At 45.3% G+C, this 70,338-nt stretch overlaps 5 protein-coding genes, 2 long non-coding RNA genes and 1 pseudogene across 47 annotated transcripts; 5 read left to right on the forward strand and 3 right to left on the reverse strand.

The window, feature by feature from the left end:
• Positions 1-7,394: 7,394 nt before the first annotated feature.
• On the forward strand, positions 7,395-15,742 carry LOC127298743 (uncharacterized). Of its 36 annotated transcripts, none has more exons than XM_071819771.1 (13): positions 7,395-8,222; positions 8,724-8,884; positions 9,373-9,439; positions 9,947-10,002; positions 11,232-11,417; positions 11,524-11,592; positions 11,756-11,840; positions 12,883-12,972; positions 14,293-14,428; positions 14,548-14,612; positions 14,954-15,060; positions 15,151-15,212; positions 15,392-15,742. In XM_071819771.1, exons 1-3 carry the CDS (start codon positions 8,160-8,162, stop codon positions 9,428-9,430), a joined length of 282 nt encoding a protein of 93 aa, XP_071675872.1. In that variant the 5' UTR covers positions 7,395-8,159; the 3' UTR covers positions 9,431-9,439; positions 9,947-10,002; positions 11,232-11,417; positions 11,524-11,592; positions 11,756-11,840; positions 12,883-12,972; positions 14,293-14,428; positions 14,548-14,612; positions 14,954-15,060; positions 15,151-15,212; positions 15,392-15,742. The 36 variants fall into 36 exon arrangements, 14 of the variants coding, with proteins under 14 accessions (XP_071675872.1, XP_071675865.1, XP_071675866.1 ...); XR_011744626.1 differs by adding an exon at positions 8,987-9,129 and having other exon boundaries at positions 7,397-8,233; positions 9,335-9,439; positions 9,836-11,417; XR_011744627.1 differs by adding an exon at positions 8,987-9,129 and having other exon boundaries at positions 7,397-8,233; positions 9,836-11,417.
• A 1,386-nt stretch (positions 15,743-17,128) lies between these two features.
• Positions 17,129-28,098, reverse strand: LOC127298741 (uncharacterized). The gene is made up of 5 exons (XM_051328598.2): positions 27,092-28,098; positions 26,792-27,007; positions 26,376-26,704; positions 26,088-26,273; positions 17,129-17,389 (listed from the first exon to the last, which is right to left on the reverse strand). The coding sequence occupies exons 1-4, from the start codon at positions 27,967-27,969 to the stop codon at positions 26,185-26,187; spliced, it is 1,512 nt and encodes a 503-aa protein (XP_051184558.1). The 5' UTR covers positions 27,970-28,098; the 3' UTR covers positions 17,129-17,389; positions 26,088-26,184.
• On the forward strand, positions 22,111-24,825 carry LOC127298742 (uncharacterized). The gene has a single exon (XM_071819777.1). The coding sequence runs from the start codon at positions 22,283-22,285 to the stop codon at positions 24,542-24,544; it is 2,262 nt and encodes a 753-aa protein (XP_071675878.1). The 5' UTR covers positions 22,111-22,282; the 3' UTR covers positions 24,545-24,825.
• Positions 28,099-33,059: 4,961 nt separating the features above from the next.
• On the forward strand, positions 33,060-38,214 carry LOC127298740 (uncharacterized). Of its 6 annotated transcripts, none has more exons than XR_011744630.1 (6): positions 33,060-33,373; positions 34,463-34,912; positions 36,140-36,286; positions 36,364-37,426; positions 37,660-37,773; positions 37,900-38,214. It is a non-coding gene; the product is annotated as an uncharacterized lncRNA (long non-coding RNA). The 6 variants fall into 6 exon arrangements; XR_011744633.1 differs by having other exon boundaries at positions 33,060-33,339; positions 34,491-34,912; XR_011744629.1 differs by having other exon boundaries at positions 33,061-33,339.
• Positions 38,215-45,872: 7,658 nt separating this feature from the next.
• On the forward strand, positions 45,873-47,638 carry LOC139831431 (uncharacterized). The gene is made up of 2 exons (XM_071820706.1): positions 45,873-47,338; positions 47,635-47,638. Exons 1-2 carry the CDS (start codon positions 45,873-45,875, stop codon positions 47,636-47,638), a joined length of 1,470 nt encoding a protein of 489 aa, XP_071676807.1.
• A 29-nt stretch (positions 47,639-47,667) lies between these two features.
• On the reverse strand, positions 47,668-48,617 carry LOC139830974 (uncharacterized). The gene is made up of 3 exons (XR_011744634.1): positions 48,251-48,617; positions 48,139-48,186; positions 47,668-48,038 (listed from the first exon to the last, which is right to left on the reverse strand). It is a non-coding gene; the product is annotated as an uncharacterized lncRNA (long non-coding RNA).
• A 3,125-nt stretch (positions 48,618-51,742) lies between these two features.
• Positions 51,743-54,864, forward strand: LOC127303160 (L-type lectin-domain containing receptor kinase IX.1-like; annotated as a pseudogene).
• A 7,131-nt stretch (positions 54,865-61,995) lies between these two features.
• Positions 61,996-62,934, reverse strand: LOC127298739 (germin-like protein 8-14). The gene has a single exon (XM_051328596.2). The coding sequence runs from the start codon at positions 62,865-62,867 to the stop codon at positions 62,229-62,231; it is 639 nt and encodes a 212-aa protein (XP_051184556.1). The 5' UTR covers positions 62,868-62,934; the 3' UTR covers positions 61,996-62,228.
• Between the last annotated feature and the right edge of the window lie 7,404 nt (positions 62,935-70,338).

The raw sequence follows: 70,338 nt of genomic DNA on the forward strand, positions 1-70,338 counted from the left end.
GTATACAGTTGTTGGCCAGTGTTTGTTATTCCCATGAACCTCCCCCCTGGCGTCTGCATGAGATCAGAGAACATGTTTGTGTCGATGATAATCCCAGGGCCCAAATACCCGGGAAAGAACATGAATGTGTACCTAGAACCGCTGGTGGATGACTTGGTTCATGGCTGGGAAGGTCGCGGGATCCGAACATATGACGCATCAAAGAAGGAGTACTTCGATATGTATGTGTGGTACCACACGTCCCTGCATGACCTGCCAGCACGTGCTTTGTTCTGCGGGTGGTGTACACATGGGAAGTGGCCTTGCCCACAGTGCAGGCAGGCCGTGACTTTCTTCTGGCTAAACAAGGGAGGCAAGTATTCATGCTTTGATGAAGCTCGACAGTTCCTTGAGCGGAGGCAAACATACAGGAGTGATGTAAAGAGTTTCAAGAAAGGCCGTGTTGTCCGTGGCCCGAAGCCAATTCCGAAGACCGGAATGGAAATCAAGGCCGAGTTAGATGCTCTTAAGCCTAGCCCTGATGGGAATGGTTTCTTGGGATATGGGGAGACACACCAATGGACTCACAAGCCGTGCTTATGGAAGCTCCCTTACTTTGAGTTTCTCGAGCTCCCGCATAACATTGATGTAATGCACACCGAGAAGAATATCAGTGAAGCCATTTGGAGCACGATTGTGGACACCGAGAAGACGAAGGATAACATAAAGGCTCGAATTGATCAAGAAATGTGGTGCGATAGGCCGGAGTTGAACATGCAGCCACCTCATGGTGCCAAAAAAACTTGGACTAAGCCACACGCTCCATTCTGCCTCACAAAGGCCCAAAAAAGGGAGGTCTTCCAATGGATGAAGGACTCCTTGTTTTTCCCCGATGGGTTCGCAGCCAACTGGATGAGGGGTCTGAACATTGAAACGTTGCGAGTACAAGGGCTGAAGAGTCATGACTACCACATATGGCTTGAGCGGATAATGCCGGTGATGATTCGAGGCTATGTCCCTGAGAAGACTTGGCGAGTGCTAGCGAGGTTGAGTTTTTTCTTCCGCCAGATTTGTGCTAGGGAGTTAGACACTAAAGTGATTGAGAAGCTGGATGAAGAGGCACCCGTGTTGCTTTGCGATCTAGAGAAGATCTTTCCTCCAGGGTTCTTTAATCCGGTGCAACATATGATCCTGCACCTCGCGGAGGAATGCTTAAAGGGGGGGCCGAATTGGGGCCGTTGGCAGTTTGGTCCCGAGAGAGAAACACAAAAGCTTCGTCAAATGACTGGCAATAAATGCAAGATCGAAGCATCCATAGCCGAGGCGATCTGAACGTGGAGGTGGCAAACTTCACCACTAAGCACTATGATCCCAACATTCCCACAAAGCACAACCCGGTCCTCCGTTACAATGCCGCCAACAATGAAGAAGTACCCAAGCTTAGCATCTTCGTGGGGCTTGGTGGCAAGTCAAGTGGCTCGAAGCCGTACAGAACGGACCGGCAGGAGCGGACCTTGATCCACTCGTATGTCTTGAACACCATGGTCGAAGTGAAGCCGTACATCGAGTAAGTGCGAACCATTTAGTTATTCGCAAACATTCACTCGTATTTGCGTGGCTAACTCTTCCTCTTTTCATCGGTATAGGCAATTCAAGGCTATACATTGGAAGAATACCCACAGGGAGCCTACCCCGGAAGAATCCAAGCAAATTTTCGATAAGGGCGGCGGTTTCGGTTTCAGTAGCTGGTTCTGTAATTTGGAACTTTTCTATCCAAATTAGCTAGCACTTTCGACATTTATCGGTCATTTCTCGTTCTAAACTTCTCGTGCTAAACTTGTAGGCAAGAACTGACAAAGAGATGAAGTCAGAGCTAAGAAAAATTGCTAGGGGCTTTGACCATTCCCTCGAAGCGTTCAACTCCTATGACGTGAACGGGTATCGCTTCCAGACCCATAAATACACAACAAGCCGGCCCAACGCGAAGACAATAAATAGCGGGGTGGTATGTCAAGGTGACGATGGGCTCCATTACTATGGAAGAGTCGAGGATATATACGAGCTGAATTACGGGTTTCAGAAAGGGCTAAATCCCGTCGTCTTCAAATGTCATTGGTTTGACCCACGTCGGGTGAGACGGGATCCTGAAATTGGGTTGGTCGAAGTTGAAAGGAACTCTGTTTATAAGGGAGAGGATGTGTACATCTTGGCTACCCAGGCCTTTCAAGTATTCTATCTCCCGTACGCGTGCAGAAACCCGACAAAACGTCTACATGGATGGGATGTTGTGATGACGGTGCCTTCACGCAATAGGCCGCCCCCGCCAAACAAGGACGATTACCGCCGCGTAGACCCCTTAGCAAATAGTGTCGAGTTCTATCAGGAACAAGGGCTCCCCGGGCATTTCACAATCGCCTTGCCGACTATCGATGACATGGTTGTAGACGATGAACAAGAAGATGCGGGCATGGATGGGGACAATGCAGAAGATGAAGCTGAGGATGTTTGTGCCCCAGAAGACCTGAGTTTGCTCGAGGCGTTCAGAGCAGGGATTGACCTCGATGCAGATGGACCACCTCCAGGTTTCATTGATGATTATTGGTTCGCCGAGCCTGATGATGATGACGAGACACGCAGTCCAATCACGGACGGTGACACAGGCTACTGATCTATGTAGTAGTAATTGTGAGGCTAGCTAGGTTATTTGTAATAACTCCGTGTAATAGAGATTGTCTAGCTAGATTATTTGTAAGAACTCCGTGCTATGTTTGAGAGAACTCTATGCTAGCTATTTGTTGCTTCCACTAATTAATGTTCATCCTTTTGCATTATTGTTGCTTTCATTAATGTTCATCTACTTATATTTCTGTTGCTTTCACTAATATTTATCTCTTTACAATATTGCGTACTAATAAACCACTCTCTGCATTTGCGTTTGCAGGTGATTGAAGCATGCCGCCAAAAAAAGGGGTGGCGGTCTTAAAAAGAAGCTCAAGAACTTGGTAGGTGTAGGGACTTCGAGTCGGGGCCGAGCTACTACCCCCCCTCCTAGCCCCCCTCCTGTCGCTCCCACAGGGCGGCCGCGTAGGAAGAATGCGACGCGGGTACTCACTCCTAGTCCTAGCCCCCCTCCCGCAGCCGATGATGATGACGAGGAGGAGGACCAGGAGCACCACGGGGGTGGGGAGGACCAGGAGGAGGAGGGGGGTGGGGAGGACCAGGAGGAGGAGGGGGTGGGGAGGACCAGGAGGAGGAGGGGGACGAGGAGGACCTCTCGGAGGATGAGGGGTTGGGGGGTTTAGTGTTCGATCCTGATCCTAGCCTACAGTGGCATGCGCCGGAGGATTACCAGTACGTTCCAGCTGTGGAGAGGCTGAGGGCACGTGATAGGAAGCCATATCGGCGTGGGATAACACAGCTCCCCGCGCTGAAGGACTGGCGCTACAGGCACGTTGTTCTACACCCCTATGGAAGGAGGTACATGTTAATTTTTGGCATTTCGTTATCGCAATTTTGTCATTATCAAAATTATTATCACATACATATTGATGTTGTCGTTTCGTGGTGCAGCTCGTTCCAGTATGAAGACCCGTTGCAGAGACCGCCACGTGGGTACTCGAACATCCTTGGGGGCCTACTTAGATGGTATTTCCCTGGGATAGTCAATCTCCCTACTGGTGGCTGCGACGTAGCTTGGAGGTGGGCGCACTACAGCCTCGCGGAAGATGCTCTTGGCCGCGGCACTGCGGCGGATTTGGTTGTTGCCAAATTCTGGGTACGTGACTTTTGACTTCTTACCATTCATACACTCTCCTTGGTTCACAATAATTGCACTTATGCCCCTTGTTTTACCTATGTGCATGGTTACAGAAATACTTCAAGAGGGCCGAGGGCAAGGAGAATGTGTGCGATGATGTCCTACACCAGCTTGCAAGGAAGAGGGTGACTGTCATGCACTACGAGGCACGTGTTCAATGCGTCCGTGACTGGCACGCCGACCGCTTCATCACATGACTAAGGAGGACGCTCGCGACACGCTCATGCAGCCGTGGCAGTACTTGCAGGTATTTTCATTTATGTGTTATTGATTTCTTTATCGCCATGTAGTTTATTTTACCATAATGGGTTTATCTTGTGCATGTAGAACCCTCCTCAGTACGTCGGCAACGACGAGAGGTGCTTTCGTGCGATGGTCATGTGGTGGACATGCCCCCAGTACGTCAAGAAGCACGAGGAGGGCAAGAAGAAGCGGGCAGAGATGCGAGGTGGATCGCATATCCAAGGCAGCATCCCCATCTCTCTTCACCTGCAGAAGGAGGTGAGCAAATTAATGGTTCCTTCATTCTTTGAATTCATGTTATATATTTGCTAACTCCGCAAGGGTGTGCCACTTCACTTTATTACATGTTCTCTTTGCAGGAAGTCAGGACAGGAGCGAAGCCTAACGTCTTTGTCGTGCTAAAGAAGATGAAGCAAAGGAAGACGCCTGATCCTGAGACGGGGTCCGTGTGGGTTAACCCGCAATCCGAGACCCAGTGCACGTCGTATGTCTCCAAGTTCAAGCAGAAGTACGGCGAGGATGTCAACCCAGAGGCCGAGGACTTTGACCCTGAGGTCGCGGTGCTTGCGGGAGAAGGCTTGAAGCATGGCCGCCTATGGTTTGGTGACGGGTGCGTCGACCCAGCGAAGGTTCCCTCTCTCCGCCAGATCCGTCGTGGTCGTAAGAGCGGCCAGCCTGAGGTAGAGCCCCGGCCACGGGCTTCGGATCTAGCTGTCGAGCGGTTACGGGTATGTTCTTCCTCGGGCCTCTACCTTTCCTTTACATGCACATGCTTTCCATTGAAATGTTAATGACATCGCGGACACATCGTAGGCGGAGATGGCAGAAAAGGAGCAGGCGGCCCAGGAGCACGCACGGAACTTGGAGCGGCAGGTTCTGGAGTATCGCGACGAGCACGGATGATGCTGCAGATGCAACAGACGAAGAGATGATGCGGAAGCATCAGGCACAGATGAGCTGGCTGATGAGCCAGACGGCTCTGTCTTCTCCACCGGGGAGTCTTCCTCCTCCACCTTACTCCATGCCGTGGATGCCGCCACCGCCCACTCATACCCCGGGGACACCTATCACCGTCAACAACATGAACATCATCCGGAGCATGAACCGCGGTGAGTCCTCCTACGCTTGTGCCCAACCCGCTACTTGTACTTGTTCAAGTGTTCAATATGCAAATGCAAATGTTCATTCCATCAACCTGCTTATAGATTATATGTCACAAGGCAATGACGATGAGGCCGGCGGAAGCAATGGAGGAGGACAAGGATGATGGCATGGTCTTGGTGCACTTTGTCGGATTGTATGCTTCTAATGGATTGTAATAATGGACATTGCACTATGGACTCTATGTAACTTGTGTGGATGGACTATGGACTCTATGTAATGCATTGTATGCATGAATATGTGCGGTTGATGTATTTGTGGTGTTCCCGTAGTGTTTGGTGATGTTATGTTGAAGATTATATGTTGTATATGCTATATTGTCAATTGCTATATTTGAAATGCAGGGAATAGGCAAAAAACAACAAAAAAAAATGAAAAAAACAGGGCCCTTTGCCGTGTGTGTGCACACGGCAAAGGACTTTTGGTCTCTTTGCCGTGTGCACACGCACGGCAAAGGAGCCACGTGTCGCCCACCTGTGCTCCTGGGAGCTCCTGGGGCGTGCCTGTATGGGGCTTTCCCGTGCGTGGCAGATCAAGGCCGCACGGCAAAGCTTCGCACGGCAGAGAATGCTACGCACGGCAACGTCGGGCGCACGGCAAAGTACTTCGGCGCACGGCAAAGTAAGGTCGCACGGCAGCGTTGGCAGCGCACGACAAAGAGGGAGCGCACGGCAGCGTTGGCAGCGCACGGCAGCCTTGACGACGCACGGCAAAGGGCTTTGCCGTGCATTCCTTGCATGCGCACGACAAAGGTGGCGTTGCCGTCGGAGGCTTTGCCGTGCAAGCTTTGCCGTGAGTGCACGCACGGCAAAGCCATTGCCGTGCGTATAGGGCCCTTTGCCGTCCAAAGCTTCGCACGGCAACGTCTTCTTTTCCCGTAGTGACGCCTGAATCTTCATGACTGCGTATAACTGATTGACCAGAAAAATGAAGTACATTTCACAACTCATATGCTTCGTTCAGAAAAGAACTTTTCCTTTCAACTTAATTGGTATCATCAGGCATGAGCGCAGCAACCCAAATGACGTACGGTCTCAAGCCGCGCTGACTGACAATGATCCCCGAGCAACAAGAGACGCTTCAGATGCTCTAGGGTTTGCTATTGGATCCACTAAGTAAAGAGTAGTTGGTTCCTAAATAGGATGGTTCATAAATATCTAACTAATAATAATAGGGTTTAATGGGTATGAGCATGTAAGGTCCAGTACTAGACATGGTTACTATTAGGATGGATCACAGTGGTTTGATACTAAGCATGGATGGTTAATGTTGATGACTTTGAGAATATGAATTAGGGTTTACACTTAATTGACCCTATTTGATCATCTGGGTTTTATTAGGATGAGTACATGAAATACCAACTTATTAGTAATATGGCTTCTACTATTTTATGAGAACAAGAATATTTATTTAGTTGCTAATTATAGATCTATGAGTGAATGTTAAGTTCATATGATCACATTTCACAATTCCTAGGGTTTTAGAGTTTCACATAAAATGATGGAGTTAGGGTTTTATTCCTAATAGAATTAGGGTTGCATTTGGAATTATGGAATTAGGATTTCCAATTTGTCATATAATAAATCGATGAGCAAATTGAATTCAGTAATCCTAAGTTCAAGTTATTATTGAGTCAGGCATTTATATTTTTTTATCATTTAAAATAAATGATAAATAAGGTAAATGCAATTTAGGGTTTTAAATAGTAGTTGAAATAAGGGTATATCTTTTAATTCTTTTCTAGGTTTTGAAATTATATGTAGAAGTAATGATCAATTAGGATTTTCATATGATTAAAAATAACCACAAAGAAAGAATTGTTGTATTATATGAAATTTTAATACAAAGCAATATTTACTTTCTTGATGTGAAAAATAGAAACAAGAAAATTATATTTTTAGTATTTAGGTCTTAATAGTTTAAGATTTAAAATTGGTCTTCTAAAATTTAGAGGAAAATTCATATTATTGTTCTTTTGATTTTAAAGTATTTGTCTTCTATTATTTTTATTATAGAGTTCATTTTCTGATACTCACTTTTATTTATTGGTTGTGTTTTTTGAAACAACTTAAATGTTTAAAAGGTTTTTCCTAAAAAAAATAGACCGAATGGTCTGTTGGGCTGTCCCAATGGCCTGGCAACCAGGCCCGGCCCAACCTGGTCCGACCGAGTCGGTCCGGCTCGGTCGGGTCAACCCCGAGTCTCGTCGCCCTCTCCTCCTCTCGTTCTCATGCACGCGCCGCCATGGCCTGGCCGCGCCGCCGCTCTCCATGGCCTGGCCGCGCCGCCGCTCTCTCCTGGCCGCCTCCAGCCCTCTACAGCGCCGGCGAGATGGGGCTTTCGTCCGCCTCGATGAGCTTTGTATCCTTCCCCAACTCGATTTGGTTTTCCAGCTCTACCTCGTCCGGACCCAAACCTAGAAACCCTAGCGGTCGCTGGTCGGTTTGGCCATCGCCGGCCAACCCCCGCGCCGCCGCTGGTCATTGTTGCTGCCCGGTGAGGCTTCGCCCTCACCCGCCGCCTCGATGCCTCCCTACGCGCGCGCGCCACCCTGCTCCTGCTCACGCCCGGCGCTCCCTGGCGTGGCTCCGCCCCCATCTTCTCCCGGCCGTTGATGGCCGCCTTCGGCGCCGCTGCTGTCTGACCGGCTGCTGCCAGCCGCATCCGTCGTAGCTGTTTTCCGAATCATATATGCCCGGGTATCCTCCCTCGACTCCCTGCCGCCGCGACGCCTCTCCTCCCTCTCTCGTGCACCCAAGGCTAACCCTAGCCCGCCACAATTCGGCTCGCCTCCGGCGTGATTCCGTGCCGCTGCGCCTCCAGATGATTCCTCCTTGGCGACCTCGACTTCCACCTCGAGCCGCAGCTCGACCTTGCTGTGTCGGCCTCCTCGATTCTATGGTGGTCTGATGGTGTGGTGTGGTGTTGCTGCTGCTCGCTGACCGTGGCCTCTCGCACCATGGTGTGGTCGGCCGACCTCGCAGGCTCCCTCGACTACGGCTTCGCCTGCGCCTCCGGTCAGGTAGTCCCTCGGTGAGCTCATTCTTCTCCTCTCTATTCCTCTCACGTGTTCTATGATAAATTGGTATAGGTGATGTGGTTGTAGTTTTATGAATATGTGCTCAGCGATTGTGATGTTGTTGGTGGGCTCCTAGTTGTGGTCTATAGGTTGTAGTGGTATAGATAACATGGTCTCAAGTAAATTTGGCTATAAGCCTCTGCCCAAATATTCCAAACAATCTGTAAGTAATCTGCTGTCGTGCACATAGGGATTACATATTTTGTCATCAAGGATGTAACAGTGTATATTGTTTTGGCCTATTCCACGTTCTGCAATCATGCTTGTAATTCCATGTTTCAGGTAATATAACAAGCTTGAAACATTTTTCCATAGTTCATGTCTTCAATCATGCCGATTGTTCATGTACGACATTGCTATTTTTCATGATGCAACATCTTCTTTTTCATGTGTACTGATGCTCATAGTCTGAATATGATAGAATCATGAATGTTCATCTTTCAGGTTCTTAACGAGATAAGCCTCTGGTGGTTCAACATGACTGGTCATATCGACTTTCAACTTTGTGAGGTGGAGAGTTCTCTCCAAACTACAAATCAGAGAGTCGGCGGCGGCAGATGGGTACTTCAGCTGCCTGGGCGGCAAGGAGAACCAGGCCTTACCAGGTTCTTGATGCCACCCATGTATTTGTTTTAAATCTTGGTGATAAGTCACTCCTGTAATGCATCCTTCTCGAACCTTGATTATAGTATGATACTTGCTTTTAGTATAGTGATAGCTGGCCATTGGTTGTGGTGGCGAACAATGTTGACTTTCTGGTGGCGGCAACGGGTGCATTTCGATGGCAGTGTTTAAATAATTAATGTGGGGGCTTCCTGATTATGTTAATTAGGCCATGTGTGCTCTGTTGGTAATATTTTTAGTAGTGCTGCTCACATATTGGTTTTTAAACTTCACTTTATGGTATTCGAAATATAAATAGTGATCATGAAGATATCAATAGCAAATGTATCAAGGAAACTTAGTTTATATACTTTAGTTTATAATATATTTTGGAGCATTTGTGGGGGTGAGTAGTACCTGACTGTTAATGCTTGATTGTGCTTACTATGCAGATGCCTATGGTCGATGATACTTTGTGTTTTGGTTGCAGCTTAGTGTTGGGTTTGCTTTGGCACAGAGAGTGCTTCCAAGTCAACTCCTATGTTTGATGATCTAAGGTGAGCCCTGTCAATCATTCCATTGTTGAATCTATGCAGTCAAAACAAGACCTTTCATATGTTAGTTAATTCTTGCTTTCCATTTTATATTTATATAGTTTGTAACTTCATCTATACAGGTGGAAAATTTCAGACGTGCAAGTGAGACGTGCAAGTGTGCAGCTATAAGAATAAAGTAGAACCAATGTTTTATTCTTGCTAACCTGGCTGACGCTATTACCTGTTTGGTTGCTTGGCTTGGTGGATTTTTATGCCCCATTTCCTGTTAGCTTCCTTAATTCCTAAATGTTTCCATAGTTCAAAGTTAGGAATAAACATTGACGCTTGGCCTATGTTACTGCCCTATGCTATAATTTCTATTAGATTTGTATCTTCTCTAATGCCATGTTTCTGCAGTTCCGTCTGCGGTTAAGCCCCGCTATTGCTCCATGGTAATCCTAAAGTAAATCTACATGTGGTAGTTTAGATTCTACGACAAACAATCCTCTGTTTTCTGTTTGGACGCAGGTTCTTAGCTGGTTGCCATTTGCTGTGAGGTGTGCATCCAGTCCTCTACATAGTAGGTCTATGCACTAAACTGAAGAAGCTTGGGTTTTCGGTTCTGTTTGCAGACCTATTAAAACACTATATACCAGCTTTTCATGGCCAAGAAAATATATCATACTTTGATGGACCTTTGTTTTGTAGTAACTACTAACAAACTCAGACACTGCTTAATAAACTTAGTCTGCATGGTCATAATTTACATTAGAGGTTCAGAGTTTCATGAACAGGAAGGTCTGAACGGTCCCCAATAACAAGAAGGGGTTAATTATTGAAATACCTATTGCAAAGGATGAACCTGACAGGCTTGTGTTAGTTCAATTTGCACAACGGAGTAGGGAGTAGTGGTCCTGTAGGTGTGTGGTGGATATGTGCGTGGCTTGATACACATTGTAATCACCCTGTAACTATCTCTCTGTTCGAACCTTAATTGAAAGAAGCTAAAAAACGCAAGTAGTTGCAGTAACTTCAAGATCAGTTTGTGTTCTGAGTGAATTGGAAGGGGCTCCTTATGTCTATATGTATGTAACTAAGCTACCACGTTTTAGTTCTGTCCAATGTACTGACCCTATTTTGCTACCAGTGCCTTCTTGATGAATCTGATAAATAAACAATGTATAAGTTATATCCTATCAGCTTTTCCCAACCAACCTGGTGTACAAGAAATTGCATCATCGTGTTGTCTTATTTTAGTTCTCATGAACACTAAATATACATGTGAGATCTCTACGTGTTAATACATCGCATCTCGGAAGGTAAGGCTTATGATTTCAGAATGTCTTGCTTATGTATCGCTTCGGCTTCTGGCTTTTGTGCCTGAGGCACAGTGGGTCATCTGAAAAATTTAGAGGGATAAGAAATAAGCATCATAATTAATGTGTATATAAGGCAAGAAAAATCACCAAAAATATAGATTCAAGCACGAAAATAAATTAATTGTTAAATTACCATCCTATATGTTAGCATCCATTGGCATATTAATACGCTTTCGTTTGCACTGATTTAGGCGTTTCTTGCTTTGGAAGCCCATGGTTACATTTCATGTATTGATTCTGCCATTTGCGCGATAGCGCAACGGGTCATCTAGTATAAGAATGTGTAGGGCAGGTGCTAAAATATTATAGGAAGCATAGTTTCATAAACAATCATTTATGTGGTCTCATTAGAAATCTTTCTAAAGATGTTTATGTTCTTCCAAGTCTGACTTGGCTCTCCCTAACCCCTTCTCTACCTCTTTTGTTTATTCTAGGATTACCTTACTGATCAAGGAATGCTAGCAGGATTCTTAGTGTTCAATGCACCATTGGATGCTTTTCTCGGGTCCATGCACCATTGGATGCTTGTATTGGGTCCTCCTGCCTTTGTCAGTTTTTCTTATCTTGCAAGGTCATAGAAAGATGCGAATCTACTGTCTTGATTTTTCTGGTACCTGAAGGTGTATACTGAACTGAGTGTTGCATGTCAGTGGAGTAGTTACACCTGGTTTCTTATGTGTGATATTCAATCCCTAACTCCTTCTCTATCTCTTTTGTTTATTCTAGGATTACCATATTGATCAAGGAATGCTGGATGGATTCTTAGTGTGCAACACCATGAGATGTTTGTCTCAGGTCAAGGTCTTTTGAGTGTTAAGATGCGACTTTGACTTTAATGTATCCTTTCTTAACTGCTACGTAATATAAGGATGTTTCTTGATCGCGATAGATTATTATTTTGATATGTACTTGTTCCGATACCACTGAAGCAATACCTTATGACACTTGTGTTGTACAGAAAAATTGTTTGAAAGGGTTGATGATGAGTTCTGGTAGAAGCATTGTCCTGGTCTTTCAATAACTGGAAATGCATCGACAAGCATGTGAGTTATCCTACTCTATTTTTTTTGGCTTGCTGAAAAGGGAGCCAGTTATTTTTTTATATATCGCTTCCTCTTAGATCCTGGAATAAATTAACTCTCTTATGTTCATTACTTCTACCATACATTTTGCCGAGAAACTTTTTGATAGCTTAAAAATGGCAAGAAAATTTGTTCTCTATTCTACATTTTACTTAACAGTGATAATAATCATGTTAATTCCTCGTGAACCATACATTGATTTAGTTTCACCCTATCAAAATATGTAGCGCAATTGTTTTAATTGCAACGAACTCTGAATCTAGAGGTGACATACTGACCATTGTGTTTTTATTCTCTTTTTTTCTTAAAGGGTGTCGGTAATGTGAGAATTTGTTGTTGAACTATAGATTGGAGTGCCTCCTTAATTCAGATCTTTTATGTAGTTGTAGAATCTCGTGTGAGTTATTGTCAGAAAAGTTGACACCACTGAATCTTGCGAATCAGAGACATTTTCATACTCCTCACCTGAAATCAACTGTTTTGCTCATTTATGTTGGTCCTTAGACATGTATCAACTAGCTGATGCATGGTATGCGTAATGCGCTTGTTTGGATTTTTTCCCTTGTATATGCTGGTGCGGATATATTTTAAATCATAAACTACGATGCATGCCTTTCTGCTACATTACTGAATTTTGTATAGAAAAAATGTCAAATGTGCTCTGCTCTGAGCTTTGCAAGTTAGGTGATTTGTGGTCATACTAAGAATTAACTAGGCTGGAGTAGTTCATGCTTCATGCAATATCATCGTCTCTTAAATTGGTTACCTATAGCTATGGACCCTTGCAGCTCTTGTTCTTAAGACCTTTTATATGTTCATGTAGCCGCTGCTGTCAAACTTAAAAGTAGTGGCTGAGCCATTCGTAGTAGATATCACTCTACACAAACCTCAAATGTTAATAATCTGAATAATTGTTTGTGTGTCAAATGATTATTTATATATTATTGGAATCATCCTTCAGTACTTGATATTAATTGGCACATTTATTCTTGACGTCCTACAGCTATGGTGATAGCTGGACTTGATATCTTGTGTACAAATAAGGTATTTGCTACATGCAGTTCTGTTGGCGCATCGCTTGTTGTTTCTGGAGGTAAAGATGACAGTGTGTCTTTGGTTGTTCCTGTGCATACAACCAACTGCGATTATTTATATTTTTGGAAGCATGTTAATTAGGCCGTGCTTTGCCTTTCTTTGGGAAACATGGGAAAAGAAATTAATGTCTGAACAACAAAGCATGATAGGAAGAATATATGCTGTGAGACTACATGTGCCTACTAATTCTACTTGTATATGTGTGAGATTTATAATTACCTGCTCTTTAATAATATCTGAATATCTTTTTCTCTGGTCCATCTACTCTTTGCATGCTCATAGAGTTGAGATTATATCCCAGTGACTAATGTTCTTTGCATGCTCTTAGAGTTGAGATTATATCCTAGTGATTCATATGTTGTACTAATTCCATCAACAAAAAAATGGAATATGTGCATGATGGTGTGTTACAAACGTTGCTGGTATCTATAATATCTATAAAGTTCATCCCCACTAACAAGCATTTAATGTTTGCAAGCTCAAATTTCATGAAGCCACGTCACCCTAATTACCATATTCGTCCGATTTGAAACTTGCGGTTCCAGCTCTACGGTCGCCAGCAGGAAAGCGACTCGAACGTGCGCCTCTGACCGGTCACTTCCGCATCCGTTCGCCCGCTCACTCGACCGGGCTGGCCCAGCTCAGTATCCTGCCTGCCTTCTCTCAATTCCATTCCACCTCTGCTTCGTAGCAGGAAGGAGAGAAAGTCCAGCACACATCTACCCGGCCCACTTCAAATTCTTCCTCTCAAACTGCAGCACGAAGTAAAAAAAAAACTTAGGTCCGCTGCGCATACTCCGCGCCGCCGCCCGCCGCACCAATCGCCGCCTGTGTCTCTCGAGCTTCCAAAAGATGTCTCTCACCGGAAACTGGGGGACGCCTCCCGATCTCCCAAGTGCCTGCCCTTTTCAATCCTCCTCCAACTGAGTGATAACGCCCGCTGTCCCGGCATCTCCCACGATTCATTCTATTGATTTTAATGCCTTCAGCTGCCCAGATCGTGTATTTTAGCCCCTCCATTCCATCTTCTACGAGCCCCGCCAGTTGCCCCTCTTCACCCACTTGCTCGCTCTGTTCATTGCCTGCATCTGCTGGTGTTGCTGAATGTTGCTGCACTACATCCCCACGATCCATCAAGCTCCCCGCAGGTCTTAATTTAAACATGCTCATCTGTGCAGTCCATCTTCCCATTAACTTCACTATCTTCTCTATGAATTTTTTTACAACTCTATTTGTACTGTCATATATGAAATTGCTGTTTATTTTACGCAATGCTATATGTAGTTTCTTACCTGAACTTCTCTTACTCTCTTTTCAGTCAGAGAACAACGAGGCTTGCTTTGGACTGCTATTTCTACTGTCCTGCATGAACTTCTCTCCCAGCCATTTCAGTTAGAGGACAACAATTGCTTCTTCAGTTAAATTTGATTATTCTACCAAGAGTACTACATAAGGTATGTGTCTAAAACGTCAATCTGCCAACCTGTTACAGTATAGGTTTTCCCCACTGCTTAAGTCTGAATTTCAGGGTAACAGTCTGGCTGATATTGTTTTATGTCTTTCTTCCTTCCAGCCATTCGGTGAGGCATCAAGGATTACATATCAGTTGGTTTGTTCTCTGCAATCCTATTCAAAAAGGTATGTATGTCTTCAACACATTTCTTCTATGAGCTAAATATTCGATTATGACATGTATATGTAGTGTAGTTGGTAGCTCCCGTGTCATGTTTTAAGGAAATACAGTGCGAGGATTCAGTCGTACTCAAGGAACTGCTTAGAAGTTCACATTAGTAGTAACTGCACTGTTAGCAATATAGATTTGAAAATCAAGCCCTGTAGAAAATTCTGTTATATTGTACTCAGAAAGCGTGCAGATCAGGAGAACAAGATAAGAATCACCGAGATGAACATGCAGATGTCCTTTATTCCACCTTATTATTAGTTGAAAAAATGATTTATTTTTTCATTTATTTGAATAGATACAAGAAGACTACCACTTCCAGCTCTGTCAAATGCACTGTAGCTGTTAATATCTTACTAGCCCGAACTTCCTATTTCTTATACCAAGCACTTCCTTACTTGCATGGTACGTAGTTGTTTATTATGAATAATGATGCTTTTTCACAATCAGGATGCATTTATTTCATATATGGACAACTTTGCCTTTCCCTTGCAGCCATTCCATTATAGATTTATATCAGTTAATTTTTGTTCGGTCCAGCAAGCCTATTCCAAACGGTATGTCTTGAACACTCATATTCTCACATTGTTTTATTTTAAACATAGGCTACTCTATGTCTCTATGCCACATAACTATACAAAATTGCAACGCTTTGCAGATTGCAAGTTTCAAATGAACTCTCTTCATTGTCATGAGTTTTCTATCCAACAAACTAATATGCCTATTGATGTTGCAGAACCCAGGCATATTCTCATAAATAAAGGTCACCATGATGACAAGTGACTGCACGACATTGAACTTGCAAATCCAAAGGCATGTGTCGAGGAATAGAGCTCACCATGATGACAATTGACAACTATATTTCTTTCTACCGGACTTTTCAAATATTATGTCTTTGTTGTGAATCGCAAAAAAAAAGTCTTTGTTGTCAAATAGTTTACGTTCCACTCCTGAATGTGAGGAGTCGATAATATTTTTTTATTAATGACACATTGGATATATTTTAGGTACACTGCTATAATTCTGCTATTGCTTATATATACTTGGTTAACTCATGCCATGAGATTGTTCATGTGATGACATTGCATATCCTTGATTTCCATACTGGTATGTCACATTTGGAAAACAAAAATACATATCTGAAAATCATTTATCATTTCCGCAGCAACGCGCGGGGTATCAACTAGTACCAGAAATGACTAGAACCTTCAGATTTCTAACTTATTTTCTGATTTTTATTGTAGATAGTTGACAATCGTTTAGGGGACTATAATTGGAGTATAATTGCTTCAGTTTTACTATTCTATCTTACTACCGTTTTGGTTATAGGTTAAACTGTCTCGGCAGATTTCATTGCATTACTGTAAAATTACTCGATGTTTTCATCTGTTGTGAATACAATGTCCGATATATAATTGCTCCTCTGCATTTCAATTGGAATATTAGTTGTTTGATTTGTTTTGTGGATCTACAGTTCTTGACAATGACATTTGCTTGAACAAAGACCTGGTTGTTTGGTCTCTCATTTTTCTCAGAGCAATATTCTACTATGTGAAGTGAAGTTGTAAATAAACTACTCTATGAAATCTGTTTTGACCAGTCACAATTTTTTGTGTGTAAAATATGTTCTTATAATTTGCAAGTCATGTATTTGCCAAAAAAATTTGGATTTACTGTATTTTGAGTAAACTACTGATTTTTTGTTTCTTTTCTAGTTCAAATGTTCATCCTGTTGTGGTCGTGGCACATATTCCGGAAGCAATTCAGTTCGCTATAGGCCTTACCGATGGCATTGTTTATGTCATGATTGGAAGGTTGCAGTTTTTACTTCAAGTTTTAGTTGAGAACCTGATATTTGGAATGTTGTGAAGTTACATGTATTAGGATTTGTTATGATGTGATATATAGAATTCTGGATTATGTATATGTATTACAGGGTTGAATACTTTTCTGGTACATTTGTACATTTGGATTATGTGCATACATTGTTGTTTATATTTGCCTTTATTGTTATATTGAAGAATTTTCCTATATTTGCCTCTAATTGTGTTTTGGGGCAATTCTTAAAGTTGTCTCTGATTGTGTTTTGGGGCATATCTCAAAGTGCCCATAAAAGCTTTTTTGGGCAGTTCTGAAACTGGCCCTAAAGACCTTTTGAGGCAAATCTCAAACTGCCCCTATAAACCTTTAGAGGCAAATCTCAAAGTACCCCTAAAAACCATTAGAGGCAAATCACAAACTGCCCCTAAAAACCTTTAGAGGCAAATCTCAAACTGCCCCTAAAAACCTTTAGAGGCAAAATTCAAACTGCCCCTAAAAATCTTTAGAGGCAAAATTCAAACTGCCCCTAAAAACCTTTAGAGGCACTTTTCAAACTGCCCCTAAAAACCTTTAGAGGCACTTTTCAAACTTTTTTCGACATGGGAGCAGAGCCCCGGCCTCTGCATCAATCGATGCACATAGCCATGTCATTTATTTAAAATTGTTCACAATGTATACTTATTACAATCATGCAGTATCCAAGGTCACGATAAGGACCAGCCAAACAAAGATGAAAATAATACAAAGACTATCCATCTTCAATTCTTCTAATATGCCGCCATCCAGTAGCCTGGAAATAACAATCCCGTGTGACCGTCAATAGATGGTTGCATCCAGTAGCCATAGTATCCCGCTGCTCCTCCGGAAGTAGATATGCCCATAGCTGTATCCAATGCGCCGCACGAAGAATAACCTGCAAAAAATTGGTTCCCTTCTGTTTATTAAACACAATATCGTTTCTACTAGTCCATATCGACCAGCAAATGGCAAAAACACCAATACGTATATGTTCTTTATCTTTCTTATTCACTCCATTCAACCAATTACCGAACATATTAGTAACGTTGGATGGAGGAGGAATATTATAAGAGAAGAAAACCATCCTCCAAATTAGTTTTGCGAACGGACATGAGATGAACAAATGATCAATAGTCTCATTCTCATCACAGAAACAACATTTTTGACAACCCGTCCATTTTCTCTTGATCAAATTATCTTTAGTTAATAGAACCTTATTATTTAGGAACCACATGAAAAAAATTTATCTTCAGCGGAATTTTGATCTTCCAAAGATACTTACGCAGAAATCTAGTATGACCGTTCATAAGATCCAAGTACATAGATTTAACTGAAAATACACCCGACTCTGTTAAGTTCCAGATAAACTTATCAGTTTCATTAGTTAGATGTACCGACATTAGACGCTCACAGAGATGCAACCACCGATTCCACTTATGTTCATTTAGAGATCTCCTAAAACCAATGTTAATAGGCACTTGACCCAAAACCGTAGAAACCAACACATTTTTTCTTTGGACAATATTGTACAAAGAAGGATATTGTTGTGCTAACGGTACATCACCCAGCCATACATCTTCCCAAAACCTAGTCCTCGACCCATCGCCTATTTTGAATTTGCCCCTCTTGAAAAAATCAGATTTAACCCGCATTAAGCCCTTCCAAAATGGAGAATCAGTGGGTTTCTCCTCAACCTGGGCTAAAGTCTTATGTTTGAGATACTTATTATGTAACAATTGTTGCCACATTTCCTCCTCATTTAGTAATTTGAAGAGCCATTTGCTGAGCAGACATTTATTTTTTAGATCAAGAACTTCAATACCTAAACCCCCTTGATCCTTCGGTCTACAAATTATGTTCCAACGAGACAATCTATATTTCTTCTTATGTTCATCGGATTGCCAAAAGAAGCGAGATCGATAATAATCAAGTCTCTTTCTCACTCCTATCGGAATCTCCAAAAAAGATGCATAAACATAGGCAAACTAGTAAGAACTGAATTGATAAGGGTTAGGCGATCTCCATATGATAGCATCTTTCCCCTCCAACAACCTAGCTTTGCAGCAAATCTATTTTCCACCGGATTCCATTCAGAATTACGTAGCACGCGGTGATGAATTGGAATACCAAGATATCTAATAGGCAAGGAACCAGATGCACACCCAAAAATTTCTTTATACTGGTGTTCCATTTCTGATGCTTTACCAAAACAGAATAATTCGCTCTTATGAAAATTTATCTTCAGCCCCGATAACTGCTCAAATATGCACAAGATTAGTTTCATATTAACCGCTTTTTCTAAATCGTGCTCCATAAAAATGATAGTGTCATCGGCATATTGTAAAACCGACACCCCCCTCAACCAAATGGGGAACAAGACTACCCACGTGGCCAGCTTCCTTAGCCCGCATAATCAAAATGGCTAACATATCAGCTACAATATTAAATAGAATTGGGGATAAGGGATCTCCCTGCCTCAGCCCCTTTTTTGTTTGGAAATTATGACCAATGTCATCATTAACCTTAATCCCAACACTCCCCCCTGCACAAATTTTTTAATTCGATCGCACCAAACAGAGTTAAAACCCTTCATCCGCAAAAGTTGTTGAAGGAAAGGCCACTTCACCTTGTCATATGCCTTCTCGAAGTCAATTTTAAAAAGAACCCCATCCATCTTTTTACGATGTAATTCATGAATTGTCTCATGTAAAACAACAACCCCTTCCAAAATATGTCTCCCAGGCATGAAAGCCGTCTGAGTTGGTTTTACTACTTTGTGTGCCACTATCGACACCCGATTAGTGGAAACTTTCGTGAAGATTTTAAAACTAACATTAAGCAAGCATATAAGCCTATATTGCTGAATTTGCACCGCATTCTCTTTTTTAGGTAACAGAGTAATAATCCCAAAATTTAACTTGAACAAAGGAAAACCACCAGCTTGAAAGTGGCTAAACATAGCCATGAGGTCCTTTTTAATCACGTTCCAAAATCTTTGGTAAAACTCCGCGGGAAACCCATCATGCCCTGGCGATTTGTTATGTTCCATTTGAGATATGGCTTCGAATACTTCTTCCTCAGAGAAATCAGCGGTTAGGAGGGCATTTTCCGCTTCAGAAATTTGTGGAATATCATCAGTATGAGTTTCCAACAATTGGAAATTGCTATCTTCAGGAGGTCCAAAAAGTTTCTTATAATACTCGGTGATGTAAACTTTCAAATTATCATCCCCTACAATAGTCCCTTCTTCTTGCTCTAATTGGAATATTTTTTCTTCCTATGCTTTCCATTTGCAATCAAGTGGAAATATTTTGTATTGTTCCCTCCCTCCTGTAAATGTTTAACTTTAGCCCTTTGTGCCCATTTGATCTCTTCTTCACGTCTCAGTTTATTCAATTGATCATTTGCGTTTTTTAAATCAAGCCTCTCCCTCTCACTTAGAGGACAAGATTCAGCTTGAATGTCTAAAAAATCAATTAAAGTCAACAGCCGTTCCTTCTCTTTCTTGTATTTTCCACTTATATTTTTTGCCCATCCCCTCAAGAATTTCCTCAAATGTCTAATTTTATTTTGCCAAGTCTTTATTGGTGTATTGCCAATAGGACCAAATGCCCATTCTCTCGCCACAATCTCATCAAAACCATCTTGTTCAAACCAAGATAGTTCGAAAGAAAACCGTGCATTGTTACCCCGATGAGCCTTACTACCTGAATCGATCAGAAGTGGAGTGTGATCAGATCCAGCTCGGGATAAAGCTCTCACCGACACAAGAGGAAATTTTTGTTCCCACTCCACTCTTGCTAGAACCCGGTCTAACTTCTCATAAGTTGGTATTACTCGCCTATTCGCCCATGTGTATTGACAGCCAGATAAAGCGATTTCACGTAAGTTTAAATTTTCAATGATTGCATTAAACATAAAAGGCCATCGTGGATTAAAGCTATCATTACTTTTCTCCTCGGGTTTACGCAATATATTAAAATCTCCAGCCAAGAGTAAAGGTAAAGACTCAGAATCACAAATCCTAACCAGTTCAGACAAAAATTCAGGTTTGCGATTATCTTGTGCCGCTCCATAGACAGACACTAAAATCCATTCAAAACCATCATGTTTACAGCGGACATGGAACTTAACACAGAAATCCCCATTGTCCACTTTTTTAATTTGAAGAGTGCATGTATTAATACCCACTAGAATCCCTGCTAACCGCCCCATTGGTGGCAGACAAAACCATGCGAAGTCTGTATCCCCCGACAAACTGGCTATGAATGCATTCGAAAAGTTAGATCTTCCTGTTTCCAACAAAGCGATAAAATCTAACCTATACTCCCGAATCGCCTCTTTGACAAAAAGATGCTTTCCAGGATCTCTAAACCCCTCACTATTCCAAGACATACCTCTTAGCCCCTCCATTTTAAGAGTATGATTTTTTAAAGAAAAAAGTCCATTTTTCGTCCTTCAACTTCCTCGAAAGTTCATTTTTCGTCCTAAATGTTTTTTTAGGTACAAAAGAAACCTTCAACTTTGCTAATGGTTCAAACAGACGGTTTTACTGATTTTCGTGGATTACAAGAAAAACCAGGACAGAGAGGAGAAAAAAAAACCAGACCAGTGCCAACGAAGACCAGAAAAAAAGAGGAAGGCCGAATCAGGCGGAACCGATCGTGGGCGAAACAAAGGGAATCGCGGGCGAATTAATTAGTGGATCCTCGTTTCTCTTTTCCTTCAAGTTTTTTTCACGTAAGCGACAGTAGAAGCCCTAGCAGCGCCGCCGTACGCCGCCGCTTGCAAACTACACGTCTTGATACACCTGCCCACCTGAAGGAAGATTAGGAGCATGCCAAGAGATTGAATTGTCTTCTTCGGCATCGTGTGCAGATTGGTATGTACGAACCTCTTCAGATCTTGTACTGATTTCAGCTGCAAGTAGATACAGTTTTATTAGTTGGATCTTGTACGTGATTGCATAAACAACCAAGTAACTAGTGTATATGTCCAGCTTCTAGTGACTTGCACACTTGGATCTTGTACGTAGCTGGCATAATCAATCAACTAATTAGTGCCCAGCTTATCCGGTGGCGGCAGATCGCAAGTTCTCGAGAGCGGACATGATTAATTTTATCTTATTGTGCATTGTGAAGTGTCGACAGTGACTTATAAATATAGCTTATCTGCTGTTACGTGATAAATTAATGTTATCTCAATTTCATCTGAATAGGGTGTCATGGATCCTCTTGAATACCTTCACGTCAGATTTCACTATAATGGGGAGTTCCTGAGAGGAGATAAAACATTGACATATGCCGGTGGTACCGTGGCATCGTCCTTCATCAAGCGTGACAGTTTGTCTTCTTTGGAGCTAACTGCACATCTAAAGAACCATCTTCCAACATACAATGAAGGGCAATTGCTTTACTGGCAATATCCTGAGAGGCAATTATTCGATGGTTTGAAAACTTTGGTTGATGATGAGGGATGCAAAGAGATTTCAGATTACATTACAGATGATGGAGTGGCAGAAATATTTGTGGAACCTGTAATGAGTGTGTCTGAAGATACGGATGGCAACAAGTACAAGGATGAGACAATAGTATGCACCAAAGATGCTAGAACAAAAGAGGTGAGTGTGATAGTTAATGAGAATGCAAATAAGAAGGGATAGTATATCATAGAGAGTTCTTGTTCGTTTCCTGCACCTGGTTGCAGCAAGAAACAACTAGACATTTATCTTGCAAAACAAAGAGGATTTGTAGAAGATGGAGATGGTTCAAGCTCAGATTCGGAGTACATGCCAGGAGACAATGAAGCATCAGATGAAGATGATGAAGCAATTGCTATCAAGAAGCAGTTCAAAGAGTTCAAGAAGAAAATGAAGTCAGGAAAGATTATGGACCTAGATGATTTAATATTTGAGGAACAGTCTGTGTTGCCCCCCTCAAAATCAGATGATGAGGCTTTATCAGATGCGAGTGATGATACTCCATACTATGAAAGTAGTGACGATGAAGCCTCTTTTGATGAGCAAAGTGATGGAGAATTGGTAAGAAGAAATGAGGACCTTCCAAGGTACAACAGCAAAACAGTTGTACCCTGTTTTGCTCTTGGGATGAGGTTTAGAGGAAGGAAGCAATTTAGGAGGGCAATAATCAAGCATGGTTTAGCTGAGAAGAGGGCATACAAGTTCTTGAAGAATGATTCGGGTAGGGTGAGAGTTAAGTGTACTTGGCCTAACTGTCCCTGGGTTATGTTGCTATCTAAGAACACAAGGACAAGTAGCTGGCAGATTAGCACATTCAGAAGTGATCATATGTGTCCTCCTAGGAGAGACAACAAGTTAGTGACAGCAAGGAGGATAGCCGAGAAGTATGAGAAAATGATAAGAGCCAATCCCACCTGGAAGATGGAGAGCCTGCAACAGACAGTTCAAGAAGAGATGTTAGCTGATGTCAGTATATCCAAATGCAAGAGAGCTAAGAAGATTGTGATTGACAAACTAGTGGATGCAATCAATGGTGAATATGCAAGGGTATTTGACTACCAAGCAGAGCTGCTGCGGAGTAATCCAGGAAGTACAGTGATTGTGAAGCTAGATCCTGACCAAGACAAGCCGGTATTTCAGAGATTTTATGTCTGCTTTGCTGCTTGTAAGAGGGGTTTCATGGCTGGTTGTAGGAGAGTTGTAGGACTAGATGGGTGCTTCTTCAAGGGTGGAAATCGGGGAGAGCTTCTTTGTGCATTGGGAAGGGACAGCAACAACCAGATGTATCCGTTGGCTTGGGCTGTGGTTGAGAAGGAAAACAATGATACATGGGATTGGTTTTGTTCTCTTTTATTTGGTGATATTAAGGTTGGTGATGGTGAAAGTTGGGTTTTCATTTCAGATCAACAAAAAGGCATAATCAATGCTGTAAAAAATTGGGCCCCAAGAGCTGAGCATAGGAACTGTGCAAGGCACATTTATGCCAACTGGAGAAAGACCTATAGAGACAAGGAATGGCAGAAGAATTTTTGGAGGATTGCAAAGGCACCATGTAAGATGTTGTTCAACTATCACAAAGCTAAGCTAGCTCAAAAGACAGTTGATGGTGCTAAGGCAATCATGAAAACTGATCCTGTGCATTGGTGCAGGGCTTGGTTCAGGTTAGGATCCAACTGTGATTCAGTAGATAACAATATTTGTGAATCTTTTAACAACTGGATAGTAGGAGCAAGGTATCTTCCAATCATAAGCATGCTTGAAGTGATTAGAAGAAAGGTAATGGTTAGAATTCAACAACAGAGATCAAAGTCTGTTAGATGGAATCAAGATATTTGTCCAAATGTTTTCAAGAAAATTAAGACTTGGATTGTACAATCGGGTAACTGTCCTGCGGTGTGGAATGGAAAAGATGGATATGAGGTTAAATACTTTGGTCATGGATACACTGTCAATCTCACAGAGCAGACTTGCAGCTGTAGATATTGGCAACTTTCTGGACTGCCATGTCCTCACGCATTGTCCTGCATATTTTATAGCGGTGGAAGTGTTGACACATACATTGAAAAATGCTATACTGTGGAGTGCTTCAAAAGAATTTATGATCATTGCTTGGAGCCAATTGAAGGTATGCCTAGTTGGCCTATCTCTGCTAGACCAAGGCCACTTCCACCTATGTATGGTGTCATGCCTGGTCGTCCTAGTGGGGAGAGGAGGAGGGAACCACATGAGAAACCAAAAATTTCTAAAGCTTCAAAGATGTCAAGGACAGGTACAAAGATAAGATGCAGCCGTTGCAAAGAATATGGGCACAATAAAAAGACTTGCGAGGAAAAGATGGCAGCTGCAACATCCACTATGGTGAAACCATCTGCTTATGTTACACAAGACAAAGCTATGGTACACAAGCTTCTATATGTGTTTCTTCATTTTACGCAAGTTATTTATTTCTCTATTGAACTATTAAACTTTTATTTCTATGTATCTCACAGGGATCAGAACATACCGGTCCAGCGAAGAGAAAGAGGGGAGCAACAAGTTCACTTCAAATTGGCCCTGTTTCTATCAACTTGAATGCCCATGATCAGTCCTCACAAGCTTCTTCATCAGTAATGAACATGGATTCAGGGAGAGCTAGTACAAATGCACTCGAGCCAAGCAAACAGATTAAGAGGAAGCCTGTGCCACGGCTATTGCTAGAAGATTGAGTAGAAGAACAAAATGAAGAAGCAAGTGCAAGCTTATCTATCTATTTCCTACATTTCTTAGTGCCAGACTTGTATGGCTATTACTTCTGAATTTTAATTGTTAATGTCAGACTACCAATGCGTTGCTTATATGACTTGAATTGTTCATTCAATTTCAGTGCTAGACTTCATATGGCTGGAAACATAGCTACATCATAATGGTTCAATATTTTTCCATCTTTTCAATTCTAAGTCTGAAACATACATTTCGGTTTAGTTATATTGGGAGAAGTCTGGAAACCAACATTTCAGTTCGGTTCTAGAAGAGATCATACACTGCACTAAATTTCACATTGCATTGACAACACTTATTTACAACACCATTCTCTGATGAAGAAGAGCACAATGCACCAACAGGATCAATTATTTCTCCCTGTTAGCTCTAGCTACTGAGCAGTATAAGCATGCGCACTGCTTACCGGCCTGCCAGCCGCTGCTGTTGTCCAGGGCATCGTCCTCTCTCTGGGTCCATGCTTGGATGCGCTGCGCGCTGACGTAAGCACAGCGCCGCCAGCTGCCCGCAGCGGCAAGGAGTCTGATAGCGTCGCCGAGCCTGATAGCGTCGACCGCGACGTCGTCGAGCCTGGTCGCCCAAGACCTTACACCGAGGACGAGCCGGCCCGACGTAGCGGATTGGGGGGTGGTGGAGGTGCGGAACCACCCAGTGGTCGAGCGCGGCGGCAGACGAGCTACCGACCACGGCATGCCGCCGACGACCGCCATGCCGCCGCCGACCGCGCCATCAACAGCCGAATCAGGATTATACGATGGGGAATGGAATGCCCTGATTTGGTTTTTTCCGTTCTGGGTTGGCACTGGTCTGGTTTTTTTTTTCTCCTTTCTGTCCTGGTTTTTCTTGTAATCCACGAAAATCAGTAAAACCGTCTGTTTGAACCATTAGCAAAGTTGAAGGTTTCTTTTGTACCTAAAAAAACATTTAGGACGAAAAATGAACTTTCGAGGAAGTTGAAGGACGAAAAATGGACTTTTTTCTTTTTTAAATTTAGTTCTGGTACTTCGACGAAGAGGTGCCTTATCAATAACCTTCTTCGTTTTTCTAATCCTTTTAGAATTCCCTATGGCTGGCTGCTCAATAGCAAACTCACCATCTAACAAATTCTCCTCGTCATTCAAATCTTCACATAAATTCGAAGCCCTAGTAACTAGCAAACAAATAGGTGCTTCCTCGGTATTCTCATTTGGTTTCAATAAAGTCAAGGCCCTCTTACATTCATTATCAAGGATCAATTTGGCTGAATCATTTTCTACCTCGGCTGAGTTACCCAATGACACCCCCATAGTTTTAGACTTGTCAATAATATTAGAGCATGTAAGCGATAACAAAGAGATTTTATTCGGAGTCGACGTACCAGGAAAATTGTACATAGACTTTCGCTGCGCCGAGTCCATAGCCCGTTGCATTTGAGTATCATCTACATTGGGTTGAGCTCCGATTCTTGCACTAGATCAAGTCCCCCGAATGCTTTCCTCTGAAATCCCTCCAAATGCAATTATCTCCTCACGAGAGAATTTTTTTGCCTCTCCCAAAACAGAGGCTGCATGTATAGTGATATGAGACACGTTTGAGTCTAACACCGGTAAATTGAAATTGTTTGACACGTTTTTGAAAGAAGTAGATCGATCACCGATCGACATACCTCGAGGCGCACACCCATTGCCATGCAAGTTGGGTTCGGCATGCATCAAAGACCTCGGGCTGATTTGCTGGTCAAGCATCCCGGTCCCTGGGCTGTTCGCGGACGACACACACGCTGCGTTTCGCCACCGTTCACATTCGCTTGCCGGCTTTGGCGAGCCATCGCTCGCTGCCTGAGAACACCGGCCCGCCTGCCTTGGATCATGCGCCACATGCACAACCGGACGTACACCATTAGCGATTTCCCGACGTGAATTCTCCCCCACCGCATTTGATTCATCTCCAAAATTCCGAGAAATAGACAGAGGTACAGCGGTCAAATGCTGCTCCCTACCATCCACAGAAAAAACATCAGTACACACAGGTTCAAGCGTTTTAGAAATAGGATACAAAACAGCATAATTGGGGTCCGTGTACCTCACAAAGTCAGATGATTTGGCGACCACACTTGCCCCAGTATCATCCAATTTTGAAGTCTTCAAATTCTTTATGTCATCAACAGTATCAGCTAAATGTATTTTATCTGTTGCCACATCCATGATCAAATGGGAAGTAGCAACATCAACATCAGCAGATAAACCCTGTACAGTACCTAAATCCTTCGGAAAGTGCACAGCAGGCATTTGCTGTCCACTACCAAAAGACAAAACAGAAGTAAATACAGGTTCTAAAAATTTAGGACTGGGGTATGAATCAACAAAATTTGAACCCAAATACCTTGCCTCATACAAACCCTTTTCTGCCGTATTCAGAACACACCCATCTGACCAATCATTCTTGAGTTTTGTGACATCAAGTGAACCAAATTGTACAGGTGTATTAGCGAGATTATTTGAATTACCCTTGGACTGAGCAGATTTTGTGTTGATATCATTCTGTGTCTCTTTGTTAGAGTCACCCTTGGACCTCTTAATATCTCGATCCGCTACCTTATCCTCAAACTGTCCAGAGCCATTTCCATTTGGGTCCTCATCCTCCCCTGATGCAGCAGTCATGGTTATATCCGGCGAGATATTAGGCTCCCGCCCCTCCACCTCAAATCTAAGACGATAAAAATCATTTTTGATCTTTAAGTCCCAAGTAGCTGGTATAAGTGAAGGATCTAGACAAGTGATCAACATACGCAGAACATTGTTTGCGCGAGTGAAAACAATGTCGATATCCTTGGTCTTTCCAAAAACGTCACCCAAAGCCCACATAGCCAAAAAATCATCAAGTGCAAATGGAGGTAACTTGTGCACACGAACCCAGATGTCCTCCGGAGCCCAAACCGGTTCTACTTCTTTTTTCCAAAAATCAAAAGATATAGAGATATCTGAATCTGGAATATTGTACCGACCAAAACGCTGCACTCGTACCAAGTCTAACTTGCTTGGAAAATTCACCCTTAAGACATTGGTCTCCACTTCTTGCACTTCCCACTCGTACAGATCATCCGGAACAAACCATTGTAGCTGAGTAATCACCTCATCGACAGAAAGAGACCCCCCTGATACAGTTACTCTTCCCAGCCTAGTGTTTTCAATTCTTGGCTTGACGGAGTCAGAAAGCGGTAACTCCCAAAAAGACAAATCAACATGACCTAAACCATACATGGCCAATCGAGGTCTTGGAGCTTTCAATAAAGGACATTCAGTCGTAATATGACCAGAACGCTGACAACAATCAGATAAAACTACCTCGCAATCATTCAGACAATGTCCAGGCTTTCCACAACGATAACAAGTCGGTCCCTTTTTCTTCCCCCCCCCCCCCCGCTGCATTGTCTCCGGCTAGATGATCCGATTCACTAATATTCTGAGAAACTTGCTTGTTAATACCTACAACCGCTAACAAAGCATCTGTAGCATTGGTGGTATTTGAAGGCTGAATATGAACCTCATCACGCTGAACCGTAGCAGTCCGCGGCAATACATCATTTGCCTTGCGAACCTGCACGTTATTCTGCACTGCATTTGGCACCACACTGCCTGTGTTCAGTCCCTGGTTGTGTCCAGAAACCTCCGCCATCTGTCGAGCCAGAGCCTCCGCAGTCTCTTTTACAAGCTGTTGCTGAATTTCATTCAAATTATTTGGTACTGGAGGTTGGCGAGTACTGGCAAACCTTTCATTGTATGGAGCTGCTGTGAAACGGCGCTGGTAATTGTTGTTGCCATACCGACGTCCATCACCGACAGCATTGTTCCGCTGAAAACCTGTATGCCGGTATCCTGCTTGATCATATGGGCGCCCTTGGCCTGCCCGGAACACACCGTCGTCCAAGACGTTGCTCCTAGAATCTTGCCCGTCCCGAGAACCAGCATCCTCCCCCGCAGTCCCGCTAGGACCACCTTGAACGAAGCTTCCTTGGCCTCCACTGGGACCTCCATCCCAGCGACTACCTCCACGGCCACCTCGCGGCGGCTCTCGTCCACCACGGTTCGGATGTCCCCCGCCACGCTGCATCGCTGCGGTGAGGATACCCTCAGAAGACGAAGACGGAATCGATGGTGACGGCTGCCAATTAGCACGGCCTAACCCTAAACGACGCCGAACACCCCGGTCAAATTGTGGTGCTCGACGCGTCAGGAGGCCCTCAATCGTTGACTCCAGGCTCATGCAGCCCTTCATATGAGTCAACATATTTTGCTGGCCCGATTGGCCCAAAGTTAGAGGAACACATTTTGAAAATTTCATGCTGGACATCTGCATCGGAGATCTGAACAAAGCAGAAGATCGGCGCTGACCACGATACAGGCGTTTTAACTTGTTTCTCCTACGACGAACAACGATCCACTCGGCAGCATCAAAACTATCCAACAGGAATGTCGTCGGTGATAAAACAGGCAAAGACGGATTGCTCCGCGTTGGCCTCGATCTGCACAGATTGGAAGAAAACCCACTATCGGATGAATGTAAATACTGACCTGATCGTAAGGCGATCGCCGCCTGACGTTGCCGCCTCTTTTTGTCTTCACGGCGGCGCAGTGCCGAGAGATTCTCCTCCACCAGCGTGTAATCCTTCGGCGCCGTCTTGCCGGCAAGATATGGCGACACTCCGGCGATGACCGGCGTGACACTGTCGGAATCCGCACCCTCATCGGAACTCTCGGCGGCGTCCTCATCGGAGATCGCCCAGAATCGCCCCTGGTGCGCCTCTAACGGCTCTCCGCAAAAACCGCTCTAACGGCACTTTTCAAACTGCCCCTAAAAACCTTTAGAGACACTTTTCAAACTGCCCCTAAATGTATTTGGGGCATTTCATTCAAAGTGCCCCAAATACATTTAGGGACACAAGCATCCGAGGCACTTTTCATAGTGCCCCTAAAAGTAATTAGGGACACTTTGGCTACCTATTGGGGCACTTCAAAGTGCCCCTATTACAGTAGTGTGACACAGTTGTTTGCATAAGCCGTGTTATAGAGTTAGCTGTTCTCAGTTCAGTTTTGACAGTTTGTCTATTTCGGCAGTAGCTAGTTTTAGCCGTTTCTGTCTACCCCTTTGCAACGACCAGAGTGAGTCTAATGCCTTCACGAACTGCTTGTGTGAGATGGCAAAAGATAACCGGATCGTCACGATCAGAAAACTGGGAATAAAACCAAAGAAAAGCAGCAGAAAAGCTGTGCAAGCTAACACAGCAAACACTCTTGTCTCTAAAGTTCATCCTCTGTTCCTATTCTTTTTCCGAGCAACGCTGAGAGAAATCTTAGCTGGCATTTGGTAATATGCATCTATAAATGTTTTGCAACTAAAGAAGGCCACATTCCACTAGCTTGAGTGAAGATCTATGCCACTAGATCCATCGAACAAGTCAACAATAATCTAATCTAAATTAAACTTTGCAATTATGATCAATTTGTGTTCTTAATCGTAGAACTGAAGGCTGGAATAAATAACCGAAGTACACACGAATGCGTAGTACAGTTGTGCTGAAACTGAAGTATAGCAATGTTAATCTTTAGTGAAACCCGAAGTATAACGTACGCTAGGAACCTGAAGTACAACTACGTTTGAAATCCAAGTACAAGCAAAGTACACTTTTATAGTTTTGGAAATACACCCAAGAAAAAAAAATCACAGAAGGCTAGGGGACCAAGAACCTTCATGTCCAACTTCGTTCTTGAGAAGATGTGCGAGTTGATCAAATCCGGCGTTAGAACTGATATGGGCTTCAAAAAAGTCCATCAGCCGCTGATAAGGCTCTTCTTGGGCATCGTGGAGGGGATGCTAGCTCTACTCAAGTGTACAACCACCCGAGGATGTGGAGGGTGAGGTGGCACACCACTAGCAGACTCTAAGACTTGAGCGGAGCCCAATGTTGTGAGGACACCAAATTTATCATCTTGGAGAGCGAGCAATGCCGTGGGCCGGTTACTCTTAGCGCACTATCTTCCGTGTTTGTTGCACATCATCATTGATCACTATAATGCACAACTAACACGCTGTCATCCTTTCTTGGGATCCCTTCAAGGACGCAAAGTTCTTGAACCATCCCATCACCAACTACACAGAGATGCATATAATCTTGTCCTTCGGCCTCGTCACTTGCAAGTTCGCCATGAGCTGAAGTGAGCCCCTGGGTATACCTACACCTACGCCTACCACCACACAGGATCCTCTGGCTCACGGCCTACATGGCAAGTACTACTACAATTTATTGTAGATCTGTGGTGGCCTTGGTTCATGGGGTTGTGATGCATGGATGGAGGTGATGACAATGGTTATGACATGATGATATTGATGATGATGATGATGCACATTTTGGTTGTAGCTAGGGCTTGCAAACTACTCATGGCCAGTATACTTTGCTGAGGTGGTATATACTAACCTCTAATGTGATGGTGAATCTTGCATGATGCCCACTTTTGTAAGTTCACACCATAGTTGTTAGATGAACTTGTGTTCCACTTTTGGTAATTATCATACATGCTGCTCTTAGTTTTATGCAGGTTTCGATTTCATCGGCAAACCGTAGCGAAAAATTTCAGTTAGAGTAGCCGTGCTAGTCGTTGGCTATACCGATTTAGGACGGAGTCTGTCGGGAGGCACAATCTTCTCGTGGGATGGCGCAAGAGTTGTGGATCGTGGAGCTCACACGTTTGCTTGTAATCGACAATAAAAAGGAATGAAGAAACAAAGAAGCTGGGCACGTTTACACAGCAAGGAAAACCCTTTGCCTCATGTTATCTTTGAATTTCGCCTAAACCTCCTTGGTGTACCTCACGAGAGAGAGAGAGAGAGAGATCCTAGGCTACATTTGGTATCTAAGCCTTGTCCACCATTTCCGAGACTTCTCCGTGGGCTGCGACCGTATCCAGATCGCCTGACCCCTTGTCATGTGCGCTCTCAGGCGCGAACGAAGCAGGATCAGGAGAGGCGGCAACAGAGGTGAAATCGTGTTGCGGGAGATCGTGAGGGAAACCGTCGGTGGCAGAGGCGTTGTGACATGGCCCACCTTCACGAAAACCAACTACACCGATCGGGCCATCCTGATGCGGCTCCAGGGCACCGGACTCCGGGAAGCCGTCGACACCGGCAACGTCACAAAGTCACCGAAGATGGTGCAGGTGCTCGACGCTAGGGGCAATGCAAAGGCAGCCAAGTTGCAGTCACTGGGGGAACACCACGTCAGATCTCGAGGGCATGCTTGGATGCGCAAATGGCATGTTTGATAGAAACGTTGCTTGGACTTGAAGGATCTCTAGATCAACGAGCTAAGTAGCCAACTGGCGTAAGAGGGGCATGGCAAGCCAAAGCAGGACAAGAGACTCCGTTTGCTCCTCGCGGAGGAGGAATGGCATGCCCGCGTCGTTAACCCCTAGCTCCGATCTGGGTCTGGGTCCGGTGGCAAGCAGACAAGGATCGCGCGAGCGGCAACAGCAAGAACGCCGCGCTCGGCATCGGCCCATACGTAGTTGACATGTGCCGCTACCGCGGCAAGAAAGGCCACTAGGCGTGCGATTGGTGCAAGAAGAAAAGGGACAAGGAGTGAAAGGACACGGATGCCGCCTAGAGGAGGGTGAATAGGCGGTTTAAAACTTTTACAATTATGGTTTAACAAATGCGGAATAAAACTAGCGTTTAATTTGTCAAGCACAAAACCAATATAACTAGGGTTCACCTATGTGCACCAACAACTTATGGCAAGCAATACAAGCAAATATGAGATAGCAAGATATAGAACTTTAAACACGAAGGCTATCTCAAAATAACAAAGTAAAGTGCATAAATAAATATCTCGGTTATCTCGGGTATATGAATAACCGAGATGACGCGGAGACGACGATGTATCCCGAAGTTCACACTCTTACGAGTGCTTGTCTCCGTTGGAGCAATGTGGAGGACAAATCACTCCAAACGCCACGAAGGCCTTACCTTATGCTCCTCCACCTTTCCCACCAAAGGGAAATACCTCGATCCACTATGAACCTTATGGTGGTCATTAGTTGTGATGAGTTTTCTTAGGTTAGACCTTTTTTTTCTATAACTAGGTTTGCCTTGTACCATTGCGTCATTTTGATGCCTCCAAACAACGATGCACACATTGTGCGCGTCGATTGAAGCAGAGGTTGGGGTCATGTCCGAAAAAATATACAGCAATGCACTCGGACATGTATCAGTGAAGAAAAATGGAGGTGTAACAGTAAATTGAGATAAAAAAACACTTTTCCTAAATTTCAGCTAGCTGATTTTACAATTCGCCATCGGTCAGATCTCTGGCCGTTCAATCGTTAATCCAGCGTGAATCGTGACACGCCCGCACGAGGTTGTCTGCTTGGGCCGTCGGGTTGGTTCTTGGATGGTTTTTACGAGACAGCAGAACCCGGCTTCGGTTTTTATTTGTGCTGTTTGGGCCGTCATTCCCCTGCTCGTCTTGTTTGTGTCGTTGTCCACCGAAAGAGGCAGAGCTAGGGGAGGGCGGAGAGACCGCCGGGGAGACCGACGAATTGAGGAAGCGGGGCGAGCTTTCGGCACCGGAGGGCTGGGTACGTCCCCAGTTCGTCGTCCTCCCGTTTCCCGGTGATTTGTTTTGCTCGACAATATGGTCGCTGTGTGCCTCTGTAGTTTCTACTTGGAGCTTTTGATTGCATACGGGGTGGTTTCATTTTGGGCATCCAGATCTGCGAGAGTTTGCGGGGATTTTATTCTGGGCGTCATATTCTTGCTTTTGTGAGGCGTGAGGCAAACGATGAGAGTTTTCTTTGGGTGATTTCCCCCATCTATTATGGTTTCGAGGATGAAATAATTCGCAGTGCCACCCTTAGCTAGGTTTTGATGCAGATGTGTAAGTCAAATCTAGGTTTCGGGATAACATATCTAGGTGATTTCCGTATGTTTCCTTGTTGATTTTTGTGTTGTTCTAGCAGAGCGGAGAGACTCCAATTGGTAAGTCTGTTGCTAATTCATTTGATGTCACATTGAATCCCCGTAGTCCCTCATCTTCGTGGTTATTCTGTCTTGTCGCCTCATGAACTAAATAATTCCTTATTCAAATGACATTGATCAGTGAGAATATATGTTCATATATGCTATCATCAGTGAGCAAATGATCAAAGTTATGAGAGTGCATTGGATGATTTGATTTGAACTGTTGATTCAGTATTTGTATCTATGAAGGTAAATTTAATCCCCTTAAGGTTATTCATTGTTCCGATACAATCTTGCATGCATGGGTAGAGGATTTTGTTTTCTTTCAATTGTTCATCCATCACTAGAGCTGGCATGGACTTCATGTTTTAGTGCACACCCACACCACTATTTTTGTGCTTTGTATTTTTCACTGTTGGGAATGCATGTATGAATATGGAGAAGCGGGATACGATCTGTGACATAAAAGGCATGGTTTAATGGTATTTTTGATCTGTGATTTTGATAGATGAGTCTTCTCGGTGTAATGGTTTCTGTCACATGGACTATTGCTTCTTCTCATTGTTCTATAATGTTTTTCCAGCTATTGTAATTAGTTTGTCATGTTCGCGTATATAGCTGATGACATGGTGTAATAGAAGATCTATATCTATTCATGTTTCCTTTTTTTTCTAGGTTGCTAATGTGTTTAAGAATTTGCATGTTCGCATTTTTTTTAGCATTTGTTTTTTTTTTTCACAGACCTCGCATCGTATCATCAATATTTTAGGGCATTCCCTGGAGAAGCACCATCATGTTTATCCTCACTTGGAGGTTGTGTCCCACTATGCCTAATCTAATGTTTAGAGCTGCGAGCAAACCAGCACATCATGTGATGAGGAACCAAATTCTTTTTTGTTTTGTTTTTTATCCATCGGTTAGTTGTAAATTTCCTGTGTCACTAATATGTTGAGATGTATCGCTGGCGTCATCAAGCATTTTGTAGAGGATCATGCAGATGCCCTCAGGGATGTATTTGAACTGCCAGTAGATGCCGAGGAACACTGTGATGTAATCCATCGATCCCTCGTCGAAGCCTGTCAGGTACACCTTGAGTCGGTAGCCTATGATGTTGACAAGGAGCAGGTCGAGGTTGAGGGCCATGCCGGCAGGCATCCACGCCCACTTGGAGTAGTGGGGCATCGTGAAGAGGCACGCTTCCGACTTTGATCAGTCCTCAGTTATCTTTCATCCTTCTTTAGTTCTCATTTCCTCATTCCTCATTCTGCTTCTGTCTTTATTTTTGTTTAGTTCTTATTTCTTCTCTGTCCCTTTCTCGCTTATTTCCTCATTTTACTCATCTTCTTCAATCCATCAGTCTTATTTTATCATTCTTTGTTTCCCATAATTTATTATTCTTTCTCCAGTGTTTCTATTTTTCATTTGTTTTCTCTTCAGTCTTCAGTTATTATTTCACTTCACTTTTCTCACTTTATCATTTCTTTATTGTTCTTTATTCTGCTTAGTTCATCATTTTCGTTAGTAAATATTTTCTCATTTATATATTTTAATCCTATATCTTATTTTTCAGTTTATTATATCTTAATTTTCTATCCTCATTTTCTCATTCCTTCACTCAGTCTTGTTGCTCTTATTTTTTCATTCTCAGTAGTATACAATCATTACTCAATTATTATAATTGGATCAATCTTATTAGCTCATTTCATCATTACTATTAGTCTTATTAATTGTATTAGCTCATTCTTATAAATCTTTATTCTAGTTGCTCAGTGTCATCCTTGCCTATCTTTATTCTAGTAGCTCAGTGTCATTTTTATCTATCTTGGAGAATTATTTTTTTCATTCTTACCAGTCTATATTATAGTTGCTCAGTCTCTCATTTTATATCTTAATTTTCCAGTCCATCTCAGTCTCGGTCTCGGTCTTATTTGCCAAGTCAGCCTTCTCTTTCTTTCTTTCTTTCAGCATTTTTCATTCATCCATTCCTACTATTTCTTTGGTTTTTGTGTCTCTTTATTCAGTTTCTTTTCTTTGTTAGTCATTTCTTCTTGTTTCATCATTTCCCAAGCTGTCTCTTTCTACATTTTCCTTAGTTTCCGTATCAGTCAAATCACTATTCTTCAGTTTCTAATCATTATTATTCTCTGCTTTTTATTTGCTCAATCTTTTCCAAAAAAAAAGGTGTAAGTATAATTTGAGGTGCAAGTATATATCGATTCGTTTAGTGCATTCTTTTTTCTGAAAGAAAGCAGGTGGGTCTGTTAGGTGTGGAGCAAGTTGAGTGGACCAGCTAGTGGTCTGTTAGGGTGGTCTTGAGAAGCGCTAGTATGTTGCTTATTAGTTTGTACCATTCTCTACCTAGACTTACCTTTCCATGCAAATGCGTAAACGCGTCTCACTGCAGCTCCATTCGTGTAGTCGCATGGCCCGCTGCTCATCTTCACCGACGGTTCATTGACGACCACTTTCAATCTCAAGAACACCAGCTGCTGCTCTTCCCAAATACAGAACGACTTGAGGCTCCCGTCCCATTTCTTGCCAAAATGGTGTGACGTTTTTGTGTAGGTAGGCATAAACCATCATGTTGTATTGTTTAAGGCTAGGTGTTTCTTTTCTTGCTAAAAACCCTAAGCTTGTTGCAGAAAGAAAGATCAGGTGGAAACAAAAGAGCGGTAATTCAAGGCAGAGAGAGAGAGAGATTGTTCGGGGGAGGAGATGACATGCCTAGGCAGAGAAGCCCCAAGATCCAAAGTTTTGCCTATCAGCTGCTTCTTTTTTCAGTCTGATGTGTTCTTCCTTGTTCCCCTCCATGTTTAGTCTAGGATCAATTTCTTGCTCCTCTTTCTCGCTTTTTTCGTCTTCGATTGTTTGATCTGGAAGTTGTGCTCTCTGTGTGTGTCAAGGCTTGCTGGCTGTCGCCGCTGTCTGATGGCGTGTTTGCATGGGGAGGAAGAAGGGAGAATGTTTTGCTTGCTGTGCTATTGTTAAGAAAGGGCCAATGAAACGAAGTCCCAATTTCCCTGTCTAGTTTTTGCAAGCCCCAAAATATAAGTGGGGATGCAGATATAGGAGGTTCCAAATGCAGCGCATGTTTTGTTGTTTTCACGGGCGGGAACTACCCTGAACTCTTGCCAGGGGAAATCAGTGTCGTTGAATTAAAAAAAAACGGCAGAAAAAAACCAGACTTCGTGTTTTTTATGACATTTTCTTTTCATTGTTTTGCTCAGTGTGATCCCTTTTTGATCAGTTCATCATTGTTTATCTCAGTCTTATCTATGAACTTTAGCTCAGTCTTATCAGTTACCTTCTATCAGTTTTTGTCTTTTGTTTATCTCAGTCTTATCTATGAACTTTGTTGTTTTCACGGGCGGGAACTACCCTGAACTCTTGCCAGGGGAAATCAGTGTCGTTGAATTAAAAAAAAACGGCAGAAAAAAACCAGACTTCGTGTTTTTTATGACATTTTCTTTTTCATTGTTTTGCTCAGTGTGATCCCTTTTTGATCAGTTCATCATTGTTTATCTCAGTCTTATCTATGAACTTTAGCTCAGTCTTATCAGTTACCTTCTATCAGTTTTTGTCTTTTGTTTATCTCAGTCTTATCTATGAACTTTAGCTCAGTCTTATCAGTTACCTTCTCTCAGTTTTTGTCTTTCTTTTAGTTCAGTCTTAACTTTCAAGTAGTCATGTGGCTATCATTTGCAGGTCAGTTTTATCACTGTTTAGCTTAGTATTATCTATCATGCATATGCTCTATGGTTGCACGCTCTTAGAAGCTGTATTTGCTTGTTCTTAATTTGTACAGTTAAGCCTATTTTGAATTTTCAGAAACCTGCTAGTTGTAGGTATCAAGTTCAGATTTATGGGCCAGATTTTTTCTACACTAAGGGCTATGGGTATTTCTGTACTGCTAATACCAGCGAACATTTTTTGTGCAGATCAAGACAACTTGTGTGTGCTACATGCTTGATCAAGACAGATGCAGAGAGGCAGTGAAAAGGAGAAGGGGGTGCGGGGTGACATGTTGTGTAGAGTGTATATGAGATCCAAAGGTTTGCCCATCTTCTACTTGCTCCTTCATTTTGATGTAGCCTTCCTCATTCCCCTTTATCAGGGATCATTTTATTTCTATGGATCTAATTCTTAGTCGTCCCTCTATTTTCTCTCTTTTTTTTCAGATCCCCACCTCGTTTTTCCTGTGTGCTAGCAGACGTTGATGGATGTTGGTGTCTATGCGTGAGGAGGAAGAAGAGAGGATGTTGTGGATGCAGATGATAGTACGAGTCAAGAAATGGAAGGCCGAGTTCTCCTATTCGTGTTTAAGGCCCACAAATATTTAGCTGTGGCCCAGGTCGGCTACTTTCAGTCCCATGTTTTCATTTTTACATGATGTGAAAATAGAGGCTGAATTGATTGGGAGTGTGAGTCGTGAATGAAAAAACCAGGAAAAACCGGACTGAAACAATAAACAAATTGTTTTTTTACTAGGAAAACTGATTAGAGTGAGGATTGAACACGGGGAAGAAGGAATGAGCAAATGAGTACTATAAGTAAAATATGACTTATGCCCAATTGCAATTTCAGCTAGATGACAGTTAGACAGTCCCTAAAAAAAATATGTTTTGTTATTGGGTTTCTCAGCAATATCAAATCACCGATTTTGTACAGCCATGGATAATTTACCATTGACCAAGGAAATGAGTCCGTCCAAACACCGTTTTCAGACATACATCTAGCAGGTATTAAATACGACCCACAATTAGATACGGAGTTTTCAAGCATCCATCTAGCAGTACATTTTAGTTATTAAACAGAGTTAGAAAAAAAAACTAAATTAAGCTGAAGTTACTGGACTACCAACTACCAAGTACCAAAAGGGCAACAGAGGCCACCGAATCGGACTAGACCTCAACGCGAACGCGACCTCAGTTCGGAATGCACTGTACGTACGACCCCCACCGATTTAACCAGCCGCGCGCTCTAGTTGCATCGAGTCGATCAATCGAATTCCGCCGCAATCGATGGACTCATCGGCTTCGACATCGCCGGCGGCTGCGGTGCAGGTGCCGCCTCTGAAGAGGCGGCTGACGCAGGAGCAGATCGAGGAAGTGATGGCCCTGGAGAGGAGGCCCTTCCGGCCCCCCGGCCTCGACCGGTTCGCTCGGATGGGGCCGCAAGGCGCGGAAGTACTCAAGATACTGGCCGGGGCGGCGGAGCACTTGGAGAAGCTGCAGGACATGAAGATGGAGTACAAGGAGAGGGTGCTCCGGCAGTTCGCCGCCAAGGGCTACGTGGAGGTCGCCGACCACGAGGACCAATACGGCGGGGTGGATAGGGTGTGGGAACGCGATATGGTCTTTGATTAGTTCCCTCTTTTTTCAGTTCGGGTTGGCATTTTTATTTGTTACTACTTACTAATAATCTGTCCGTGCGTTGCTATGGAAAAATAAAAATATATTACTATACTTCTTTCGTCTGAAAAGGAAAAAAATCCAATTTCCCGATACAATACCGCTAAAGGCTGCACCACTCGCAACCTCCAAGTAAAGCTTCATTGGATGTCACCTAATCATGCACTTCCCTTTCTTACCTTCCTTACGCGTGGGACCAACAATCTTATGCCTTCCCCTGGTCATTCTCGTCCATCGATAGGCCCCAAATCACATGCCATGGGAGAGAGAAAAGGGAGCTCGCCGGTCGTACTCGACGGAGCACGACGTTGTCTCCGTCCCCGCGACGGTTGTCCTTGGCGGAGCGCACTGTTGCCTCCTTCCCCCACGCCTCTCACGCATCTCCTTCCCCTTTATCCCTCATGGCGCCTCTCATGGCCATGTCCTCCCCACGACCCGGTGCTTGCACACCTCATATCTTCCACCAGTGCTCTACACCTGCCCCCCCAGCTTGCTTGTGCCCTGCACCACCTCTCCCACAATTGGTGATGTTCGTTACATCGAGATCAATGTGTTGCCGCTGCAAGAACAAGGGCTGCGGCGGGGCAGCAGGCTGCGTACCGCCACGACGCTCCATCGTTGTGATGACGAGGACATGAACGCAATGGGAAGGCAGGTCCTCTGGCACGATCCACGCACCACCACAGGGACGTTGTGCACCACTACTACGGCTGGTCGTTTGCCCGTTGATGCTCTTCCATGATCCACATCTATTGGAGCCATGCATCTCATGAGGGGTGAAGCAGATAACCACAGGCGGTGCTGCAAGGCGGTTAGGGGTGTGGAGCTACATACTTTGGGCTGCAGTGCTGCAAGTCGTCGGCGGGAAAGCCAAGGATGGCGGTGCTACATCGGCCGACCAGGGCAAACATCAGCATCTTGTTGTTGTTTTGTCCCTCATCTACCTAACAACCAACACATGCCAAATTGTTTTCTTTATAATTTATATTTACACCATAGATTAATTCTCTATATTAATATTTATTTATTGCACTCTTTTCAAAAAATGAAGTTGAGTTAACAAATGTATCGTCACCAAACAATAAAATAGCAAGCCATTTGATCAGCAGATAGATTTAGGAGCAAAAACTGTAAACTCATGTTAGAAAGAATGGATTTAACATGATCTGGGACAATACAAATCTTCCTCAATGTACAAAGCATTGCTAAAGAGATCATTTTGTACACATGTTTCAGTTCAGTTCAATGATCCCACATTATAAACAATGCACCCATGATCCTTTCCTGGCTATTTCATGAAATCTCAATACCTAAACAGTTGATCCATTGCTTCAGTTTCAGTCTTCTCAAGATCTCTCGCATGAAACATATTGACCAAACTTGAAATGAGCATGAAAAATCAAAAAAAATGAAAAACCTTCTCACATAGTCTTCTTATGTCATATACTAACGATTCTAGTTGATAAACATGGTCTACATAATGTCCAACAGAAAAACCATGTGTCTAATGTGATATCTCAAACACTGGCTTACGAGATCGAAGATGAAGATAAAGGGTTTAGGGTTTAGAACATGAAAAGTTTCAAAAACCTCACCAAACCTTTATTTTGGAGTGAATAAGAAAGATCCAGGCATAGTTTTTCAATTTCATGTTTCAAACTTGCTAAAATGATGGTCAAATTTAGGTTTGACCAAACTTGAAATGAGCATAAAAATTCAAAAAATACGAAAAAATGAAAAACCTTCTCACATAGTCTTATTATGTCATTACTAACGATTCTAGTTGATAAGCATGGTCCAGTAAAAAACCCATGTGTCTAATATGATATCTTAAACACTGGCGTACGAGACCGAGGGTGAAGGCAAGGGGGTTTAAGGTTTGGAACATGAAAAGTTTCAAAAATCTCACCAAACCTTCATTTTGGAGTGAATAAGATGGATCAAGGCAGCATGAAAAATTCTTATGTTAACCTAGAATAAGCTCTTATGTTGTGTACTAGTACTGCCTTGTGTACTCTGTTTACTCCATAACTTCTGTTTGAACTATGTATGGTGTACTAGTACTGCCATGTGTACTCTGTTTACTCCGTAACTTCTGTTCGAACTATGTATGGTCTATTTTAGCATGTATCTCTTCCTCAAAAGAATGCTTTCATTGGGGTTAGCACTAGCTGTGCTACCAAGTTAGAGAAACTCTAGTGGACCGACCGAAAACGACAACCCAAATGGTTTGTTTGGGTTGTGCCGCAGACAGAATTTGGACCGCGGTCCGGCCGGCCAGGTTTGCAAGTCTGCACGAGTCGGCATGGTAACGGTGTCCCTATGCGAGCCGACATCAATCTACTTATGTTACTACTCCAAATGCTTCTATACCGTCTTACCCGTAGACTCCTCCTGGATCGACTTACATACAAGCCGGCCATAGTATCTTTTTTTTAGGGAAGCCGGCCAAAGTATCTTTGTGCAAGGGTGGGGGTAGTAATCTAGCTATAGGCTCCCTAGTAGTCTCCATCTTGGGGCGATACCAGTTTGGCATTCCCTAGTCAGGTGCTTAGAATAATAAACTTATTTTTTTAGTTAAGTACTACTACCTCCATTTCAAGGAATAAGGAGTCCTTTTTTTACGTGTTTTTTGTTTGACCAAAAATTACTTTAAATATATAAAGATTGTTTGTATGAAATTAGCATCATTAGAAAGTGCTTTTCAGTACGAATCCAACGGTGCTAATTACATATAATAAAATTAAAATATTCTTGCTCAATTTTTATGGTCAAAGTTCGTCTTAAAATACGTGTGCGCCTTATTCCTTGAAACGGAGGTAGTACTAGAAGTCATCCAAAAAGTTGACAAAGCGCCACCAACTCAAACAACAATAGAAATAGTCTTCGTTTGATCAACCCTCTAGCCGGAGTTCATTCTGAAATGGGTTGGCGGAAGATGCTGGAGTGTGCCCCGAGTTAATATTTCTAGGAAAGGAAGACTTGATCAAACGCTATAAGTAGGCCGGCTGACAATTGCATTCTCCAAATAAATGACATTTGGCATGGTGAGGAGTCCAAACTAGATGCATTGTACATAGCACACAAAGCATGACACGGGCAGCTCAGCTTCTAAGTCACTGTTATTTGACAGAAAAAAAAAGCAAAAAACTACATGCATCCCCCAAGAGGTAATGCCAACCCTTTCCTTTCAGTGCGTAGGTTATGAAAATGACATATCGATATTAGCCTCTTGATTTATTAATGACCTAAAACAAATTGTTGAGAACAATTTTCATGTCAACATCGATCAAGAGGCCGGACAGATGAGTGAAGTGCATACCCGGTCAAGTCTCAGCTAGGATTGGTATATAGAGCAAACAAATAAGAGGACTATTCCTTCGTCTACGATCCTTCGAAAACAGCGTGGTAGGTCTCTGCCTCTCTAGCCAGCCAACTTCCATGAATGGCTTCCCAATCCGACATTGTAGTTCTCCTCGCCGCCATCGCCTTTCTCTGCTGCCCGGCAGCTGGTCAGGGTGTTGGCCCAGCCCCAAAACGCCGTGTACTTCCGACGTAGACGAAGACGATCCGGCGAGACGTGACCTGCACACGCACAGCAAACAAGCCAAGCAATATGCAAACAGCAGCAATCCAAGTACGATCAGCTAGCTCCAACTCACGCACACGAAAAGCAATGTATCGCCACAGGCCCGTATCGAGCCTGTTGTTTTCTTTGTATTGATTCTCGATGTGGTGGTTTACAAGTGCTGGTTACACGTATACTTATACACGGCTAACCTGACTCCTACTCGGTGGTGTACTCAGCGTCCAACACGGTACAAACCCAACACGACGCCGACCCGGTTCTAAATCCGGTTTAGACTCTCCTAGACGTATACGGAAACTACGACGCACACGACATCTTGCCGATGTCGAGAGTGATTAGTTCTAACAATCACCCCCCTAAGCACGATGTGCTCGTCTTCACAGCTTGGACGCCGATCCTTCGTCGCATCTCCAAGAACTTCAGTCGACCCAAAGACTTGGTCAGAATATCTGCAAGCTGATCATCGGTGCGAACATAGTTGACATCAATCTTGCTCTCCTCTACACACTCCCGTATGTAGTGATACCTCGTATCAATGTGCTTACTCCTGTCATGGTGCACCGGATTCTTGCACAATGAGATTGTAGACTTGTTGTCAACATTGAGCACCACCCTTTCCGCTTCCTCGTTCATGAGGTCACCGAGTAGCCTCCCTAGCCACACACCTTGACACGCCGCGGTTGCAGCTGCTATATACTCAGCTTCACAGGAAGATAATGCAACTACCTTTTGCTTCTGTGATAGCCAACTTACGATGCTATTTCCAAGGAAATATGCCACGCCCGAGGTACTCTTACGGTCGTCAACATCGCCTGCCATATCGCTGTCACTATAGCCAAGTATCTTCACCTTCCCCTTCTCCTTCAAATAGACAATACCATAGTCAGTTGTCCCTTTGATGTACCTGAGTATATGCTTCACCGCTGCCCAATGTTCCCTTGTGGGTGCTTCCATGTAGCGACTCACAATGCCAACGGAATAGGCCAAGTCCGGTCTTGTGTTCACGAGATACCTCAAACTTCCGACCACACTCCTATACTCCGTTGCATCAACCGCGGGTGCTTCGCTCTTCTTGCTTAGTTTAAGCCGAGGTTCCATTGGAACTTGAGTTGGATTGCAATCTTCCATGCCATAATTCTCGAGTATTCTCTTCGCATATGCCTCCTGGCATAGTGTGATCTCACCCAGCTTTTGTTGCACCTCAATCCCAAGATAGTAGGTCAACAAGCCTAGATCACTCATCTTGAATAACTCCTTCATCTGTAGCTTGAACTTAGCAATCTCCTCCTCATCCGCTCCGGTTATCAATAGGTCGTCGACATAGATGCCAACTAATAGACGATCCCTTCCTTGACCTCGCTTATACATAGCATGCTCCAGTGGGCTCTTCTCGAATCCGAGAGAGATCAATGTACGATCAAGCTTGATGTTCCACGCCCGAGGGGCCTGCCGTAGCCCGTACAACGCCTTGTGTAGCTTCAATACCTTGTGTTCCTCTCCTCGCTTGACGAATCCCGGTGGTTGCCTCACATAGACTTCTTCTTCCAACTCTCCATTCAAAAACGCGGATTTCACATCCATGTGATGCAATTTCCAAGATTCTTGAGCCGCGAGAGCGATAATTAATCTCACCGATTCCATCCTTGCAACGGGAGCGAACACTTCTTCGAAATCCACACCTTGCTCTTGCACGTAGCCCTTGGCCACTAGCCTTGCTTTGTGTTTCACCAAATTCCCTTCGGCATCCTTCTTGATTTTGTACACCCACTTGAGCCCTATGGCTTTTTGGCCGTTGGGTAGATCGACAAGCTTCCATGTATTGTTGTCACGGATCGACACCAACTCCTCATCCATAGCACGACGCCAACACTCCTCCGTGTTTGCGTCCTCGAACTTCGTCGGCTCCTCGGTGAGTAAACACCGACCTTGTCCTCTCCCTCGCGCACGCGTTGTGCCAAAGGTCTCCGGCGGATAGAATTCCAGTACGCTTCGCAATTTTTCCGGAGTCGGCGGACGTCTCCTTTCCATTGCAGTAGAAGGAGACCCTGGAGCTGACGTATTCGCGCTAGCTTCTGCGTCGGCAGAACCTTCACGAGCTGACGAGCTGCCTGCAGGCGACGTACAATCGTCGCGCGTGTACGGTACTGAACTGGAACGTCCTGGTGATTGTGCACCAGCTTCTGGCTCACGTCCACGCCCAGGTGGGCTAGCTGGCCTGCTGGGTGAAGGATAAAAGCCACCTCGTGGCGTGCCTGGTTCTTCATCCGGCCTCCCTGGCTCCTCCCAGTCTGGGCCGTGCGCCAAGCTCTGTGAGCTGCTGCTCGCTCCAGGACTCCTGTACGGAGAGCTTCCAGGCTGCTCGGTCGAGCGAGCGCTCGAATCGCTGCTGTTCCGCGTGCTGTTCCGATCGCTAGCATCTCCAGGCGTAGCGCTGCTGCTCGCTTCCGGACCAACATCTTCTGAACCAGCGCCTGAATCCGTAACGCCCCGCGACGCTGTTTCTTGATCATCTGCATGTGAATCGCTGTAAACCACAGTAAATATCTCGTTTGTGATCGACTGTACCGGTTCCGCGGAGCCCCAATTCCATGATTTCTCCTCCTCGAAGACGACGTCGCGTGTCACCACCAACTGTTTATTCACTGGATTGTACGCGCGATACGCCTTCGAACCGGCTTCATAGCCGATCATGACCATTGGAGTACTTCGATCCGCCAACTTGCTAGTATGCCCGGCCACCGTCTTCACATGCGCCACGCACCCGAAAGTGCGAAGATGATCAACCGAGGGCTTGCGTCCGTACCATGCTTCGTACGGAGTCATACCAACCACGCTTTTAGTTGGTGCCCTGTTCAGTAGATAGACGGCCGTCGTGACCGCCTCGCCCCAAAACCTGCCCGGCACGCCTTTGCTTTTCATCATGCTACGTGCCATGGCCACCACGGTTTGGTTCCTTCTCTCCACAACACCGTTTTGCTGCGGTGAATATGGCGCGGTAAGGTACCGCTGGATCCCATGAGCTTCACAAAACGCCTTGAATTCATTGGATTTGAACTCCCCACCCCGATCGGTGCGGAGGGCCTTTAACTTTGCCTCGGACTTACTTTTTGGTATCAGAGCCTCGTGGAGGATCTCCTAGTAACGGGAGGTCATGACGAAGGAAGTGGGCGAGTCTTCCGGCGCCGCGGCGCCGGTGTCGACGCAGTACCCGCAGTACATCCGCGACAACTACACGGTGTGGGCGACCACGATGATGTGGGCGCTCGAGTCCAACGAAGTCTGGGAGGCTGTCGATCCCGGCGGCGACGAGTTCATGAAGGGCGCACCGAAGTACCGCAAGGACCGACAGGCACTCACGGCCATCTGCTCGGTGATGCCGATGGACGTGAAGCAGCACCTAATCTCGAAGAAATCTGCAAAGGAGGCGTGGGAGACGATCAAGACGCTAAATCTTGGTCACGAGCGCGTCCGTGAGGTGGCCCTACAAACCTTGCAGAAGAAGTACGAGAATCTGGAGATGGGAGAAGATGAGACGCTGGACGCCTTCGCTTCGAGGGTCGCTACATTGGTCAATGGGATTCGCGCGCTCGACGAGAAGCTCGAGGAGATCTCGATCGTAAGGCGTTTCCTTCGCGCGGTGCTGCCGCGTTACTTGTCCGTTGTTTCGGCGATCGAGCAGTGCGTTGATCTCAAGACTCTCACGATGGATGATCTAGTTGGACGGTTCAAGGCTCATGATGAGCGGATGAAGATCACCTATGGTGATGTGGTACCGGAAGAGCACGTTATGCTTACCCGTGCCCAGTGGCAGGCGGTGGTCGCCAAAGAGAAGAAGGGCGATAAGGCATATGACAGCAGAAGTGATAAGGAAGCTTCTCGCCCAGCGAGAAAGTACATCGCAGGGGAGGACGAGGACGACGCTCCGCCGAGGAGGAAGTTTGACATCAAGAAAGTAAGATGCCATAACTGCGGCGAGCTCGGTCACTTCAAGGTTGATTGCCGGAAACCACCAAAGCCGAAGGAAAGGGCTCTCATCGCCCAGGAAGGAGATGATGGACCGATGATGCTGATGCTCGAAGTATGCGAGCAGAAGGACGAGGAGGAGCTACCTCCTCCATCACCGGCTACGGAGATTGTGATGGATCACGGTCTACCATGTGTGGATCACGTGGACAAGCTATGCGACGAAGGTGTCGTCGAGAAGCAACGGAGTGCCCCGTACCCACGTGAAACCACGGATGAGGCAAGTGAAGCTTTGGAGCTCGTTCATGGCGCTATATGCGGTCCAATTTCACCCGCAACCCCGTCCGGCAATGAGTACTTCATGCTTGTGGTGGATGATCTCAGCCAATACATGTGGATTGTGTTGCTGAAGAGTAAAGATCAAGATCTACAAGCATTCGAGAAGATCAAGGAAGCTGGAGGAATCAAGGCGAGGGCAAAGAAAAAGTCCCTACGCATAGATCGGGGTGGTGAATTGAAGCATAAAGTGGTGGCCATGGCACGGAGCATGATGGAAAGTAAAGGCTTGCCAGGAAAGTTCTGGGGTGAGGCAGTCAACACGGCTGTCTACTTGCTGAACAGGGCGCCAACTAGGAGTATGGTTGGTGGGACTCCGTACGAAACATGGTACGGACGAAAGCCCTCGGTTGATCATCTTCGCACTTTCGGGTGCGTGGCGCATGTCAAGACGGTGTCCGGCAATAAAAGAAACTTGGCGGATCGGAGTACACCAATGATCATGACTGGTTATGAAGAAGGCTCGAAAGCGTATCGTTTGTGCAATCCCTCGACCAATAAGGTGATTGTCGCGTGCGACGTAGTCTTCGAGGAAGACTTGTCATGGATCTGGGACTCCATGGAACCGGAAGAGATTTTTACTGTTGTCTGTAACAGTAATTCTGAGCATGCAGATGATCGAGGTACAGGAACTTGTACGGAAGGAAATGTTACAGGTTCAGAAGCTGCGTCGACTCCTACGACCGCGCCAAGTTCAGGCGCCTGGTGGCCAGCGGCCAGTCCACGCGCGGACGGGAGCGCGTCCAACGCTTGGCCAGGAAGCGGCAGCAGTAGGAGGCCATCTCGGCCAGAAGGAGCTGGCACCTCTCAGCCTGGGAGCTTGACAGGGGCGCGGCCGAGAGACATCCCGCGCGGGAGCCCAGGGAGCAGGACATCGTCCCGATGGCCAGCAGCAGAGTTGCACTGGAGCACAGCTTGGGCAAGTGCTAGGCGCGGCCTCGAGGCTTGCGGACCTGAAGGGAGCAGTAGCCCAGCTCGGGCTGGAGCTATACCACGAGACCAAGACCCAGGAGGGGCGCTTGGTGACGGACCAGAAAGAAGTGGCATGTCAGGAAGTGCCATGCTCAGTCCAGAAAAAATGCCAACAGGAGAGCCGCATGGAGTGACGGGAGCTTTACCTGAAGGCAAAGAAGATGCTTCGTATGGAGATTGGGCACAAGTGTTGCCTGAAAAACCAGTACGTAGCTTAGGAGGAGCTTCATCAGAAGGTCCAGAAGAAGGAGGGCTCACCAGCTCAGAAAGTAGGCACGATTGGAACAGCCATGTTGCTGCTCTGACCGGGCTAGAAGAGAGAGCAATCCCAGCTCAGGTTGCGCCACACGGGATGGAAGTTGACATCCTAGCAAGAAAAAGGCATACACGTTATGTATGTCTAGAGCTAATGGGTCTAGCTATGCACGAGCTAGCTTGTACGGGGGTGCATTATAGCCAAAACCATCGGCAAGAATCGCATCCATCAGGTAAGGAGCTAGCTATGCATGTTCCTTTGAATCTCGGGGAGGAAGTACTTCGACGAGATTACAAAGGTGAGTCGCGAAGAAGCGACGTGGGTCCTCAGCTAGCAAGTGAAGGATCCGCAAGTGAAGAAACAAGTGCGACGTCGGGCGCAGAAAAGTATGTCGTGCTATCTCTACTTACACTGGAGACGAGACGACTACGACCGACACGAGCACGCATGAGACGCGTGTTGAACTACTATTCGAAGAAGGAACTTCGGACGGTAAATAATCCGGTGAAGATGAAGCACACGAAGCAATGTTTGTTCATCAAGGAACCGGTGAAGACTGAAGACGCGGGCAAGGAGGACTGCCGGCGTGAAGCCATGGAGAAGCCAACGAAGGTAAAGTCGGTGGCATGGGTTCCACGAGGAGCGGCAAAAGCAATGCCGAAGAAGACGCCTGCGGGAAGCAGCTGGCGCATTTGGGACCCAGGTCGAAATGAAGTGCATGTCGTGCTTAGGGGGTGATTGTTAGAAATAAGCACTCCGGCTCCGGCACGACACCAAGCAATCACGTGTACGAGTAGAATTGCTAGGATACGTATTTGTATAGGAGTGGATCTAGTCACGACTCGTACTGGTAGTTCGAGTAGGATAGCAAGTCCTGGCATATATAAGTGCGTGTATACCTAGCTTTGTAAACTACACCGTGAGTTGAGCAATAGAAAATCTGCAAGGACCGACAAGGTCCTTTGGCGATCATCAGTTTATTGCGTGCGTGTGTATGTGCTGATCGGAAGTAGCTTCGCAAGAATCGATCAGGCTAGCTTTGGTTAGCTACGTACGTGCATCGCGGCTTGTCATTGGTACGTGCGCGTCTCGCCGGAAACTCATCGTCAGGCGTCGTCTGGAAAGCACTCGACGGCAGGGGCTGTGTTTGGTATCAGATCGGCGAGAGTACTGCCGGGTCTGGGCCAACAATTCATCTCCTTCCTGGGCGATGAGAGCCCTTTCCTCTTGATCGTCTCCCACGCCTCCTTTGCAGATTTCTTCCAAGCAAGCAACGCAACCCACATGTATCTACTGAAGTCGTCGACGATGAGCAAAAAGTACTTGTTCCCGGCGGGGGTCGCCGGCGTGATTGGTCCGCATAAGTCTCCATGCACCAACTCAAGAACCTTGCTTGCTCGATATTGTCCCTCCCTTGGAAACGGGGCTCGCCTTTGCTTCCCAATGAGACAACCGTCGCACACCTGCTCAACATGATCAACACACGGTAAGCCACGTACCATCTCCTTCTGTCCAAGTTGCCGTAGAGCCTGGAAATTAAGATGCCCGTAGCGCGCGTGCCACCTCCATGCCGAGTCTTCCATGCTTGACATCAAGCATACCGGATCCACCCGATCCAGGTTGAGGATGTAGAGTCGATTCCTCGCCCTCTCCACCTTCATGATGAGTTGCCTTTGACGATCATACCCCCATAAGAACTCGTCCTCGATCACGATCTTGCATCCACGCTCCGCGAGCTGACCAAGACTGATGATGTTGCTCTTCAACTTGGGGATATAGTACACATCCGTGAGTACCTTGTGACCGCCGTTCTTCAACTCAAACAGGACAGTGCCTCGCCCTGCTATCCCAACAGTCGATCCATCGCCGAATCGAACTGTTCCTCCCACCGAGAGGTCTAGCTCAGAAAACTGAGCCTTGTCGCCGGTCATGTGGTTGCTTGCGCCTGTGTCGAGGTACCAGACATGCCTCGCTGTCCTCATCCTCGCCTTATCATGAAGGAAAACCTTGTCTTCCTCGAGCGTGACGATCTCCCTAGCCGGCACATGCGGAGTTGATCCAACGTTGTCCATCAGCTCGCATACTTCGAGCATCAACATCATTGGTCCATCATCTCCTTCCTTCGCCAAGAGAGCCTTCTTCTCCGGAGAGTTGCGACACTCCGATTTGAAGTGACCGAGCTGGTTGCACTTATGGCAGCGAAGATTCTTTTTATCGAACTTCTTCTTAGGCTTCTTCGGCTTCTCATCCGACTTCTTCGCCGGGCGGGAGGCTTCTTGATAACCACCGCTGCTTGATGCTCCATTGCTCTTCTTCTCTCTTGCGGCCATTGCCTGCCACTGGGCGCGCGTAAGCATCACGTGCTCCTCCACTTTTGCTTCGCCGCCGTAGGTGATCTTCATCCTCTCATCATGCGCCTTGAACCGTCCGACCAAATCGTCCATCGTGAGAGTCTTGAGATCGACGCACTGCTCGATCGCCGAAACAACGGGCAAGTAACGCGGCGGCGCCGCGCGTAGGAAACGCCTTACGATCGAGATCTCCTCGAGCTTCTCGCCCAACGCGCGAATCCCATTGACCAATGTAGCGACCCTCGAAGCGAAGGCATCCAGCTTCTCATTTACTCCCATCTCCAGGTTCTCGTACTGCTTCTGCAAGGTTTGTAGGGCCGCCTCGCGGACACGCGCATGACCAAGATTCAGCGTCTTGATCGTCTCCCACGCCTCCTTTGCAGATGTCTTCGAGATCAGGTGCTGCTTCACGTCCATCGGCATCACTGAGCAGATGGCCGTGAGTGCCTGTCGGTCCTTGCGGTACATCGGCGCGCCCTTCTTGAACTCGTCGCCGCCGGGATCGACAGCCTCCCAGACTTTGTTGGACTCGAGCGCCCACATCATCGTGGTCGCCCACACCGTGTAGTTGTCGCGGATGTACTGCGGATACTGCGTCGACACCGGCGCCGCGGCGCCGGAAGACTCGCCCACTTCCTTCGTCATGACCTCCCGTTACTAGGAGATCCTCCACGAGGCTCTGATACCAATTGTTGGCCCAGCCCCAAAACGCCGTGTACTTCCGACGTAGACGAAGACGATCCGGCGAGACGTGACCTGCACACGCACAGCAAACAAGCCAAGCAATATGCAAACAGCAGCAATCCAAGTACGATCAGCTAGCTCCAACTCACGCACACGAAAAGCAATGTATCGCCACAGGCCCGTATCGAGCCTGTTGTTTTCTTTGTATTGATTCTCGATGTGGTGGTTTACAAGTGCTGGTTACACGTATACTTATACACGGCTAACCTGACTCCTACTCGGTGGTGTACTCAGCGTCCAACACGGTACAAACCCAACACGACGCCGACCCGGTTCTAAATCCGGTTTAGACTCTCCTAGACGTATACGGAAACTACGACGCACACGACATCTTGCCGATGTCGAGAGTGATTAGTTCTAACACAGGGGCCTCAGGGCGGCAAGCTTCTGGCGCCCTCCATGCCTTCCTGCTCAACGAGCGGCAACTACACCGAGGGCAGCCAGTTCAAGAAGAACCTCGACGAGCTCCTCTCTTCCTTCCCATTAGCCGCTGAAAAGAATAGCTGGTTCAACACCAGCACGGTAGGCACGGGGTCCGACCAGGTATTCGGCCTCATTATGTGCTACGCCGACAGCAATGAGGCACAGTGCCTGGACTGCCTCACGGCGGCCCCAGCGAGGACGGTGGCGGCGTGCCAGGGCAGCCGGAACGTGACGGTCGGCTACGATGCCTGCCTGCTCCGCTACTCGGACAATCGCTTCTTCGCCGGCGGAGCCACCGACTTCGCCTACGGCCCCGATCCCCGCAGCACCGACTTCTGGATAGTGGACGTGCATCCCAACGCGACGGACCCAGATACCATGGCCGCCGCGCGGATGCAGCTCACAGGAGAGCTATCGGAAAAGGTCGGCGACACATCGTTGCGGTTATACAGCTACACACTACCGTACAACGACTCACTTCAGGGCACGAACGTGATATCCGGGTTGGCGCAGTGCACGCGGGACCTGGCGCCAAGCGAGTGTAACTCCTGCGTTGCCTGGTACAGTATATGGCTGTGGACAATGTTGCGGAGCAACAGCGGAGGTGGAATCAAGGGGTACAGCTGCTACCTGAGGTACCAGCTCGGTGCGTTGAACATCACGATGCCACCTGAACCGGCAACGCCGCCCATGCCCCCTTCAGTGTCAGCAAGTAAGTATTCCTCTTCCGTGCTCTAGTCTCGTTGCATACCAAATTTGCAGGCTCTTGTGTAATGCAAAATGATCGTTCGATGCTTATCCTACTTCCTAAACCAGGGCTTAAGACCGAGCTCTCTGTTGGTTCTGCATCCGTCTTCGTCATCATATGCTTCTTGATTTGGCTGCTTGTACGGCGATGGCGAAGCCAGCTGACTAAAATCCATGGGGAAGGTATGCATTGCGATGATCAGCTGTCCTTGGAAGAGGACTTCGAGAAAGGGAATGGGCCCAAGCGATTTCAGTACCAAGAGTTGTCCATTGCAACCAACAACTTCTCTGACGACATGAAGCTTGGTGAAGGAGGCTTCGGCTCGGTTTATAGAGGATTCCTCAAGGAATTGAAACTTGAGGTTGCTATCAAGAGGGTGTCCAAGAGCTCAAAGCAGGGGAAGAAAGAGTATGTCTCTGAGGTGAGGATTATAAGCCGGCTCCGGCACCGAAACCTCGTCCAGCTTATGGGATGGTGCCACGGTGGCGGCGAGTTGCTCCTCGTCTATGAGTTGATGCCTAATGGGAGTCTTGACACACATCTATATGGAACTAAAAATTTACTACCATGGACAGTGAGGTACACATTCACATCCCATGCTTCCCAAATTAACACTTAGCTTTCCATGTTGTTTTCACATGAGATCCCTACAACTTGTGTGGCTCTCTTTTTTCTTATGCAGGCACAAGATTATGCTCGGACTAGGCTCTGCACTTGTCTACCTACATCAGGAATGGGAGCAATGTGCTGCACCGAGACATTAAACCAAGCAACATAATGTTGGACACATCATTCACCGCCAAGCTGGGTGACTTCGGGCTAGCGAGGCTCGTCAACCACGGACGTGGACCGTACACTACAGGCCTTGCAGGAACTATGGGCTATATGGACCCCGAGTGTGTGGTTACTGGGAGGACTAGTGCAGAGTCTGATGTCTATAGCTTCGGTGTCGTGCTCCTAGAGATAGCTTGTGGTAGGCGGCCCGCCGTAGCTCGCGAAGAGGCTGAGGACGTAATCCATCTTGTGCAATGGGTCCAGGATTCATGGGCAGGTGAAAGGATCCTTGATGTTGCCGATGCTCGGCTTGGTACAGAGTTTGATGATCGTCAGATGGAATGTGTGATCATCGTCGGGCTCTGGTGCGCCCATCCTGATCGTCTCGTGAGGCCATCCATTAAGCAGGCAATCAATGTGCTGCAGTTTGAGGCGCCATTGCCAAATCTTCCGTCAAAAGTGGCACTCATAACCCCGAAACCGGTATTTCACACTATCGTTTCCGCATCCCAATTGACGGGAGGCCGTTGACTTCAGAGATTGTTTATTAGGACATCCACAGTGTAGGAGGTGCATAGTTTGTCCTATCAATGTAAAACTGAATTGGTGCTAGATCCAAAGTTTCAAAGTGCAGTGGAGAGCTCCTATTCCATGCTTGTTGGGCTAGTATCTGCCCCGCAGCCTTGAGCGCAACTCAGAGGTCACTGCAGGGGGCTTTCTGGGTCGTCTCCTCTAGCGACTCAGGGGGCGGAAACCCTAAGCCCCCCGCCGCCGCCTTCCCCACCCCTCTCCCCTCTCCTCGCCGTTCCCTGAGGCTGCCGACGGTGAAGCCTGGCACAGCCGGTGATTGGGGCGGTGGGGATCTGTTCATGGGTCCCCTGGTGCGGCGGAATGGAGGCAGGGCCTCCGCGTTGGGGGGATGGCCACGGCATCTAGCGGCGCGGCCCTTCTCTCCCCCCTCGCCTCGGCCTCGCCGGTGCTTGGGTGGCTGCGGGGTGCTGCTCCTCGTCCAGGTCTGGGACCACGGTAGCAATGGCGGCGGCCCTGGATGGCGGAGACGGTGTCGACCTGGCGGCGGGTGGCGTGTGTCCGGTGCTGCTGACCGTGGCATGGCGGTGGTGGTCTTCTCTTTCGCCGGAGGAGATCGGCTAGTTGTGTGGCTAGTTTTGGCGGATCTCGCGATCCATCGTCTAGCTCCCGATGGCGAGGCGTAGCTGCCGGTGAAAGCCGGCCCAGACTTTGGTCATGGCGGATGATGTCGGCGCATGTTCATCGATACCTTGTTGAAGGCATTGTCTCTGCAGTCTGCGTTCTTCGCCTGGGCTCGGGTCTCCCGGATCGGACGATGGCGGCGCGCAATGCCGTTCTACCTGTTGGGGGCATCTTTTTTGAGCAGACAACGGATGGTGGTGGTGCTGAGGTGGAGCGGTGTGTTTTTGGTGTGTCGGCGTCGTCGAGTCTCCGCGGTATGGTGCAGTGGTGCCTCGGAGACGGATGTGGTGTGATGGACGTGCGCAGGATGGTGGTGTGGTCTGGTGGCGTGGCGTGGCATTGTCAATGCGATGATCGCTCTTGAAGATGGAGTCCAGGAAGACGGCGGCAGCAACTTCTATGGTGTGTGCGTTGGCGTGCGCTAAGAGTCTGCTTGACTGGATGTGCTTCTCATCTGCTATTGGGCTGCCTAGGAAGGCATTTGGTTTTTTTTGGATGATGTGAGTTGGTGAATTGTCACCCCCTTCATCCCTCTGTAGGTTTAACGAGGTGACTTCGAGTTTGATCTTTTGTATTGCTCTTGTAAGGTGTTGTGAATAATCTAATAAAAAAGCCATGTGCATCCCTTGGATAGAAGCTGGGGTGATATTTCCCCCATTTCAAAAAAAAAATATCCATGCTTGTTAAAAGGTGAGACCAAATACACTTAAAAGGGAAAAATGATAACACTTTTACCCCCACGTCGAACTAACATTTTCTAGTATAATTGTTTTTGTTGACAATTCAAACACTACAAGACCTCTGAGTTACTTTTTGGACATTGAAATGGACCACACGGGCAATGGTTGGTATCTCTTGCAGCACCGTTATACCAAATACTCACACTGCCATACTACACCCGCCGAGCCCTATTTGTAGTTGTGCCTTACCACACATGCATGTCTCCCTATTGTCATCTTGTGGACAATCATGTATACTTCGCCTACACTAGGCTTGACAGTTTCCATACAATTATACGGTCACACTAAATAATGATATAAATATTTATTTTATTCTCGAATAATGAAAGTAAGTTTAATGTATGTACTCATGCTTAAATAGGACTAGGGTTCATAGGTTCACTAGTAGGTCTCTCACAAACATGCATGGCGGCACAAGATACAAAACATAGATATATGTATGAAGCCAACAAACATATACACATAATTATCTTAACAGAAGAATGATTCTAGGCATCACATTCATGAATCCATACAACCCCAGTACACATGAAATTATATGATTAATACTCCACCTATGGGGCATAATAATTATGCATTGTTGCATCTGAATAAAGTAGTAACTAAGTGTTGCATTAAGGATGATGATATGATGTTGACAATTAATCTACTCCCCATGACAACAATGAAGTACTAAACAACTCTCCTTTTACCCTAAATGAAAGCATCAAAGAATGTACCAAGAGTCACAAGTGATTTACCTTTTCCATCAGTAGCCCAATAACACCCCTCATTCACTTCGTTTGATGCATATGGTTCCCTCTATTGTCTCATAATCATAAACTAATCAAGGTAAAATAGAGAATGGAGGTACAATATATCTATAAATAATACGTCAACCAAAATAATATCAATGCATAGAATAGAACATCACATAAACAAGATTAATTGGAAGCTTCGAGAGAAAACTAAAAATGTGAGTAAAATGCAGTACTGAAATCTGTGATACAACCAATGTTTCTATTGGGGTGAGTGGATTTACACATGGAGGCAAGTGTGGAAGGGTAAGAACATATAGGGCATTATTCTGGTAAGAGTCAAGGTGTGTCGTTAGGATAAACAAGCATATCAATTATCAAAAGGTTCTTCTTGTGACAAGCATGGTTCATGAAGCTAATGAAGCAACATAAGTTTTGTGGCAGTTTGATGAACATAATCTGCTTCTCACAGTAAGGACTTCAGTTAGAAATAGGGATTACAAATACTTTCATCACATATGATTTGACAAATATATCTCCTTATATATCTATGGCAAGCATTTTCTTCCAATGAATGGGTTGGAATTGCAGAAGAAATATGGGAAAATAGCAATTCTTTTCTCGTTCCTGTGTTGAGTTTTCTAAGATCAGACCTTTTTTATATAGATGGGTTTGCTTTGTACCATTTTGATGCCCAACAAACAACGATGCACATGGTTGTGAGCATTGATTGAGGCAGAGGTTGGGGTCATGCTCCGAAAAAATATAACTTGGACATGTATTCGTGAAAAAAATGGAGCTATAACTGTAAATTGAGATAAGTTAGATTTTGTTAATGGGTTTGTCAGCAATATCAAAACACGATTTTGTAAACCCATGGATAGTTATCCTGCAAGGAAATAAGTCCCTCGAAATACCGTTTTCAGGCATCCATCTAGTAACTTTAAATACGACCCACAACATATTTTTGTATAGCTCAAAATAAAATATATTTTTCCCTGAAATTTCTGCCGTAACTTGGAAATGGGCGTATGAGTATTTAATTCATATTTTTTGAGTCCCAGAAATATGTTTTTGAATTATTTTTCAAAAACCGTATTCAAAGGCACTTTCCGTTGTTTGTAATTAGCACTTACAGTACATTTTAGTTACTATTATAAAAAGAGTTAGAGGAAACACGATTAAACTGAAGTTACAGAACTAGTAGCAATCAATTACCAACAGGGCAACAGAGGCCACCGAATCGGAGTAGACGCACCTCAACGCGAACGCGACCTCGGGTCGGAGAGATCGATCGAGACCGCGCGCGTGTCCGCAATGCACTGTACGTACGGCGCCCCTCGGTCCACAATCCAGAGTCAAGGCAACCGACCGAATTAACCAGCCGCGCGGTAAACCCCCCCCCCCCCCCCCCCCCGGCCTCGACCGGTTCGCTCGGATGCGGCGGAGGTGCAGCAGGCTTTGGTGTCTTCAGACAGGCGAAAGCCCAAGGTGTCAGCCCATAACCCAGCCCAATAAAAGAGGTCGACCACTTGTGAAGATGTAGCCAAAACCAAGCTCAAAAGTTTTAATTTGGGATGCATTGCAGAACATATAACTTGAAAATGTATTCGTGCTATCTAGGGTATTATGTTGTCCACATCTTACATACGAGTGTCAAACATACCACTGGCAATCAGCTCATAAACAAGGTGCAGCCCATCGCAACACCAGGATGACACCATCCTCTCACGGAAAAGTTGAATTGTGGTTCTTTCTTCAAAATGTATTCGTCCGTCACCTCCTTAGACACATTGGATACTCTCTTGATAGACACTTCAAGGTTGGATTCCCTCAGAAATCCGTTGCACACTGAGCCGCAAAGCCTCCTTCAGCTATCTTCCGTTACTTGTATGTATACCATTTCAGTCTTAGTCATGTCCATTATCCATCCAAACAAGTTCAGGTATTTTAATCTAACTTTATCATCGTTGTCGTAAGGAAGGAATAAGACAAAGATGGAAAATCCCTAACTAGGCCGACATAGGGCAATGTCAGCCCAGTCCAACTCCAAAAACCGATTTTGGGCCCTCCATCCGGCATATGCCCAAAGTCGGCATTGGCCTATTCCGGCTTCACCTATTTCCGACATCAGCCCATATCCGACATAACAAAGTTGGCCCAACCGACATCGCCGCCCAGGAAGGCATCAAACACGTGGGTGAGGCCGACGTCGCCACCTTGGCTAGGCCAACATCGTCATCTCAGCCATGCCAACATCGCCACCCAAGCCGACATAGGTCCCTCCTAGGCCGACATAGTTCACTCCCGGTTTCCCCTCCTCCAAGCCGACATTGGTCAACCTGGGTGGGCCGACATCTAGCTCAACTCGGCCGGGCCAGCCCGCCCCGCTGCTTCTCCTCCAATCCGACTTACAAGGCTGGGCCAGCACCATCGTCCTCGTACCATGCTCCCTCCGACATCAATTGCGCCGACCATCATCTCCAAGATGAAGTATCGGCTGAGTCTTGGGACGCTCCTAGCTCAGACTCGGCATACCACTCCCCCCGGTGCCGGTTCTGGGATGCTCCTTGCTCGTACCGGCACACTCTCAGGCCAAGCACATGAAGATAAGAGCGATGACATGGATGATGCTAAGGATAAGCACAAGAAGAGAAGACCAAGGACAACGACAAGACCCAGACGTGCCCAGCCCAGGCTCATGATAGGGCAGCAGTGCCCACCATGACACGTGAATAGTGTTGGCAAGACCCCAGTAGTCAATTCCAATAGTGTACGTGGGGCACACCTATCCTCAGGGCTTCCTATATAAGGAGCACCAGGGGAATGCTCACACCGATCCCTTCGGGCCTCATTTTCCCATGCGAGCTGTTTCTTCTTCCTTAGGAAACACAACTCAAGAAGCACTATTGTAGCTCTCATATACAACTCATATAACGTCAGACATGCTAGAGTAGGGGTTTTACCTCCTCACGAGGGCCCTAAGCCTAGGTAAATCGTGTGTTCTTCCATGTGGGATCTTTACCACATCATCCCTCCCCGGATCCTCCGGTGTCCATCAGCCCCAACATAAGCCTACCATATGCATCTGTTTATTCACCACGACGATAACGAACTCATGAAAACATCATGAAAGTAAGAGGCGAATATGTCGTTGTACCAGCTAGATGTTTTTATATACAAAGAGAGTTTTATTGACTCAAAAGTACGAATGAAGCCAATACAAGCGAAAGACTTTAAACCCGGCCGCTGCATAATAAAAAATGAAGATAGCCCATGCAATAAAAACTGCAAGTTTAACAATAAAGTAAATCATATGACAAAAGAAAAAAAAAGTGCATGACTCTCGACATGTAGATTGCGCTGCCTGCCATGCCATGTAAAAAACCTCCTTGACTGCCCGCTCCACTTGGGTGCATTCCGCTATGTCAGAAATAACAACATTCCCTGAGGTTGGGACTCTCTCGAAAGCTCCTGTCTCCTCTAGTCCCCTAGTTCCCTTGAGAGTCGCCTTTAGCACACCGGGCCTTCCCGATGCCCTTCTCGGCGGCGATGCCGGCCGGAAGTGGCTAAGGAGCGGCGCCGGAGCTAGGTCTGTATATAGTACTAGTTCAAATAATAGTAGTTTTTCTGATGTGTGTCGGCGGTATGCCGTGTGTCGGCTTTATGCCGGGGGGATGGTGCTGGATTTCCTGGGCCGGATCTGGTGCTGGCTGGCTGTTCTTACTCTCGTCGCAGTGCTCTCATGGCCGGAGCCGAAAGCGGCGAGGTGTAGGAACGCCGGAGACTCCATTAATAAGGCTTGTGTTGGCTTCTTGGCTTGGAAGGGGAGAGCGACTCTGCGGACTTCTTCATCTCGCAGCGGCGGCGTTGGGGAGAAGTGGTGGAGAGGCGTTCTGATCTTCAGAGTCAGGCGGTCTTGGAGCTGTGATACCGCATCTTGGTGTACAATCTCGGCGGGCTTTGCTTCCTGGCCGACTCAGATGGCCATCAGGTGGCTGCGCATCTTGCCGGTGGTGATCCCCGGCGCTTCTTCAACCTCCAAGAGGAGGCCTTGTCTGGAACTCGTCGTGACGCTCCACGTCGACTCGACGCCAAGTGGTTCCGTCCCCGGCGCCGATGAAGACGGCCATGATTTGAGTTCTGTGTTCGTCTGCTGCGGCGGAGGACCCGATTGCTTTTTTCTAGATCTTTGTAGGGTTCTCTTTATAAAAGCTAGGGGCCTTGTTGTATTTGCTCTTTTCCTGCTGGTCCCTTTTGAGAGTTGTACCCGCAGCTTTTATTAATGGTATCCAGGCCTACGGGCCTCTCCATGTTCAAAAAAAGAAATAACAACATTCCTATGGGACTTTTCTGTTCTTGTTTGAGCAAAGTGACATGGAAGCAAGTAAGGAAGTGATGGATGCGAGAGCAAGCCAACCATCTAAGAGACAAGCATGGAAGCCAACGAAGAGCAAGTTACTTCACTAAAAGAGAGAAGCATGTATGCGGAGGAAGAACAAACTTCCTACTCTAGCCGGGAGACCGGCTTTTGTGAACCTGGGTGTATGTGAACCCACTTTTTCAAAAGTGGGTTTGTGATGTCAAAATATGTTTCAAAAATCGAAACACAAAATGATTGCAAAGATGATCTCAAACATGTGCCCTGGACATGAGTTTCATTCTGAAAAAACATTTTATTTTGCCTCGGCAAAAAAGTGAAATTTTACAGGGCTATATAGCAGTATATATGTGACGTATTTTGTCTTTTTTAGATTCTGAAATAAAAAAGTGGTTTCTCCGCGAAAACTTTCTACGGACACATGGAACATGCATACGTACCCCGATATTTTTATTTCAGAATTTTTTCACATTTCAAAAATGAATTTCCAACCAGGGTTCACGTGCACCCAGGTTCAACTGGGGCTTACGTTATATAGGTGCAACACAAACACTTAGAGCCTCTGCTGCATACACCGAATCTAATGCCATCAACGCTGGTAAAAATGTCGTTAAAGCGAGATCACACTAAATCCTAGTCTGCCCCTCATATATGTGGGGACAGGAAGAATGAAAGAAAAAAAAATGTAAATGAACATGATACAAAAAAATATCAATGCTGGATGGAGCAAGGCAAGAATAGACAAAAGTGTTGGTACCTCTCTCTAGATGGCTCCACATTACTCCTTCCATCTCGGTTTAACAGACACACACAATTTATGATAAACTTTGACCATTGATTTGGTCAATAAAAATAAATTTATGTCTACATGCAAAAAAGCTTTTCAATGATATAATTTTTGTGACATATATTTCATATTTTTATTGACCAAAATAATGGTCAAAACAATTTCTTAAACTACGTGTGTGCCTGGCCGAGACGGAGGGAGTACTTAGTTTAGTACTTTTGAACAATTTTCTATCTTATTTGGACATTTATATCCAGAAATGTTTTTTTTGTAAGAGAATACTATTTTGGGAATCAAAGACTCTTTTTTAATGGTCAAGAATGCCGAGTTTCAAAGAAGATAAGGGTATCTGAAAAACTTCATATATTAATCCATTGCATGGCCAAATGGAGCCTTGTCCAACTAAATAACTATTGGCTATATATAACATTAACAAAACGTTTATTTAACGAAACTTGACGACCCACATATTGTTATGTAGGGAAAGACAACCTTACCTTTAAAATTGTGAAAAAAAACAACTTTACACTTCAAATTGTTCTGTAGGGAAAGTTGGATGAGCAATTGGAACTGTGTAATACTGAATTTGCCAATCGGGATGATATATATACTGCCACAAAACAAAGTCAGTATTTCAGATCTTGACCTTAATTACTATCGAGCCCAATGGATGGCCCAGGTTGCATTAATGTACCATAAAAACATCCCTTTTATGGTTAGAATATCCAATTTGAAAGGGTAATAAGACCTATCTATATGATGAATCCACTGCATGCATGGCCAAATGGAGCCTTGTCCAACCAATTAACCAGTGGCTATACAGTATATAACATTAACAAAAACAATCAACTAATGAAACTCAACGAAGTGATTAATTGTGTGCCTTCACAGCAAATTACAATGGAACCTCAAGGAATTACATGAACGAATTTAAACGAAATGGACATGGACAATTAAACGCGACATGGAAAGGAGAGTTCACATGCATGCATGACAGGCACACGCACATACGCATGCAAACTAATCCGACACGCTGACATCAGGGCGACCTTGCTTTGTTTCTGAGAAGCCGCTAGTGTTTGACTAGCCGCTGCCGCCGAGGACGGACTTGAGCTTCTTCACGGTGGCGTCGTCCAAGAAGGTGACCTTCTCCACGACGGGGGACGGCAGGTTGTTGGCGAAGAGCGCGAAGTCGGTGATCTGGAGGCCGGGGTTGGGGCCGCCGAAGGCGACGAGCGCGACCGCCGGGCCGCTGCCGCCGTTGTACTGGTAGTGGAGCAGGCCCTGGGGGAAGACCATGATGTCGCCGGCGTAGAGCGTCTTGGTGTAGGGGGTGTTGGCCCCGGAGCTGATGAAGCCCGCCAGGATGGTGCCCTCGGTGACGAAGAGCAGCTCGGAGGCGGCCGGGTGGGTGTGCAGCGGCACCACGCCGCCCACGGCGATGTCGAGCCTGGCCGCGGAGATGCCAAGGCCATTCACGCCGGGGAACTGGCCGACGAAGGCCGGCGTGACGGCGGCCTTGATGAGGTTGGTGGTGTTGCCGGCGGCGGCGAGGCCGTGGTAGTAGAAGTCCCCGGCGGTGACGCTGGCCTTGCACGGGTATCCCGCCGGCGTGTCGCTGCAGGACAGGTCGGCGACGCAGAAGTCCTGGGTGAGGGCCATGGCCGTGAAGGGCAGGATGAGGAAGGAGAGGAGCACAGGGAGCAGCATTGCGTTCGCCATGGCTATCTTGCAAGTTGCTACTCTGTGTGTGCTAGCTGCTGTGTGTGGTTCAAGTCTGCTACTGTGTGCGTTCTTGTGGTGTTTATATAGGCGAGGAGGAGACACTGCGCGCAGCTGGCTCGTACGCAGGTAGAACAACGTAACGTGAGTGAGATTTGGCGAGGCGCGCTCGAGTTCACGTGAATGCATGGGCAACGGCACGATTTTTTGGGGACAAGCAAGCGTTTAGCTGTGAATGGTCCACAAAATTGGACGGCTTTGATTACTGAAAGCTCTTGAAATGCTGCATTATTAGGGACGGCCAGGTGACATGATGAGCTTATTTTACGATAATGACTTGCATTGGTGTATGAACTCATTGTCTCCTGCAATGCAAGTCGCTGGGTCGTCACAACGGTAACGTGTTGTTGTAATGTAAGACGATCGAATGCAAGAAAAGTTTGTTCCTTGCGAAGCGGACATCCGGCAAACCCGCATGTACCTATATCAAAAGTTAAACATGTATAAATATTAAGTAAAATTACAACATATTATTACCTCTGTTTCAAAATATAAGTTTTTTAGACTAGAAAGCTACTTTGGCTTTCGAAGAAGTCTTTTTTTTAATGGTGGTAGTAACTTTTAAGACATCTATATGCAGGTTTATACGGGCTCGTACTAGCAGCCCTAGTTGCAAGTATACGGTGAACCAGAACTTGGTGTTTTCTGATGCATGCATGGTCCATGGTGAAGGTAACCTCATCACTCGCGTGGGAAGCTTGTGGAGACAAAAACTGCACCGGTCTTTGTTGCTTTCCAAAATCTCAACAAAATATCTGGTGCATACCTAACCATGTAAACTTTATCTGTTGGTCTAAAGATCTACAAGCTTCACACTTGATATTTAGAACGTTAATTGACCATTTAACAAATCGCTCAGAGCATTACTTTTCTGTTTTCTTTTTCTTGCAAGACCTAGAAGTATTTGTAAAAAGTTACATGATTCCTGCTAAAAAGTTACAGGAATGTAAATTATACTTCAGAGAAAATTTTGCAAAACCTAGGAGTATTTTACAGTGTTTGTACTCCAAACTTCAAAGTTGGCTGTATATTGAAAAGATTGGCTGTTTATTAGCCAAAAATGTTGTCATTTATTTTATTGACCCTGTTATATCCTATGCTAGAGAAAACTGATGGGCCTTGCATGTTTCTGAATGGCAAGTGCATGCCTATCTCTGGTAGTGGTGGTTGTTCAATCTATTTCTCCTAATCCACAAAGATCTTCCGTTGAGTGGAACAGTAGGGGCTAAGAACTGCTGGGGCTCGTACAATTTGGAACAATGTGTACTTTCAAAGAAAGCGCTCGTTGAGGATGTTGCAGATGGAAATAATGCTGTGATTTATACGAAGAGCCATTCGAAATTCACAATGGATGTAAGCTTGTAGCATTAGCAAGGTAACTCTCTTATTGGCTGCAGGCATCCAGTTCATGTCCTTCCGTAATTTTTCTTGAACTCGCTAGCTCCAAGGACGCTAAACTGGGCTCTATGTCAAAAATATGGTAACGCGGTTGCACAAGAACAAACCCTGGGCCTATTGTTCACACTAGGCACAAACAAAGATTTCATTAGATAGGAATATTTACTTGATCACCTCCAAAGATGAGGGTTTCGAAGCATCTTCCACAATTGGATTGCAGCATTTTTTTGACATCGTCATTGAGAGTGCTTCTAAATGGAGGAGACCCCCCTTGCCCATGGATGTGGCCTCCGCCAAGATGGCCCGCTCTCGCTGCTTTTATTCAACATTGTCATTGATCCTCTCCAACAAGTTCTAGATCTCTCCACCACACACGGTTTACTTCACAAGATCTGGTGTCCCGGTACTATATTGACAACTTATCTCTACACTACGGGAAAAACAGGGGCTGCCGTGCAGCCAATCTTTGCCGTGAGCTAGGAGAAAAACGCACGACAAAGATACGGGCCACGGCAAAGATGGATACAAGCGCACGGCAAAGACAAGAATCACGGCAATGACAGAAGATACCGCACGGCAAAGAAACCTGCACGGCAACGGACCAGCAGAGCGCACGGCAAAGATCCGGTGCACGGCAGAGACTCTGGGCATTGCCGTGCAAAGCCCTTTGCCGTGAGCAGACCTGGGCTGCACGGCAATGACCCAACACGCCGCACGGCAACGCTGATGATGCCGCGGTATTTCTTCCTCTATTCACAGAAGACATCCGCAACCTTGCTAGAATTCCTAATGCATTCAGAGAGGTCACTGATCTTTGCACAAACTTTAAAAGAGCTTTGCTGTGGGCATATCGACTTACATAACATCCTTGAATGCCTTTCGTCGGAGCGGCCATCCTTTCCGATGAAATTACTTGGGATGCCCTTTCGGTTTGGCAACTACGGTGAGTGAGTTTTCAGCATCTTGATGATAAAATAGCCGACATCATGCTTAGCCGCACCGCCTTAGTCAAATCAGTCCTCTCTTTGCAAGCAATTGGCCATTTAATTAACTCCACTCAATATCTCTCTGGGTGTCACAACAAGCATGAAGAAGTTTGATGGAGCTTTTCTTTAGTTGGCCACCGACAAGGTCAGGGTAGGACAATGCATAGTAAATTGGAAAATGTTTTGCCACCCCAAACTCCTCATTGAGAACTTATCTCAGGCTCGAAGGTTGAGATGGTCGTGGCTTGAATGGATGAACCCCGGAAAAATTTGGATTGGCATGGGTCACCCTTGTTCGAATATGAACATGGATAGTGTCAGATCCAGCACCTAGATAATGGGTGTACAGAGCCCGTTAAATCAAAATTTAACTCAAGTTTACCATAAAAATGTAGGGTTCGTAGCATAGAAAATCAAAAAATTCTACCGCAAGAACGAACAAAAAACAAGATCCAATCTATGGAAAATCCAAGATCTAATATAGAAGAAAGGTGCAACGACATAGATGAGAACTAACCCTCGAAGATCCAATCTCGTGGTTGATGAAGACGATCCTTCCGGTGCTGCGATCCGGTAGCACTTCCGTACTCGGTCACACGTATGGAGTCGATGAAGATGTTCCTCTCCCCATTCCAGTGGAGCAGCGAACGTAGTAGATCCCCTCGGAATCCCAGCAGCACGACGGTGTGGTGGTGGTGGTGGAGGAGGAGAATTCCTGCAGGGCTTCGCCTAAGCCGGAGCAGGAAGGAGGAGGAGGGAGGAGAGGTTGCGGCTAGGGTTGGGCCAGGGGGCAAGTGGTCGGCCACCCCTCCCCTCTTTATATAGTGGGGGGGGGGGGGGGTCGGATAGGGTTGCCCCCCTTGGCCCAATACCATCTAGGGCCGGCGCACAAGGGAGGGGGAAAAACTTCCTCCCAAGTCTTCCCCCCTTTTTTAGGGTTTCCCCTAAACCCTAGGGGTTGGCCGTCCTGGGCCTTCGAGGCTTGGTTCGCCTGACCCATTAGGGCTGGGCTGCACCACCTCGTCTCAGGTGGCCCCTCCCGGGGTCGTGGGCCCACCAGCGGCCCCTCCAGAACCTTCTAGAAACACTCTGGTCTTCCACACGAAAATTCCTGAACTTTTCTGAACCCCGAAAAATAACTTTCCTTATATGAATCTTATTCTCCGGACCATTCCGGACCTCCTCCTGATGTCCTGGATCCTATCCGAGACTCCGAACAATATACGGTCTCCATCTCATATTCCATATCTTCTTAAACAACATCGAACCTCAAGTGTGTCACCCTACGATTCGCAAACTATGCAAGACATGATCGAGACACCTCTCTGATCCATAACCAATAGCAGGACCTGGAGATCCATAATGGCTCCCATACATTCAACGATGACTTCGTGATCGAAAGATCCATTAACATACGATACCGAATCCCTTTGTCACGTGATACTTTACTTATCCTAGGTTCGATCATCCGTATCTCCATACCTAGTTCAACCTCGTTACCGATAACTACTCTTTACTCGTACCGTAAGAACATAAGGATATCCACCGCGCGATGCTACACTCATTGGGCCGCACACATCGGTATGTATTATTTTTAATAAGTCCGTATCTCGCTCCATTATCCCAAGGAATGGAGTCTTAGTCATTTTTCCCATTAGACATGCTTCACATCTTTCAAGTGATTCAAAAATCAAGTGATTCTAGAAGTCCATCGGAATGGAGTTTCTTCATGCGTTTTACTCCAATATGACCAAGGCGATAGTGCCACAAGTATATAGAATTATCATTCAATTTTATTCGTTTAGCATCAATGTTATGAACATGTGTATCACTACTATCGAGATTTAATAAGAAAAAAATGATTCATCTCAGGTGCATGACCATAAAAGATATTAGTCATATAAATCAAACAACCATTATTCTCAGACTTGAATGAATAACCGTCTTGCAATAAAAAAGATCCAGATATAATGTTCATGCTTAACGCAAGCACCAAATAACAATTATTTAGATTTAAAACTAATCCTGAAGGTAGATGAAGAGGGAGCGTGTCGACGGCGCACATCAACCTTGGAGCCATTTCCAACACGCATCGTCACCTCATCCCTCGCTAATCTTCGTTTATTCCGTAGTTCCTGTTTCGAGTTACAAATGTGAGCAACCAAACCAATATCAAATACTCAGGCACTACTACGATTACTAGTAAGATACACATCGATAACATGTATATGAAATGTACCTTTATTTTTTATGTTGCCGTTCTTCATATCTGTCAGGTACTTGGAGCAGTTCCACTTCCAGTGCCCATCTCCTTCTAGTGGCGTTTGATGTCATCAAAGCATCCCTTCGGTGTTGGTGATTAACATGATCTCATGGTTGAAGTATTAGGTTACTATGTATTTGAAAGCTTGTAGCAAAACAAACTTAATGACTTGATCTTATGCTATGCTTACTATGGGTGTGTGTCCATCACATCATTCTCCTAATGATATGATCTTGTTATTAATAACATCCACTGTTCATGATCAAGAAACCATGATCATCTATTAATCAACAAGCTAGTCTAATAAGAGGCTTACTAGGGACTCTTCTATATTTACAAAACACACAAGCATTAATGTTTTTGGTTAATACAATTATAGCATGGGATGCAAACATTTATCGTAAACACAAAGATATAATAGTAACCACTTTATTATTGCCTCTTGGGCATATCTCCAACAGTCTCCCACTTGCACTAGAGTCAATAATCTAGATTACATGGTAATGTACCTAACACCCATGGCGTTGTGGTGTTGGTCATGTTTTGCTCTAGGGAGATGTTTAGTCAACGGATCTGCCACATTCAGATCTGTGTGTACTTTGCAAATCTTTATGTCTCCATCTTGGACATACTCGTGAATAGAATGAAAACGTAGCTTGATATGCTTCAGATTCTTGTGGGATCTTGGCTCCTGTGCATTGGCTATGGCATCCATGGTGTCATAATAGATGGTCATCGGGTCCAACGCATTGGGAACCACACCAAGCTCAGTAATGAACTCCTTCATCCATATCGCTTTTTGTGAAGCCTCCGAAGCAGCTATGTATTCTGATTCGCTTGAAGATTTTGCCACAACGTTTTGCCTGGCACTCCTCCAGCTCACTGCTGCACCATTCAAAATAAATACATATTCAGACTGTGACTTAGAGTCATCCGGATCGGTGTTCCAACTAGCATCGGTGTAACTGGTTACAAAGAGCTCTTCGGCACCACCATAAACATATCCTTAGTCCTCTTCAAGTACTTCAGGATATTCTTAACCGATGTCCAGTGTTCCAATACAGGATCACTTTGATACCTGCTGGTCAAACTAACAACATGTGCAATATCTGATCTTGTACACATCATGGCATAAATGATAGAGCCTATGGCTGAGGTATAGAGGATTTTGCTCATCCGTTCTCCTTGTTCTGCTGTAGCTGGACCTTCAGTTTTACTCAGGGTCTTTCCGGAAAACATGGGCAAGAACCCTTTCTTGCTTTCTTCCATTTTAAACCTTTTTAAAACTTTGTCCAGGTATGTACTCTGTGAAAGCCCTATTAAGCGTCTTGATTTATCTGTATAAATCTTGAAGCCTAAAATCTATGCTGCTTCTCCAAGATCCTTCATTGAAAAATTATTGTTCAAATAGCCTTTGACACTTTCAAGAAGTTCTATATCATTCCCAATCAACAGTATGTCATCCACATATAGTACCAGGAATGCTACAAAGTTCCCACTCACTTTCTTGTAAATACAATCTTCTCCAAAAGTTTGTATAAATCCAAAGTTTTTGATCATCTTATCAAAAAGTTGATTCCAGCTCCGGGATGCTTGCTTCAGTCCATAATGGAGCGCTGAAGTTTGCATACCTTGTCAGCATCTTTAGGATCGACAAAAACCTTAGGTTGTACCATATATAACTCTTCATCAATGTTACCATTAAGGAACACCGTTTTAACATCCATCTGCCAAATCTCATAATCGAAAAATGCAGCGATTGCTAACAAAATCCTCAGAGACTTTAGCTTCGCTACCGGTGAGAAAGTCTCACCGTAGTCAACTCCTTGAATTTGTCGGAACCCTTTCGCGACAAGTCGAACTTTATAGACAGTTATAATACCATCAGCGTATGTTTTCTTTTTGAAAATCCATTTATTCTCGACAACCTTGCGGCCATCAGGTAGGTCCACCAAAGTCCACACTTGGTTTTCGTACATGGATCCCATTTTGGATTTCATGGCTTATTGCCATTTGTTGGAATCTTGGCTCATCATCGTTTCCTCATACGTCACCGATTCGTCCGTGGTGTCCACTAACATGACATTCAAGACAGGGTTATACCAATCAGGAGTGGTACGAACCCTCATCGACCTACGATGTTCAGTAGTAACTTTGTTCAAAATTTCATGATCATCATCATTAGCTTCCTTTCGTATTGGTGCAGGTGGCACAAGAATATCTTCCGGTGCTGCGATACTCTCAAATCTGAGAGAAGTTTCAACAACATCGTCGAGTTCTACTTTCCTTCCAGTCACTTCTTTCGAGAGAAACTCCTTTTCAAGAAAGGATCCGTTCTTGGAAACGAAAACTTTACCTTCAGATCTATGATAGAAGATATATCCAATTGTTTCTTTAGGGTATCCTATGAAGACTCATTTTTCCGCTTTGGGTTCAAGCTTGTCAGGTTGTAACTTCTTTACATAAGCTTCGCAGCCCTAAACTTTAAGGAACGACAACATAGGTTTCTTACCAAATCACAATTCATACGGTGTCGTTTTAACGGATTTAGATGGTGCCCTATTTAAAGTAAATGCGGCTGTCTCTAATGCATAACCCCAAAACGATAACGGTAAATCTGTAAGAGACATCATACACCGAACCATATATAAGAGAGTTCGATTACGACATTCGGACACACCATTACACTGGGGTGTTCCCGGCAGTGTCAACTGTGAAAGTATTCCACATTACTTTAAATGCATGTCAAACTCGTAACTCAGAT

This window comes from Lolium perenne, chromosome 5 (genome assembly GCF_019359855.2).
Source record: "Lolium perenne isolate Kyuss_39 chromosome 5, Kyuss_2.0, whole genome shotgun sequence".
NCBI lineage: Eukaryota > Viridiplantae > Streptophyta > Magnoliopsida > Poales > Poaceae > Lolium > Lolium perenne.

What these genes read in the sequence shown, in the direction of transcription:
- LOC127298742 (XM_071819777.1), top strand. Translation starts at nt 22,283, where the DNA reads ATGCCAGGAGACAATGAAGCATCAGATGAAGATGATGAAGCAATTGCT.
- LOC139831431 (XM_071820706.1), top strand. Translation starts at nt 45,873, where the DNA reads ATGACGAAGGAAGTGGGCGAGTCTTCCGGCGCCGCGGCGCCGGTGTCG.
- LOC127298743 (XM_071819763.1), top strand. Translation starts at nt 8,160, where the DNA reads ATGGTGTGGTCGGCCGACCTCGCAGGCTCCCTCGACTACGGCTTCGCC. An exon ending in TCGCCTGCGCCTCCGGTCAG is followed by an intron (nt 8,223 to 8,723) that starts GTAGTCCCTCGG and finishes TTCATCTTTCAG; the next exon opens with GTTCTTAACGAGATAAGCCT. An exon ending in GGAGAACCAGGCCTTACCAG is followed by an intron (nt 8,885 to 8,991) that starts GTTCTTGATGCC and finishes CTTTTAGTATAG; the next exon opens with TGATAGCTGGCCATTGGTTG.
- LOC127298741 (XM_051328598.2), bottom strand. Translation starts at nt 27,969, where the DNA reads ATGTATGGTTTAGGTCATGTTGATTTGTCTTTTTGGGAGTTACCGCTT. An exon ending in AAATCATCTGACTTTGTGAG is followed by an intron (nt 26,705 to 26,791) that starts GTACACGGACCC and finishes TGTGGATGGTAG; the next exon opens with GGAGCAGCATTTGACCGCTG. An exon ending in CAATGGGTGTGCGCCTCGAG is followed by an intron (nt 26,274 to 26,375) that starts GTATGTCGATCG and finishes CTATACATGCAG; the next exon opens with CCTCTGTTTTGGGAGAGGCA.
- LOC127298739 (XM_051328596.2), bottom strand. Translation starts at nt 62,867, where the DNA reads ATGGCGAACGCAATGCTGCTCCCTGTGCTCCTCTCCTTCCTCATCCTG.